This window comes from Rutidosis leptorrhynchoides, chromosome 3, assembly GCF_046630445.1.
Source record: "Rutidosis leptorrhynchoides isolate AG116_Rl617_1_P2 chromosome 3, CSIRO_AGI_Rlap_v1, whole genome shotgun sequence".
Taxonomy (NCBI): domain Eukaryota; kingdom Viridiplantae; phylum Streptophyta; class Magnoliopsida; order Asterales; family Asteraceae; genus Rutidosis; species Rutidosis leptorrhynchoides.
In genome coordinates this window covers 482,903,306-482,975,394 of record NC_092335.1, presented here as the reverse complement: position 1 = coordinate 482,975,394, position 72,089 = coordinate 482,903,306, and positions in this window count along the sequence as shown.

Sequence of the window (72,089 nt, the reverse complement as noted above, 5' to 3'; positions counted from 1 at the left end):
TAGGTCCCGTTGCGTGGTCATAGTCTCTATATGAGACGCGTTTGACCAAAATTATGTCGCATTCATTTGAAACGTGCATGACTTGCAAAGTTTAGTTCACCAAACGGATCGACAACAAGTTTAAGTTTACAAAAGTAGTAAAGTACAAATGAAATATCTTGCGACATAATTAGTTTAAAATCACAGTTGCTATAAATAGCGTAAGTATGTAAACAATATGTTTGAATCCAAAGATGCTATCACTAGCGTATGCATGTATGTATGCTTAACTCCAAGCAAGTATGAATGTACGCGGAAGCATGTATCAAATAGCCATGTATGAACCTGAGAAACATATAGAAAACTGTCAACGAAAAACGTTGGTGAAATCATAGGTGTATTAGTAAATGTTATATTTTGAACCACAAGATTTAGTATTTCCATAAATTGATCATCCAAAAGTTGCATTCCAAAAGTTGGTTCGCGAGCACCCAATTATCAAGACTTAACGTTTCCTCCCATTGTATACCCCATCACTTAGTGCTAGAACAAACACTGATTCTCGAAAATATATTTCATCCGTAGACGGTAGCGAACCGTCCGAATGAGGGTTTGTCAAACCCGTATGGCCACACAATATAAGTTCTCGCTTACACCCTGCAAGTGTAACTAATGATAATCGAATTGAGGATTTTTGTTCTAAACTCGCTGTAGAATGTTTTTTTTCCTTGTACTTGTGTTCAAAGTATAAAAGTAAGTAGTACAAAATGTAACAAAGTATATGTTTCTCAGCCCACAATTTAAAAGTATAAAAAGTTGTTGAAAAGGTGGGACTATGATCTCACCTCGAGTGCACGAGTATAAAAGTACTTCAACAAGTAAACGTTGTGCATGAAAGTTGCTTAGCCTTGACCTAAACAAGTAAGTTGTATCAATTAACCGGTTACGACACAAGGTCGGGTGAAATGTGTTCAATTAGTCCTATGGCTCGTTACGAATCGATTAAGTATAGCATGTGAATCACGTTGTCAAGTTTCATACAAGAAACAAGTATAAAAGCATGTTAGAATGATTGTATAAAAGTTTGGTTAAGTTTGGCTAAAAGTCAAACTTGGTCAAAGTCAAAGTCAACGATGTCGGGTCGGGTATCCGACAATTTTTCTAAGTTATATAATCATATATGAGCATGTTGGCCAAGTTTCATGTTAATCGGAGGTCCGTAGCATATCAAACATTTTACGTCAAATGACCAAGCAAAACAGCCAGTTTTAGCACAATGGGACGGCGTCCCAAATGGCTAGACGGCGTCCCACATTGAAGGGTGGGACGGCGTCCTGATACCCTAGACGGCGTCTAGGTTCAAAAGGTGGGACGGCGTCTAGGAGGTTGGGACGGCGTCCCAAGAGGCTTACAGGTCCTGTTTGCAGAAAACACAAGGCACGAGCCAAACTTCAATCAATCCTAGTTTATGATCCGCAAACAATCAAGACATGTATTTTATATCACCGGAAAGCTCTTTCGACAAGGAACACAACTAGATACATTTCTTAAATCAAATTTATCATTTTAGACAACAAAAATCTCGTCGAAAGTTCGTTAAACGTTCCAAAACAAGGTTTCAAGTTCATCAATTGCAATTCAAGTTTCGGGAATCCGATTTATACATACGATATGCCGTTTTGAAGGTAATGAAACATGTAATACAACTAAACACTTATCAATAACATTAATAAGCATTCAACGCATCAAAAGTTCGTTTTAAGAGTTGTCAAACCCTAACCAAACCTCAAAATCACTAATCATGTTAATGTAAGGTTTTCATGTCAATCAACACACCAAAACGAAGCTATTGAAGTAACTAACACTTTGAACACACAAACATTAACATCTAAACACATTTCATCATCCAAAATCAAAGATTAAGCATACACTTTTCATTTTCAAGCTAGTTACACCAAAACATCAAGATCGAACATACAAATCATATATTCATGTTATACACGAGCCATAGACACTAACTAACAACATTTCAAGTCAAAAACACGAATTTAGAGAAATTTTAGTGTTTTAGAAATGTTACCCAAAATGGATGAAATTGGTACCAAATCGAAGAGGATGATGAGAGGATCACGAATATGTAATTTGTTTTGAAGTTTGCTTCCCGATCCGAATTTAGATGATGAATTATGTTTGTGTTCTTGAGAGAAAAAAAGAAAGAAAGAGAGAGAGAGAGGGGGATTGAATGGTGGAAAAATGGGTTGACTAGTTGACCTAGTCAACTAGTTTGCCCATTTGGCAACTCCGGTCCCTCGAGTTTCAAAGCGGGTGCGGGATTTAACCGATCGAATATTTTTAAAACGCAAGTTAACGAGAGATGTTATAATTAAATGACGGAATTTTTATGAACGTTAGTCAACGGAAACTACGAATTTAAATAACGAAAGGTATTATTTAAAAGAAAAAGACGGTGTTAAAAATAAATTTAACGGAAAAACGCGGGATGTTACATTATCCACAACTCAAAAGAAATTTCGTCCCGAAATTTAGTTGGAAGTAGTAGTTGTTGAATCTTCCTCGAGATTTTGTGTTTCCAATTCTACGAATGAAGGAGAAGTACGTTCTAGGGTATTTCAACGAACCTGAAGGTCGGGGTCGTATGTCGTTTTAAGGTTTGGTTCCATGATTTTATGGTTTCCGGTCCTCCTAGGAAGTGAGGTTCATCGTCGATAGTGAGTTCATCAAAGAAGATAACAAGTTCTCGTTTCGCAAAACACGTCTTTGAGTTGATACGTCGAATGTAGGATAACGGAGACCCCAAAATGAGTCGGAAAGGTCTAAACGGCTAGCGACGGGTCCAAAACACCCCAAGAATTTAAAGGGTCAAAATATCGCGGATTTAGCTTCCTACGTTTTCCCGAAACGGATTGCACCTTTCCAAGGTGCGACTCTTAACGCGACGCGGTTTCCCACGTGGAATTTGAAACGTTTACGTCTAACATCGGCGTAGCTCTTGGTGATTACGAGTCGCGTAGGGTTTTGCCTGAATATGAATAAATTTTCTCAGTTGTTCATGAATAACCTCGGCCCCGGTGAATTGATCATCGTTTACTTGGTTCGACAAAGGAGAATGACGTTTCCGGTCACATGTGGTTTCAAAAGGAGTGACGTTAAAACTCGAATGAAAATCATTGTAGTACGAGGATTCGGTTAAAGGAAAATACTTTTTTTTTTTTTTTTTTTTTTCAAGTAAATTTGAAGTTGGTAATACAAACTTGTATTATGGTTTCCAAGGTTTAAATCGCATGTTTGTTTGGTCCGTCGGGTTGTGGATGGTACGCGGTACTCATGTCTAAACGCGGTCCCGAGGCTTTTTGTAAGGTACTCCAAAATCTAGAAGTGAAACGAGGATCTCGATCCGAAACGGGGTATATTTCCCTAAGGCATATTGAACAAGTTTGCTAGGAATTGAAAACGTTAGCTAGGACAAGTTTCTCAAGAAAATTCGCGTCGCGGAAGATTTATCGGTTTCCAAAAACGTTCGTCGGGGCAAGTTCTCCTCGGTTTCTGAAAGAAAAACGTTCGTCGGGACTATTCACCCTCGAGGTGAATACTAGTATAACGTGGAGAGTCTCTCCCTCCATTGAGAGTTTAGAGTAAAGATTTCCTGAACCGGAAGTACGAGTGTGATGAGAGAGAAGTTTCCGCCTCGGTGCGAGCATAACGAGTAAATTGTAGTTAGTCAATAAGACTGTGCGAGGACGAGATAGTATACACGTGTAACATACGGTTGAAGTCGAGAGGAATCGGTAATTCATTCGGAAGCACAAGTATAATTTGACAATAATTGAAGGTGTGTCCCTGGTATGGTTGTTATAAATATTCTCGGAGTTTTCGGATGTCCAAACCTGAAAAGATGAAGTCATGTACATGGCACATGGTGGTGTTTAGGTTGATCGAGTCTAACCACCATCACGCGTCACTAGAACTTTGGTATGTCTTACCGTAATATAACTACGTTGATCGAGTGTAGTTATATTATGCTAACTCATACCTCCATTCCCACATCACTCTATAGATTCAAGTTCGTGTCATCGCGAAAATCTAAAATGAACAAAATGTAACGACGTCTCAAACATGACTCGTATTAAATCGAAAGAATTTGTGCAACTATAAACAAGCGTTCCCCGAGGGAAGTGTATCAATGATTGTTCACGTCAATGTGGTTCGAGTCAGACAATATTGTATTTAGGTATGAAAAGAGTAACGAGTCATGATAACAAGTAATACGCAACCGTAGCGATAAATGGTGATGACGATACTCATCTAGAGTAGTGACAGTGACTTTACAACATTCATGGATAGTAAGATGAGACGGGGGAAATAACAACCAAGGAGTCAGAGTTCCCGAACGAGTGTGACTAATGAAGTCGTCGTCATCCATACGTGTATGAATCATGAATTTACGTGTGTTACCAAAAAGTGGCGGAATACGAGTTCGTATGATGAAGGTTGGGTACCATTAAAAAGTTTGCCTAAGAATGATTCAAGTATAATGCACAAGTAGTCAAGTAAGTGCTATCTATAGCAAATGTATGTCAGAATGCAAATGCTAACTATCTGGTTGTAGTCTAGACTCACTAATGCGTCCTAACGACTCTGTTAGACACACTAATGCACGTCCTAGTTCCCTACAACCAACGCTCTGATACCATCTGTAACGACCCGACCAAATCGTCATTGACGGCGCCGCTACTTAGGTCCCGTTGCTTGGTCATAGTCTCTATATGAGACGCGTTTGACCAAAATTATGTCGCATTCATTTGAAACGTGCATGACTTGCAAAGTTTAGTTCACCAAACGGATCGACAACAAGTTTAAGTTTACAAAAGTAGTAAAGTACAAATGAAATATCTTGCGACATAATTAGTTTAAAATCACAGTTGCTATAAATAGCGTAAGTATGTAAACAATATGTTTGAATCCAAAGATGCTATCACTAGCGTGTAGCGACCCCGACAAATCGTCAAGTGACGGCGTCGGCTACGTGGGTCCCATTACCTGATTTTAAGTCTTTAAGATAACGTTTGACCAAAATATGTCGCCTTCATTTCAAAATAAAGATTGTTTCAAAGTTTACAAGAATTGTTCAACCAAAAGTTAAGTTACAACGTTATAAGTACGATTGAAATCCAGGCGACACAGTTTAAAGTAAAGTCAAAAGACGTTCCACGAAAAGCATGTATACTCGACATCCAATGCAAGTATCAAATAATGAGCGGAAGCATGTATCACATATCGTGCAAGACCTGAGAAAAACATAGAAATCTGTCAACGAAAACGTTGGTGAGATCATAAATGTATTTGTAAAAGTATATTTTGAATCACAAGGTTTAGTATCAAGGCGTATACATCTCTAAAGATGTGTTTGTAAACCACAAGATTTAGTATAAAGTGAATATCATGCGTATACATCCCAAAGGATGTTGTCTGTATCACGAGCACCCAATTACCAAAACTTAACTGAATCTTCCCTCTGAATTTTGAATATAGTGTTAGAACATACACTATGCACGTTGAAATTATATTTCATCCACTAACGGTAGCGAACCGTCTGAATGAGGGTTCGTTAAACCCGTATGGCCACACAACATAATCACTCGCTTACACTTACACCCTGCAAGTGGAACTAATGATAATTGGAGTAAGGACTTTTGTTCTAACTCGTCTGTATCTTTGTATTCGTATTTGTGTTCAAAGTATAAAAGTATGAAAAGTATATATACATGTGAAATGTATATAAATATGTAATGTATATGTTTCTCAGCCCACGATTTAAAAGAATAAAAATTGTTGAAAAGGTGGGACTATGATCTCACCTCGAGTGCACGAGTATAAATGTACTTCACAAAGTAAACGTGTGCATGAAAGTTGCTTAGCCTTGACCTAAACAAGTAAGTTATATCAATTAACCGGTTACGACACAAGGTCGGGTGAAATGTGTTCAATTAGTCCTATGGCTCGTTACGACTCAATCATAATAGCATGTGAATCAAATTGTCATGTTTCATGCAAGGTACAAGTATAAAAACATGTTAGAACGATTGCACAAATATTTGGTTAAGTTTGATTAAAAATCAACTTGGTCGGGTCAAAGTCAACAGAAAAGTCAACGGGGTCGGGTTGGATATCCGACAATTTTTCTAAGTTACATAATCATATATGAGCATGTTGGCCAAGTTTCATGTTAATCGGAAGTCCGTAGCATAGCAAACATTTTCATGTCAAATGACCAAGCGAACAGCCAGTTTTAGCTAAATGGGACGGCGTCCTGTGAAGCTAGACGGCGTCCCGGTTTGAAGGCTGGGACGGCGTCCCGAGAAGCTAGACGGCGTCCCGGCTGGTTTCCAGGCCCTGTTGTTTCTAAGTGCACGAACCAACAATCAAACCAACCCAAATTACAAACCGCAAACAATTAGAACATGTATTTTATATCACCGGAAAGGTAATTTGACGAGGAAAACACCTAGACACATTTCATCAAGCAATTCAACACTTACACACCCCAAAACCGCATTTAAACGTCCATAATCAAGGTTCAAGTTCCAAATATGCATTTCATGATTCGGGCAACCAATTTACATGTATGATATGCCGTTTCGAAGGTAATCATACACACATTGCAACAAAATTATTATCTACAATATTTCATAGCATTTGGTGCATCAAAAGTTCATCTAAAGCTTATCAAACTCTAACGAAAATTCACAAAAATCAATAGTCATGAGTTTGATGTTTCCTTAATCAACCTATACATCAAAACGAAGCTAAAGATACTAGTAACACAATTAAAACATGCACTTTAACAATCTAACAACATTAACTCATCCAAAATCAAGGATTTAGCACACCCATTTCAAATGTTCAAGCTAGTTACTCCAAACCACAAATCGAGCAAACAAAACATATATTCATGTTACACACGAGCCATAGACACTAACTAACACAATTTCAAGTATATAAAACGAATTTAGAGAAATTTAGTGTTTTAGAAATGTTACCCAAAATGGATGAAATTGGTACCAAATCGAAGAGGATGATGAGAGGATCACGAATATGTAATTTGTTTTGAAGTTTGCTTCCCGATCCGAATTTAGATGATGATTCTATGAAGTTGGGGTTTGTGTGTGTTCTTGCTAGAGAGAAAGAGAGAGAGGGAGATGATGGAAATGGTGGAGAAATGGGTTGACTAGTTGACCTAGTCAACTAGTTTGCCCATTTGGCAACTCCGGTCCCTCGAGTTTCAAAGCGGGTGCGGGATTTAACCGATCGAATATTTTTAAAACGCTCGAGTAAACGGGTGATGTCAAAATTAAATAGCGGGAATATAATGAACGTTACTCACGGAAACCATTAATTTAAATACGAAAGATTATGTTAAAAAAAAAAAGATGGTGTTAAAATTAAATTTAACGGAAAAACGCGGGATGTTACATTATCCACAACTCAAAAGAAATTTCGTCCCGAAATTTAGTTGGAAGTAGTAGTCGTTGTTTCTTCCTCGAGCTCTTGCGTTGCCAATTCTACGAGTGAGGGAGAAGTACGTTCTAGGGTATTTCAACGAATTTTGACGGTCGGGATCATACGATGTTTTAAGGTTTGGCTTCACGATTTATGGTTTCAACCGGTCCTCCTAGGAAGTGAGGGTTATCGTCGATAGTGAGTTCATCAAAGGGAATAACAAGTTCTCGTTTCGCAAAACACGTCTTTGAGTTGATACATCGAATGTAGGATAAACGGAGACCCAAAATGAGTCGGAAAAATCTAAACGGTTAGCGACGGGTCCAAAACACCCCAAGAATTTAAAGGATCAAAATATCGCGGATTTAGCTTCCTACGTTTCCCGAAACGGATTGCACCTTTCCAAGGTGCGACTCTTAACGTGACACGGTTTCCCACGTGGAATTTGAAATGTTTACGTCTAACATCGGCGTAGCTCTTGGTGATTACGAGTCGCGTAGGGTTTTACCTGAATATGAATAAATTTTCTCGGTTGCTCATGAATAACCTCGGCCCCGGTGAATTGATCATCGTTTACTTGGTTCGACAAAGGAGAATGACGTTTCCGGTCACATGTGGTTTCAAAAGGTGTGACGTTAAAACTCGAATGAAAATCATTGTAGTATGAGGATTCGGTTAAGGAAAATACTTTCCTCAAGTAAATTTGAAGTTGGTAATACAAATTCGTATTATGGTTTTCAAGACTTAAATCGTATGTTTGTTCGGTCCGTCGGGGTTTGGATGATACGCGGTACTCATGTCTAAGCGGGTTCCCAAGGTTCCTTGTAAAACTAGAAGTGAAACGAGTATTTCAATACGGAATATTTGACAAGGATACACCGTGTTGGAATAGAATCTCTTAAGATACGTTTGAACAAGTTAGTTAGGGTTCGAAAAATGTTCGTTAGGACTATTCACCCTCATGGCGAATACTAATGTAATATGAGGAATTTCTCTATCCATGGAGAAATGTTACAAGGAGTTTCTTTAAACGAAAATGCGAGCGATAAAGATAGGAGTGAAATGAGGACTTAGAATAGGATGAGCTTACATCTCGAGGTTGCCATAACGTGCCTCTAGTTGTCAAAAGTTGAAGTCTGAAAGAGAAACGAGGTAGTACACGTAGTTGTATAGTTCGGGGTTGAATAATAGTTGACCTATTATCAGAAACACAAGGGCGTTAAGTCAAAGAAGAGTGAAGTATCGTTGGATGGTGTGCTATCTTAAATTCCAGTAATATCAGACGGTAACGGTGAAATATCAGAGGTGTGTAGTGTGGTACGTGATGACGAGAAAATTGATCGGATCCACAATTTAGTATTTGACTTCTTCGTGCAAAATAACGAATTTTAGTTACGTTAATTTTTGAGTCGAGAGAGTATGCCTTTCGGCGTTCATGTAGAAATATTTCCATGTTTGAGTTCCATCTGTTGCTATACGATTTTAACTAGAAATGTTGGTGTGAAGAATCACGCTCAAGGTTCGAACACGGAGAGGTTTAAAGTTTTTCCCCTTAGTGAGTTAACGAGTTTAAAAGTCGGGTAACACGAGAAAAGTCAGAAATGAATCTTCGGTGATAACAGGCGAGTTCTAGGATTTTACGAATACAAGTCTGAGTTGAGAGAGTTTCATGATCACGTGTGGCTTCATTTCGAGATTGATTGTAATGCCTTGACCATTAACATCATGGTCTAGAAAATTTGACTTCGTTTAGCAGAAATTCTCACTCGGAGAATTTGGCATAGAGTTGCTCTTTTCTCAAAGTTCGAGCGTAAGATGATGATGTTGTTCGTTTGCCTTCTTTACTTGAATAAGTTAAGATGTCATCTATAAATGTGATAACAGATTTGTCTAGATAAGTTGCATACGTGGTTTAGGAGGTTCATGAATACGGACGAGCCTTGGATAAATCGAATGGTACTAAGAGGGATTTACAACTAACGTTGCGAGTTCGGAAAAGACTCAGGAGACATCGTCTCCCTTAACCCCCAATTGATGATAACTGGAACGGAGGTCGTTTTGGTATACACACGGGATTCATGCAAGAAGTCATGAGGTCATGGATGCGAGGGAGAGGGTATCGGTTTCCAACCGAAAATTACTCAGTTCACGATAATCTATACAAGATGATGGGGAAACATTTTTTTTTTTTTTTTTTTTTTCGAGCTCTCTAGTTCTATAGGTGTCAAGTCAAAAGTCTTAACGTATATCCTCCAATAAAATTTTTAGGCACACAATAATTTCTCGTTGGTCACTTAAATCGTCTAAGTAGTATCTAGGGAAAAAGTGGAATGTAAAGAGCACGAGTCAAAGACTTGTTTATAAAATGTCTAACGGTAACCGAATCGAATAAACATGAAACGTGAGAATTTCGAGAACAAACATACCCGTGACTAGTCCATCGTCGTCTCGGGCATCCTAGGCGTTGATGTTGAAAGTTTAACGGTGTGCGTTGGGGTTGATTTTCTTATTTGGGCACGCACTCCTAAAATGACCCGGTTGGCCACATTCAAAACAAACACCCGTCTTGGGTGCATTGTGCTCCTTTTGGGCGACGGGAGCGGTATTCCTACAATCGTGGGCTACATGGCCACTTCTTTGACACTTCAAGCAAAATGGTTTGCCACATTCGCCTAAATGATGTTTGTAGCACTCGTTACAATACGGTAGGTGTCCGGTATAACCTTTCTTGCCGTCGGAGGTGTAAGGCTTCTTTGCAAAGTTGTTGTTGCTTGATTGAGAGGGTTCCCACTTCCTTTTGTTGCCGCCCGATTTATCCTCGGCCTTAGGTGCCGGAACTACGATTTCGTCAACCGTTTCAATTAGTTGGCGAGCCATGTTCATAGCGGCTTGATGAGTAGTGGGTTTGGATGACATCACCCCTTGTTTGATGCTTTTTGGAAGACCGAGCATGTAGAGCTCAATCCTTTGAGATTCGGGGTTAACAAGATTGGGACACATCAAGGATAGTTCGGCGAAGCGTTGATTATAAGCCTTAAGATCGTTTCCGACCGCTTTCAAAGCTCTTAGTTCTTCCTCGAGCTTTCGGGTTTCTTCCCGCGGAAAATATTCAACAATCATCTTTTCCTTTAGATCGGCCCAAGAGAGGGCATGAGCTTCATCGGTACCCACCGATTGAACATAGGTGTTCCACCATGTTAGAGCAATTCCGGAGAAAGTGTGAGTGGAGTATTTGACCTTGTCTTGGTCCCGACAACCGCTTATGCTAAAGACGGCTTCCGTTTGCTCAAACCATCGGGTGAGCACGACCGGTCCCCCGGTTCCATCAAAAGTGTGAGGTTTGCACCCCATGAAAGCTTTATAGGAGCATCCCTCGTTTGAGTTTCCGGCTCCATTGTTGTTGTCGTTGTTGTTGTTGTTGTGGTTGTTATTATTATTGTTATTGGATGAGTGACCGGCCATGGCCGCATCTACGGCGGTAGCTATCATCCGTTCGAGAGCTTGTTCGGGAGTTTCATTGCGGCGTACACGACGAGGAGCCATTGTTCCTTCAAGACACAAGAATATCGTTGGTTAGTATTTTCAACAATACTAACCGGAGTATGGATTAAGGATAGAGAGAAAATTTTCCTTGACTCGCCCTAAATTCTTTATGTCATAATGTCGGAACGTCCATGTGAATCACCGTAATATAATCCCGGAAATTATGTTACCCTGATTCTCATGTGCATTTAACATTATTTCATAAAGTCAAGGTGGCGCATCAACAAAATTTATCAACGTAAGATCAAGATCGAATACGAGTTAGATATGATAGAAGAGTTCGAGTATAAATGCACAAATAGTCAAGTAATTCCTACTTCAGTCTATATGCCGGTTGTAGTCTAGATTCACCTATGTACCCTATGACTCGGGGTGGACACAAATGAACTCTAAATCCCTACAACCAAGGCTCTGATACCAACTGTAGCGACCCCGACAAATCGTCAAGTGACGGCGTCGGCTACGTGGGTCCCATTACCTGATTTTAAGTCTTTAAGATAACGTTTGACCAAAATATGTCGCCTTCATTTCAAAATAAAGATTGTTTCAAAGTTTACAAGAATTGTTCAACCAAAAGTTAAGTTACAACGTTATAAGTACGATTGAAATCCAGGCGACACAGTTTAAAGTAAAGTCAAAAGACGTTCCACGAAAAGCATGTATACTCGACATCCAATGCAAGTATCAAATAATGAGCGGAAGCATGTATCACATATCGTGCAAGACCTGAGAAAAACATAGAAATCTGTCAACGAAAACGTTGGTGAGATCATAAATGTATTTGTAAAAGTATATTTTGAATCACAAGGTTTAGTATCAAGGCGTATACATCTCTAAAGATGTGTTTGTAAACCACAAGATTTAGTATAAAGTGAATATCATGCGTATACATCCCAAAGGATGTTGTCTGTATCACGAGCACCCAATTACCAAAACTTAACTGAATCTTCCCTCTGAATTTTGAATATAGTGTTAGAACATACACTATGCACGTTGAAATTATATTTCATCCACTAACGGTAGCGAACCGTCTGAATGAGGGTTCGTTAAACCCGTATGGCCACACAACATAATCACTCGCTTACACTTACACCCTGCAAGTGGAACTAATGATAATTGGAGTAAGGACTTTTGTTCTAACTCGTCTGTATCTTTGTATTCGTATTTGTGTTCAAAGTATAAAAGTATGAAAAGTATATATACATGTGAAATGTATATAAATATGTAATGTATATGTTTCTCAGCCCACGATTTAAAAGAATAAAAATTGTTGAAAAGGTGGGACTATGATCTCACCTCGAGTGCACGAGTATAAATGTACTTCACAAAGTAAACGTGTGCATGAAAGTTGCTTAGCCTTGACCTAAACAAGTAAGTTATATCAATTAACCGGTTACGACACAAGGTCGGGTGAAATGTGTTCAATTAGTCCTATGGCTCGTTACGACTCAATCATAATAGCATGTGAATCAAATTGTCATGTTTCATGCAAGGTACAAGTATAAAAACATGTTAGAACGATTGCACAAATATTTGGTTAAGTTTGATTAAAAATCAACTTGGTCGGGTCAAAGTCAACAGAAAAGTCAACGGGGTCGGGTTGGATATCCGACAATTTTTCTAAGTTACATAATCATATATGAGCATGTTGGCCAAGTTTCATGTTAATCGGAAGTCCGTAGCATAGCAAACATTTTCATGTCAAATGACCAAGCGAACAGCCAGTTTTAGCTAAATGGGACGGCGTCCTGTGAAGCTAGACGGCGTCCCGGTTTGAAGGCTGGGACGGCGTCCCGAGAAGCTAGACGGCGTCCCGGCTGGTTTCCAGGCCCTGTTGTTTCTAAGTGCACGAACCAACAATCAAACCAACCCAAATTACAAACCGCAAACAATTAGAACATGTATTTTATATCACCGGAAAGGTAATTTGACGAGGAAAACACCTAGACACATTTCATCAAGCAATTCAACACTTACACACCCCAAAACCGCATTTAAACGTCCATAATCAAGGTTCAAGTTCCAAATATGCATTTCATGATTCGGGCAACCAATTTACATGTATGATATGCCGTTTCGAAGGTAATCATACACACATTGCAACAAAATTATTATCTACAATATTTCATAGCATTTGGTGCATCAAAAGTTCATCTAAAGCTTATCAAACTCTAACGAAAATTCACAAAAATCAATAGTCATGAGTTTGATGTTTCCTTAATCAACCTATACATCAAAACGAAGCTAAAGATACTAGTAACACAATTAAAACATGCACTTTAACAATCTAACAACATTAACTCATCCAAAATCAAGGATTTAGCACACCCATTTCAAATGTTCAAGCTAGTTACTCCAAACCACAAATCGAGCAAACAAAACATATATTCATGTTACACACGAGCCATAGACACTAACTAACACAATTTCAAGTATATAAAACGAATTTAGAGAAATTTAGTGTTTTAGAAATGTTACCCAAAATGGATGAAATTGGTACCAAATCGAAGAGGATGATGAGAGGATCACGAATATGTAATTTGTTTTGAAGTTTGCTTCCCGATCCGAATTTAGATGATGATTCTATGAAGTTGGGGTTTGTGTGTGTTCTTGCTAGAGAGAAAGAGAGAGAGGGAGATGATGGAAATGGTGGAGAAATGGGTTGACTAGTTGACCTAGTCAACTAGTTTGCCCATTTGGCAACTCCGGTCCCTCGAGTTTCAAAGCGGGTGCGGGATTTAACCGATCGAATATTTTTAAAACGCTCGAGTAAACGGGTGATGTCAAAATTAAATAGCGGGAATATAATGAACGTTACTCACGGAAACCATTAATTTAAATACGAAAGATTATGTTAAAAAAAAAAAGACGGTGTTAAAATTAAATTTAACGGAAAAACGCGGGATGTTACATAGCGTATGCATGTATGTATGCTTAACTCCAAGCAAGTATGAATGTACGCGGAAGCATGTATCAAATAGCCATGTATGAACCTGAGAAACATATAGAAAACTGTCAACGAAAAACGTTGGTGAAATCATAGGTGTATTAGTAAATGTTATATTTTGAACCACAAGATTTAGTATTTCCATAAATTGATCATCCAAAAGTTGCATTCCAAAAGTTGGTTCGCGAGCACCCAATTATCAAGACTTAACGTTTCCTCCCATTGTATACCCCATCACTTAGTGCTAGAACAAACACTGATTCTCGAAAATATATTTCATCCGTAGACGGTAGCGAACCGTCCGAATGAGGGTTTGTCAAACCCGTATGGCCACACAATATAAGTTCTCGCTTACACCCTGCAAGTGTAACTAATGATAATCGAATTGAGGATTTTTGTTCTAAACTCGCTGTAGAATGTTTGTTTTCCTTGTACTTGTGTTCAAAGTATAAAAGTAAGTAGTACAAAATGTAACAAAGTATATGTTTCTCAGCCCACAATTTAAAAGTATAAAAAGTTGTTGAAAAGGTGGGACTATGATCTCACCTCGAGTGCACGAGTATAAAAGTACTTCAACAAGTAAACGTTGTGCATGAAAGTTGCTTAGCCTTGACCTAAACAAGTAAGTTGTATCAATTAACCGGTTACGACACAAGGTCGGGTGAAATGTGTTCAATTAGTCCTATGGCTCATTACGACTCGATTAAGTATAGCATGTGAATCACGTTGTCAAGTTTCATACAAGAAACAAGTATAAAAGCATGTTAGAATGATTGTATAAAAGTTTGGTTAAGTTTGGCTAAAAGTCAAACTTGGTCAAAGTCAAAGTCAACGATGTCGGGTCGGGTATCCGACAATTTTTCTAAGTTATATAATCATATATGAGCATGTTGGCCAAGTTTCATGTTAATCGGAGGTCCGTAGCATATCAAACATTTTACGTCAAATGACCAAGCAAAACAGCCAGTTTTAGCACAATGGGACGGCGTCCCAAATGGCTAGACGGCGTCCCACATTGAAGGGTGGGACGGCGTCCTGATACCCTAGACGGCGTCTAGGTTCAAAAGGTGGGATGGCGTCTAGGAGGTTGGGACGGCGTCCCAAGAGGCTTACAGGTCCTGTTTGCAGAAAACACAAGGCACGAGCCAAACTTCAATCAATCCTAGTTTATGATCCGCAAACAATCAAGACATGTATTTTATATCACCGGAAAGCTCTTTCGACAAGGAACACAACTAGATACATTTCTTAAATCAAATTTATCATTTTAGACAACAAAAATCTCGTCGAAAGTTCGTTAAACGTTCCAAAACAAGGTTTCAAGTTCATCAATTGCAATTCAAGTTTCGGGAATCCGATTTATACATACGATATGCCGTTTTGAAGGTAATGAAACATGTAATACAACTAAACACTTATCAATAACATTAATAAGCATTCAACGCATCAAAAGTTCGTTTTAAGAGTTGTCAAACCCTAACCAAACCTCAAAATCACTAATCATGTTAATGTAAGGTTTTCATGTCAATCAACACACCAAAACGAAGCTATTGAAGTAACTAACACTTTGAACACACAAACATTAACATCTAAACACATTTCATCATCCAAAATCAAAGATTAAGCATACACTTTTCATTTTCAAGCTAGTTACACCAAAACATCAAGATCGAACATACAAATCATATATTCATGTTATACACGAGCCATAGACACTAACTAACAACATTTCAAGTCAAAAACACGAATTTAGAGAAATTTTAGTGTTTTAGAAATGTTACCCAAAATGGATGAAATTGGTACCAAATCGAAGAGGATGATGAGAGGATCACGAATATGTAATTTGTTTTGAAGTTTGCTTCCCGATCCGAATTTAGATGATGAATTATGTTTGTGTTCTTGAGAGAAAAAAAGAAAGAAAGAGAGAGAGAGAGAGGGATTGAATGGTGGAAAAATGGGTTGACTAGTTGACCTAGTCAACTAGTTTGCCCATTTGGCAACTCCGGTCCCTCGAGTTTCAAAGCGGGTGCGGGATTTAACCGATCGAATATTTTTAAAACGCAAGTTAACGAGAGATGTTATAATTAAATGACGGAATTTTTATGAACGTTAGTCAACGGAAACTACGAATTTAAATAACGAAAGGTATTATTTAAAAGAAAAAGACGGTGTTAAAAATAAATTTAACGGAAAAACGCGGGATGTTACATGTCTACCTCTAGAACAAGTCCCATTGACTCACCTAATAATAATGAAGAGTCAAATGTAAATTGGAATGATTCGTGGACTGATTCACAAGTTCCCAAAGAGGAACCGGAAGAAGAGTCGGAACCGGAAGAAGAATCGGAACCGGAAGAAGAATCGGAACCGGATGAAGAAATAGAACCGGTGGGGGAAATAATAAAACGGTTAAGTAAAAGAAAATCCTCAACCAACCGACCAAGGTTAATTATGGTCAATGGTGTTTCCGCCAAGGAAGCAAAATATTGGGAGGATTACCAATTCTCCGATGAATCGGATTCCGACGAGAATTCCGATGATGTTATAGAAATTACCCCAACTGAATTTAAAAAGGCAAAAGAAAATAATAAGGGAAAGGGCATAAAAATAGAGAAATCTAATTCCAACCCCGATGAACTTTATATGTATCGTCAACCCCCGAAGTCCTTAAGTTGTAACAATGACCCGGGAACCTCTAAACCACCAGGTTTTTCTAAACCAATGTGGATCACGACGGCTCGTATTAGGGGAACATCATATATCCCTAGAAACTTGGCAAAACGAACCAAAACCGAAGAAGAAGAAACAAGCGAGTCGGAATAAGATAGTTGTATTCGTGTGGTGTAATATATGTAATATAGTGTGCTTATGCTTTATGATATATGTAAAAATTGCTTGTATTAATAAGTATTTTTTTTATGAATCTAACTCTTGTCTATTTTACAGTATAAAAACACAAAATGGATAGACAACCCAATATTTTAAGAGACCTACCCGGAGACATGATTGATGAAATCTTGTCTAGAGTCGGTCAGAATTCTTCGGCACAACTATTTAAGGCGAGATCAGTTTGTAAGACATTCGAAGAACGTTCCAAGAATGTCTTGGTTTATAAGAGACTTTCGTTTGAAAGATGGGGGATATCACATTGGGAAACCAATAAGTTACGATGTGTTTACTTTGACGCATATATTGCGGGGAACCCAAATGCTATTTTACGCAATGGGTTAAGAAATTATTTTGACTCAATATATCCGAATATTGGACTTCGTGATTTAGAAAAAGCGGCTAACATGCAACATAAAGAAGCATGTTATGCTTACGGATTAGTAATGTTCGCTTCTCACCAAAGTGAGAAAAAGAACATCGGGCTACAACTATTAAACAAAACGTTCCCACAAGTGACGGAGTCGGTAATTGGGGTAAGAAATGAGGTTTTTAGATTGTTACGGGACTGTTGGACATTACGTAACCCTCGTCCCTTTGAAGACGTTACAACACGCTGTCTTATCAACGGCCATAACGGTTATGTTCCACAAGACCAAGGATGGGAAGTAGTCCTAGTAAAACCAGAATGCATGACTTGTTTCTGGACGTATGAATTACGTGTCTTTATTGCCTTTGCTGAACGACTTGTGTACTAGCTAGAATTATCTTCACAACCATCTTGTATCAAATTTATTGTGTGCTATATTTCATGCTATATGTAAAATAAGCGGTATTGTAAGTTTGTAAAATATTGTGTAAAAGTTTGAACGCGAAATATTATTATAATTAGTTTTTCATATAGAATTGTAGTAGTTGAATTGTATATTAGCTACTAAGTATGAACTTAACGGGTAGGTACTACCCGAATTTAAACTTATAAAACGCTAATATGAAGAAAAAGCTTTTATAAATGAGTTCATATTATGCTACGAAATACTATTAACTACTCTTAATATTCTGTATGATTAACTTGTTCCATTTAACTATTTTGAAGGAAATGGCACCGACTACTCGACACACCGTAAATATGAATGAAGAGGAATTCCGTACTTTTCTAGCTTCAAACATAGCCGCAGTACAGGCTGCGCTACATACCAACAATAACCTTGGATCTAGCAGTACAGGAAATCGTGTAGGATGCACCTACAAAGAATTCACTACCTGCAAACCTTTGGAATTTGATGGAACCGAAGGACCGATCGGATTGAAACGGTGGACCGAGAAGGTCGAATCGGTGTTTGCCATAAGTAAGTGTACTGAAGAGGACAAAGTGAAGTACGCTACGCATACCTTCACAGGTTCTGCGTTAACATGGTGGAATACCTATCTAGAGCAAGTGAGACAAGGCGATGCGTACGCACTACCGTGGTCAGCATTCAAGCACTTGAAGAACGAGAAGTACCGTCCCAGAACCGAGGTCAATAAGCTCAAGACAGAACTTAGAGGGTTACGAACCCAAGGATTTGATATTACCACGTACGAAAGACGATTCACAGAATTGTGCCTATTGTGTCCGGGAGCATTCGAAGATGAGGAAGAGAAGATCGACGCGTTTGTAAAAGGATTACCGGAAAGAATCCAAGAAGATATAAGTTCACACGAGCCCGCCTCCATACAACAGGCATGTAGAATGGCTCACAAACTAGTAACCAGATTGAAGAAAGAATTAAAGAACAGACTGCTGAAGAGGCCAATGTGAAGCAAGTCAAAAGAAAGTGGGAGGAAAATGGTGATAAGAATCACCAATACAACAACAACAGCAATTACAACAATAATCGCAGCAATTATCCCAACAATCGCAACATCAATCGCAACTACAACAAACGGCCCAACAACAACAACAGCAACTACAACAATCATCCCAACAACAATAATAACCGCAACAACAACAACAATCAAAAGCAGCTATGCCAAAGGTGTGAAAAGAATCACTCGGGGTTCTGCACCAAATTTTGCAACAAGTGTAAAAGAAATGGTCATAGCGCGGCGAAGTGTGAGGTCTACGGACCAGGGGTTAATAGAACGAAAGGAACAAATGGTGTCGGAACGAGTAATGGCGGAGCAAGTAGTGTCGGAGCAAGTTATGCCAATGTAGTTTGTTATAAATGTGGAAAACCGGGCCACATTATTAGAAATTGCCCGAACCAGGAGAACACGAATGGACAAGGCCGTGGAAGAGTTTTCAATATTAATGCGGCAGAGGCACAGGAAGACCCGGAGCTTGTTACGGGTACGTTTCTTATTGACAATAAATCTGCTTACGTTTTATTTGATTCGGGTGCGGATAGAAGCTATATGAGTAGAGATTTTTGTGCTAAATTAAGTTGTCCATTGACGCCTTTGGATAGTAAATTTTTACTCGAATTAGCAAATGGTAAATTAATTTCAGCAGATAATATATGTCGGAATCGAGAAATTAAACTGGTTAGCGAAACATTTAAGATTGATTTGATACCAGCAGAGTTAGGGAGTTTTGATGTGATAATCGGTATGGACTGGTTGAAAGAAGTGAAAGCAGAGATAGTTTGTTACAAAAATGCAATTCACATTATACGAGAAAAAGGAAAACCCTTAATGGTGTACGGAGAAAAGGGCAACACGAAGCTACATCTTATTAGTAATTTGAAGGCACAAAAACTAATAAGAAAAGGTTGCTATGCTGTTCTAGCACACGTCGAGAAAGTACAAACTGAAGAAAAGAGCATCAATGATGTTCCCATTGCAAAAGAATTTCCCGATGTATTTCCGAAAGAATTACCGGGATTACCCCCACATCGATCCGTTGAATTTCAAATAGATCTTGTACCAGGAGCTGCACCAATAGCTCGTGCTCCTTACAGACTCGCACCCAGCGAGATGAAAGAACTGCAAAGCCAATTACAAGAACTTTTAGAGCGTGGTTTCATTCGACCAAGCACATCACCGTGGGGAGCTCCTGTTTTGTTTGTCAAGAAGAAAGATGGTACATTCAGGTTGTGTATCGACTACCGAGAGTTGAACAAACTTACCATCAAGAACCGCTACCCACTACCGAGAATCGATGACTTATTTGATCAACTACAAGGCTCGTCTGTTTATTCAAAGATTGACTTACGTTCCGGGTATCATCAAATGCGGGTGAAAGAAGATGATATTCCAAAGACTGCTTTCAGAACACGTTACGGTCATTACGAGTTTATGGTCATGCCATTTGGTTTAACTAATGCACCAGCTGTGTTCATGGACCTTATGAACCTAGTGTGTGGACCATACCTTGACAAGTTTGTCATTGTTTTCATTGATGACATACTTATTTACTCAAAGAATGACCAAGAACACGGTGAACATTTGAGAAAGGTGTTAGAAGTATTGAGGAAGGAAGAATTGTACGCTAAGTTTTCAAAGTGTGCATTTTGGTTGGAAGAAGTTCAATTCCTCGGTCACATAGTGAACAAAGAAGGTATTAAGGTGGATCCGGCAAAGATAGAAACTGTTGAAAAGTGGGAAACCCCGAAAACTCCGAAACACATACGCCAGTTTTTAGGACTAGCTGGTTACTACAGAAGGTTCATCCAAGACTTTTCCAGAATAGCAAAACCCTTGACTGCATTAACGCATAAAGGGAAGAAATTTGAATGGAATGATGAACAAGAGAAAGCGTTTCAGTTATTGAAGAAAAAGCTAACTACGGCACCTATATTGTCATTGCCTGAAGGGAATGATGATTTTGTGATTTATTGTGACGCATCAAAGCAAGGTCTCGGTTGTGTATTAATGCAACGAACGAAGGTGATTGCTTATGCGTCTAGACAATTGAAGATTCACGAACAAAATTATACGACGCATGATTTGGAATTAGGCGCAGTTGTTTTTGCATTAAAGACTTGGAGGCACTACTTATATGGGGTTAAAAGTATTATATATACCGACCACAAAAGTCTTCAACACATATTTAATCAGAAACAACTGAATATGAGGCAGCGTAGGTGGATTGAATTATTAAATGATTACGACTTTGAGATTCGTTACCACCCGGGGAAGGCAAATGTGGTAGCCGATGCCTTGAGCAGGAAGGACAGAGAACCCATTCGAGTAAAATCTATGAATATAATGATTCATAATAACCTTACTACTCAAATAAAGGAGGCGCAACAAGGAGTTTTAAAAGAGAGAAATTTAAAGGATGAAATACCCAAAGGATCGGAGAAGCATCTTAATATTCGGGAAGACGGAACCCGGTATAGGGCTGAAAGGATTTGGGTACCAAAATTTGGAGATATGAGAGAAATGGTACTTAGAGAAGCTCATAAAACCAGATACTCAATACATCCTGGAACGGGAAAGATGTACAAGGATCTCAAGAAACATTTTTGGTGGCCGGGTATGAAAGCCGATGTTGCTAAATACGTAGGAGAATGTTTGACGTGTTCTAAGGTCAAAGCTGAGCATCAGAAACCATCAGGTCTACTTCAACAACCCGAAATCCCGGAATGGAAATGGGAAAACATTACCATGGATTTCATCACTAAATTGCCAAGGACTGCAAGTGGTTTTGATACTATTTGGGTAATAGTTGATCGTCTCACCAAATCAGCACACTTCCTGCCAATAAGAGAAGATGACAAGATGGAGAAGTTAGCACGACTGTATTTGAAGGAAGTCGTCTCCAGACATGGAATACCAATCTCTATTATCTCTGATAGGGATGGCAGATTTATTTCAAGATTCTGGCAGACATTACAGCAAGCATTAGGAACTCGTCTAGACATGAGTACTGCCTATCATCCACAAACTGATGGGCAGAGCGAAAGGACGATACAAACGCTTGAAGACATGCTACGAGCATGTGTTATTGATTTCGGAAACAGTTGGGATCGACATCTACCATTAGCAGAATTTTCCTACAACAACAGCTACCATTCAAGCATTGAGATGGCGCCGTTTGAAGCACTTTATGGTAGAAAGTGTAGGTCTCCGATTTGTTGGAGTGAAGTGGGGGATAGACAGATTACGGGTCCGGAGATTATACAAGAAACTACCGAGAAGATCATCCAAATTCAACAACGGTTGAAAACCGCCCAAAGTCGACAAAAGAGCTACGCTGACATTAAAAGAAAAGATATAGAATTTGAAATTGGAGAGATGGTCATGCTTAAAGTTGCACCTTGGAAAGGCGTTGTTCGATTTGGTAAACGAGGGAAATTAAATCCAAGGTATATTGGACCATTCAAGATTATTGATCGTGTTGGACCAGTAGCTTACCGACTTGAGTTACCTCAACAACTCGCGGCTGTACATAACACTTTCCACGTCTCGAATTTGAAGAAATGTTTTGCTAAAGAAGATCTCACTATTCCGTTAGATGAAATCCAAATCAACGAAAAACTTCAATTCATCGAAGAACCCGTCGAAATAATGGATCGTGAGGTTAAAAGACTTAAGCAAAACAAGATACCAATTGTTAAGGTTCGATGGAATGCTCGTAGAGGACCCGATTTCACCTGGGAGCGTGAAGATCAGATGAAGAAGAAATACCCGCATCTATTTCCAGAAGATTCGTCAACACCTTCAGCAGCTTAAAATTTCGGGACGAAATTTATTTAACGGGTAGGTACTGTAGTGACCCGAACTTTTCCATGTTTATATATATTAATTGAGATTGATATTTACATGATTAAATGTTTCCAACATGTTAAGCAATCAAACTTGTTAAGACTTGATTAATTGAAATAGGTTTCATATAGACAATTGACCACCCAAGTTGACCGGTGATTCACGAACGTTAAAACTTGTAAAAACTATATGATGACATATATATGGTTATATATATAGTTAACATGATATTATGATAAGTAAACATATCATTAATTATATTAACAATGAACTACATATGTAAAAACAAGACTACTAACTTAATGATTTTGAAACGAGACATATATGTAACGATTATCGTTGTAACGACATTTAATGTATATATATCATATTAAGAGATATTCGTACATCATAATATCATGATAATATAATAATTTAAAATCTCTTTTGATATTATAAACATTGGGTTAACAACATTTAACAAGATCGTTAACCTAAAGGTTTCAAAACAACATTTACATGTAACGACTAACGATGACTTAACGACTCAGTTAAAATGTATATACATGTAGTGTTTTAATATGTATTCATACACTTTTGAAAGACTTCAAGACACTTATCAAAATACTTCTACTTAACAAAAATGCTTACAATTACATCCTCGTTCAGTTTCATCAACAATTCTACTCGTATGCACCCGTATTCATACTCGTACAATACACAGCTTTTAGATGTATGTACTATTGGTATATACACTCCAATGATCAGCTCTTAGCAGCCCATGTGAGTCACCTAACACATGTGGGAACCATCATTTGGCAACTAGCATGAAATATCTCATAAAATTACAAAAATATGAGTAATCATTCATGACTTATTTACATGAAAACAAAATAACATATCCTTTATATCTAATCCGTACACCAACGACCAAAAACACCTACAAACACTTTCATTCTTCAATTTTCTTCATCTAATTGATCTCTCTCAAGTTCTATCTTCAAGTTCTAAGTGTTCTTCATATATTTTACAAATTCTAGTTACATAAAATCAAGAATACTTTCAAGTTTGCTAGCTCACTTCCAATCTTGTAAGGTGATCATCCAACCTCAAGAAATCTTTGTTTCTTACAGTAGGTTATCATTCTTATACAAGGTAATAATCATATTCAAACTTTGGTTCAATTTCTATAACTATAACAATCTTATTTCAAGTGATGATCTTACTTGAACTTGTTTTCGTGTCATGATTCTGCTTCAAGAACTTCGAGCCATCCAAGGATCCGTTGAAGCAAGATCTATTTTTCTCTTTTCTAGTAGGTTTATCCAAGGAACTTAAGGTAGTAATGATGTTCATAACATCATTCAATTCATACATATAAAGCTATCTTATTCGAAGGTTTAAACTTGTAATCACTAGAACATAGTTTAGTTAATTCTAAACTTGTTCGCAAACAAAAGTTAATCCTTCTAACTTGACTTTTAAAATCAACTAAACACATGTTCTATATCTATATGATATGCTAACTTAATGATTTAAAATCTGGAAACACGAAAAACACCGTAAAACCGGATTTACGCCGTCGTAGTAACACCGCGGGCTGTTTTGGGTTAGTTAATTAAAAACTATGATAAACTTTGATTTAAAAGTTGTTATTCTGAGAAAATGATTTTTATTATGAACATGAAACTATATCAAAAAATTATGGTTAAACTCAAAGTGGAAGTATGTTTTCTAAAATGGTCATCTAGACGTCGTTCTTTCGACTGAAATGACTACCTTTACAAAAACGACTTGTAACTTATTTTTCCGACTATAAACCTATACTTTTTCTGTTTAGATTCATAAAATAGAGTTCAATATGAAACCATAGCAATTTGATTCACTCAAAACGGATTTAAAATGAAGAAGTTATGGGTAAAACAAGATTGGATAATTTTTCTCATTTTAGCTACGTGAAAATTGGTAACAAATCTATTCCAACCATAACTTAATCAACTTGTATTGTATATTATGTAATCTTGAGATACCATAGACACGTATACAATGTTTCGACCTATCATGTCGACACATCTATATATATTTCGGAACAACCATAAACACTCTATATGTGAATGTTGGAGTTAGCTATACAGGGTTGAGGTTGATTCCAAAATATATATAGTTTCAGTTGTGATCAATACTGAGATACGTATACACTGGGTCGTGGATTGATTCAAGATAATATTTATCGATTTATTTCTGTACATCTAACTGTGGACAACTAGTTGTAGGTTACTAACGAGGACAGCTGACTTAATAAACTTAAAACATCAAAATATATTAAAAGTGTTGTAAATATATTTTGAACATACTTTGATATATATGTATATATTGTTATAGGTTCGTGAATCAACCAGTGGCCAAATCTTACTTCCCGACGAAGTAAAAATCTGTGAAAGTGAGTTATAGTCCCACTTTTAAAATCTAATATTTTTGGGATGAGAATACATGCAGGTTTTATAAATGATTTACAAAATAGACACAAGTACGTGAAACTACATTCTATGGTTGAATTATCGAAATCGAATATGCCCCTTTTTATTAAGTCTGGTAATCTAAGAATTAGGGAACAGACACCCTAATTGACTCGAATCCTAAAGATAGATCTATTGGGCTTAACAAACCCCATCCAAAGTACCGGATGCTTTAGTACTTCGAAATTTATATCATATCCGAAGGGTGTCCCGGAATGATGGGGATATTCTTATATATGCATCTTGTTAATGTCGGTTACCAGGTGTTCACCATATGAATGATTTTTATCTCTATGTATGGGATGTGTATTGAAATATGAAATCTTGTGGTCTATTATTATGATTTGATATATATAGGTTAAACCTATAACTCACCAACATTTTTGTTGACGTTTTAAGCATGTTTATTCTCAGGTGATTATTAAGAGCTTCCGCTGTCGCATACTTAAATAAGGACGAGATTTGGAGTCCATGCTTGTATGATATTGTGTAAAAACTGCATTCAAGAAACTTATTTTGTTGTAACATATTTGTATTATAAACCATTATGTAATGGTCGTGTGTAAACAGGATATTTTAGATTATCATTATTTGATAATCTACGTAAAGCTTTTTAAACCTTTATTGATGAAATAAAGGTTATGGTTTGTTTTAAAATGAATGCAGTCTTTGAAAAAACGTCTCATATAGAGGTCAAAACCTCGCAACGAAATCAATTAATATGGAACGTTTTTAATCAATAAGAACGGGACATTTCAGTATATACTGGGTCGTGGATTGATTCAAGATAATATTTATCGATTTATTTCTGTACATCTAACTGTGGATAACTAGTTGTAGGTTACTAACGAGGACAGCTGACTTAATAAACTTAAAACATCAAAATATATTAAAAGTGTTGTAAATATATTTTGAACATACTTTGATATATATGTATATATTGTTATAGGTTCGTGAATCAACCAGTGGCCAAGTATTACTTCCCGACGAAGTAAAAATCTGTGAAAGTGAGTTTCATTTGCTCCCTTTTTAAATGCTTTTGCAATATATATTTTTGGGACTGAGAATACATGCGTTGTTTTTATAACTGTTTTACGAAATAGACACACGTAATCAAAACTACATTATATGGTTGAATTATTGAAATCGAATATGTCCCTTTTTATTAAGTCTGGTAATCTAAGAATTAGGGAATAGACACCCTAATTGACGCGAATCCTAAAGATAGATCTATTGGGCCTAACAAACCACATCCAAAGTACCGGATGCTTTAGTACTTTGAAATTTATATCATATCCGAAGGGTGTCCCGGAATGATGGGGATATTCTTATATATGCATCTTGTTAATGTCGGTTACCAGGTGTTCACCATATGAATGATTTTTATCTCTATGTATGGGATGTGTAGTGAAATATGAAATCTTGTGGTCTATTATTATGATTTGATATATATAGGTTAAACCTATAACTCACCAACATTTTTGTTGACGTTTTAAGCATGTTTATTCTCAGGTGATTATTAAGAGCTTCCGCTGTCGCATACTTAAATAAGGACGAGATTTGGAGTCCGTGCTTGTATGATATTGTGTAAAAACTGCATTCAAGAAACTTATTTTGTTGTAACATATTTGTATTGTAAACCATTATGTAATGGTCGTGTGTAAACATGATATTTTAGATTATCATTATTTGATAATCTACGTAAAGCTTTTTAAAACCTTTATCTATGAAATAAAGGTTATGGTTTGTTTTAAAAATGAATGCAGTCTTTGAAAAACGTCTCATATAGAGGTCAAAACCTTGCAAAGAAATCAATTACTATGGAACGTTTTTAATCAATAAGAACGGGACATTTCAGTTGGTATCCGAGCGTTGGTCTTAGAGAACCAGAAAATTTGCATTAGTGTGTCTTATCGAGTTTGTTAGGATGCATTAGTGAGTCTGGACTTCGACCGTGTTTTCTTTAAAAATGATTGCTTAACATTTTTGTTGGAAACTATATATTATTAACATGTATATATTATGTGATATATTAATCTCTTAACATGTTTGATATTGTGTGATAGATGTCTACCTCTAGCACAAATCCCATTGACTCACCTAATAATAACGAAGAGTTGAATATATATTGGACTGATTCACAAGTTCCCGAAGAAGAATCGGAACCGGAAGAAGAATCAGAACCGGAAGAGGAGCAACCGGAGGAGGAAATAGAACCGGTGGGGGAAATAATAAAACGGTTAAGTAAAAGAAAATCCTCAACCAACCGACCAAGGTCAATTATGGTCAATGGTGTTTCCACCAAGGAAGCAAAATATTGGGAGGATTACCAATTCTCCGATGAATCGGATTCCGACGAGAATTCCGATGATGATATAGAAATTACCCCAACTGAATTTAAAAAGGCAAAAGAAAATAATAAGGGAAAGGGCATAAAAATAGAGAAATCTAATTCCAACCCCGATGAACTTTATATGTATCGTCAACCCCCGAAGCCCTTAAGTTGTAACAATGACCCGGGAACCTCTAAACCACCAGGTTTTTCTAAACCGTTGTGGAAAACGACAGCTCGTATTAGGGGAACATCATATATCCCTAGAAACTTGGCAAAACGAACCAAAACCGAAGAAGAAGAAACGAGCGAGTCGGAATAAGATAGTTGTATTCGTGTGGTGTAATATATGTAATATAGTGTGCTTATGCTTTATGATATATGTAAAAATTGCTTGTATTAATAAGTATTTCTTTTATGAATCTAACTCTTGTCTATTTTACAGTATAAAAACACAAAATGGATAGACAACCCAATATTTTAAGAGACCTACCCGGAGACATGATTGATGAAATCTTGTCTAGAGTCGGTCAGAATTCTTCGGCACAACTATTTACAGCGAAATCAGTTTGTAAGACATTCGAAGAACGTTCCAAGAATGTCTTGGTTTATAAGAGACTTTCGTTTGAAAGATGGGGGATATCACATTGGGAAACCCATAAGTTACGATGTGTTTACTTTGACGCATATATTGCGGGGAACCCAAATGCTATTTTACGCAATGGGTTAAGAAATTATTTTGACTCAATGTATCCGAATATAGGACTTCATGATTTAGAAAAAGCGGCTAATATGCAACATAAAGAAGCATGCTATGCTTACGGGTTAGTAACGTTCGCTTCTCACCAAAGTGAGAAAAAGAACATCGGGCTAAACTATTAAACAAAACATTCCCACAAGTGACGGAGTCGGTAATTGGGGTAAGAAATGAGGTTTTTTGGTTATTACGAGACTGTTGGTCATTACGTAACCCTCGTCCCTTTGATGACGTTACAACACGCTATCTTATCAACGGCCATAACGGTTATGTTCCACAAGACCAAGGATGAGAAGTAGTCCTAGTAAAACCAGAATGCATGACTTGTTTCTAGACGTATGAATTACGTGTCTTTATTGCCTTTGCTGAACGACTTGTGTACTAGCTAGAATTATCTTCACAACTATCTTGTATCAAAGTTATTGTGTGCTATATTTCATGCTTTATGTAAAATAAGCTGTATTGTAAGTTTGTAAAATATTGTATAAAAGTTTGAACGCGAAATATTATTATAATCAGTTTTTCATATAGAATTGTAGTAGTTGAATTGTATATTAGCTACTAAGTATGAACTTAACGGGTAGGTACTACCCGAATTTAAACTTATAAAACGCTAATATGAAGAAAAAGCTTTTATAAATGAGTTCATATTATGCTACGAAATACTATTAACTACTCTTAATATTCTGTATGATTAACTTGTTCCATTTGACTATTTTGAAGGAAATGGCACCGACTACTCGACACACCGTGAATATGAATGAAGAGGAATTCCGTACTTTTCTAGCTTCAAACATAGCCGCAGTACAGGCTGCGCTACATACCAAAAATAACCTTGGATCTAGCAGTACAGGAAATCGTGTAGGATGCACCTACAAAGAATTCACTGCCTGCAAACCTTTGGAATTTGATGGAACCAAAGGACCGATCGGATTGAAACGGTGGACCGAGAAGGTCGAATCGGTGTTTGGCATAAGTAAGTGTACTGAAGAGGACAAAGTGAAGTATGCTACGCATACCTTCACAGGTTCTGCATTAACTTGGTGGAATACCTATCTAGAGCAAGTGGGACAAGATGATGCGTACGCACTACCGTGGTCAGCATTCAAGCACTTGATGAACGAGAAGTACCGTCCCAGAACCGAGGTCAATAAGCTCAAGACAGAACTTAGAGGGTTACGAACCCAAGGATTTGATATTACCACGTACGAAAGACGATTCACAGAATTGTGCCTATTGTGTCCGGGAGCGTTCGAAGATGAGGAAGAGAAGATCGACGCGTTTGTGAAAGGATTACCGGAAAGAATCCAAGAAGATATAAGTTCACACGAGCCCACCTCCATACAACAGGCATGTAGAATGGCTCACAAACTAGTGAACCAGATTGAGGAAAGAATTAAAGAACAGATGGCTGAAGAGGCCAAGGTGAAGCAAGTCAAAAGAAAGTGGGAGGAAAACGGTGATAAGAATCACCAATACAACAACAACAGCAATGACAATAATAATCGCAACAATTATCCCAACAATCGTAACATCAATCGCAACTACAACAAACGGCCCAACAACAACAACAACAACAACAACAACAACAACAGCAATAGCAACTACAACAATCATCTCAACAACAATAACAACCGCAACAACAACAACAACAACAACAATCAGAAGCAGCTATGCCAAAGGTGTGAAAAGTATCACTCGGGGTTCTGCACCAAATTTTGTAATAAGTGTAAAAGAAATGGTCGTAGCGTGGCGAAGTGTGAGGTCTACAGACCAGGGGTTAACAGAACGAAAGGAACAAATGGTGTTGGAACGAGTAATGGCGGAGCAAGTAGTGTCGGAGCAAGTTATGCCAATGTAGTTTGTTATAAATTTGGAAAACCGGGCTACATTATTAGAAATTTCCCGAACCAGGAGAACACTAATGGACAAGGCCGTGGAAGAGTTTTCAATATTAATGCGGCAGAGGCACAGGAAGACCCGGAGCTTGTTACAGGTACGTTTCTTATTGACAATAAATCTGCTTACGTTTTATTTGATTCGGGTGCGGATAGAAGCTATATGATTAGAGATTTTTGTGCTAAATTAAGTTGTCCATTGACGCCGTTGGATAGTAAATTTTTACTCGAATTAGCAAACGGTAAATTAATTTCAGCAGATAATATATGCCGGAATCGAGAAATTAAACTGGGTAGCGAAATATTTAAGATTGATTTGATACCAGTAGAGTTAGGGAGTTTTGATGTAATAGTTGGCATGGACTGGCTGAAGAAGGTGAAAGCAGAGATCGTATGTTATAAAAATGCAATTCGCATTGTATGAGAAGAAGGAGAACCCTTAATGGTGTATGGAGAAAAGGGCAACATGAAGCTACATCTTATTAGTAATTTGAAGGCACAAAAACTAATAAGAAAAGGTTGCTATGCTGTTCTAGCACACGTCGAGAAAGTACAAACTGAAGAAAAGAGCATCAATGATGTTCCCGTCGCAAAAGAATTTCCCAATGTATTTCCGAAAGAATTACCGGGACTACCTCCCCATCGATCTGTTGAATTTCAAATAGATCTTGTACCAGGAGCTGCACCAATAGCTCGTGCTCCTTATAGACTCGCACCCAGCGAGATGAAAGAAATGCAAAGCCAACTGCAAGAACTATTAGAACATGGTTTCATTCGACCAAGAACATCACCATGGGGAGCTCCTGTTTTGTTTGTCAAGAAGAAGGATGGTACATTTAGGTTGTGTATTGACTACAGAGAGTTGAACAAACTTACCATCAAAAACCGTTATCCACTGCCGAGAATTGACGACTTATTTGATCAACTACAAGGCTCGTCGGTTTATTCGAAGATCGATTTACGTTCTGGATATCATCAAATGCGAGTAAAGGAGGATGATATTCCAAAAACTGCTTTTAGGACGCGTTATGGTCATTACGAGTTTATGGTTATGCCGTTTGGATTGACTAACGCACCAGCTGTGTTCATGGACCTTATGACCGAGTGTGTGGGCCATATCTTGACAAGTTTGTCATTGTTTTCATCGATGACATACTTATTTACTCAAAGAATGATCAAGAGCACGAAGAACATTTGAGAAAAGTGCTAGAAGTATTGAGGAAAGAAAAACTGTACGCTAAGTTTTCAAAGTGTGCATTTTGGTTGAAAGAAGTTCAATTCCTCGGTCACATAGTGAACAAAGAAGGTATCCAGGTGGACCCGGCAAAGATCGAAACTGTTGAAAAGTGGGAAACCCCAAAAACTCCGAAGCATATATGTCAATTTTTAGGATTGACTGGTTACTACAGAAGATTCATCCAAGATTTCTCCAAAATAGCAAAACCCTTGACTGCATTAACGCATAAAGGGAAGAAATTTGAATGGAAGGATGAACAAGAGAAGGCGTTTCAATTATTGAAGAAAAAGCTAACTACGGCACCTATATTGTCATTGCCTGAAGGGAATGATGATTTTGTGATTTATTGTGACGCATCAAAGCAAGGTCTCGGTTGTGTATTAATGCAACGGACGAAGGTGATTGCTTATGCGTCTAGACAATTGAAGATTCATGAGCAAAATTATATGACGCATGATTTGGAATTAGGCGCGGTTGTTTTTGCATTAAAGACTTGGAGGCACTTATTATATGGGGTCAAAAGTATTATATATACCGATCACAAAAGTCTTCAACACATATTTAATCAGAAACAACTGAATATGAGGCAGCGTAGGTGGATTGAATTGTTGAATGATTACGACTTTGAGATTCGTTACCACCTGGGGAAGGCAAATGTGGTAGCCGATGCCTTGAGCAGAAAGGACAGAGAACCCATTCGAGTAAAATCTATGAATATAATGATTCACACTAACCTTACTACTCAAATAAAGGAGGCACAACAAGGAGTTTTAAAAGAGGGAAATTTAAAGGATGAAATACCCAAAGGATCGGAGAAGAATCTTAATATTCAGGAAGACGGAACCCGGTATAGGGCTGAAAGGATTTGGGTACCAAAATTTGGAGATATGAGAGAAATGGTACTTAGAGAAGCTCATAAAACCAGATACTCAATACATCCTGGAACGGGGAAGATGTACAAGGATCTCAAGAAACATTTTTGGTGGCCGGGTATGAAAGCCGATGTTGCTAAATACGTAGGAGAATGTTTGACGTGTTCTAAGGTCAAATCTGAGCATCAGAAACCATCAGGTCTACTTCAACAACCCGAAATCCCGGAATGGAAATGGGAAAACATTACCATGGATTTCATCACTAAATTGCCAAGGACTGCAAGTGGTTTTGATATTATTTGGGTAATAGTTGATCGTCTCACCAAATCAGCACACTTCCTGCCAATAAGAGAAGATGACAAGATGGAGCAGTTAGCACGACTGTATTTGAAGGAAGTCGTCTCCAGACATGGAATACCAATCTCTATTATCTCTGATAGGGATGGCAGATTTATTTCAAGATTCTGGTAGACATTACAGCAAGCATTAGGAACTCGTCTAGACATGAGTACTGCCTATCATCCACAAACTGATGGGCAGAGCGAAAGGATGATACAAACGCTTGAAGACATGCTACGAGCATGTGTTATTGATTTCGGAAACAGTTGGGATCGACATCTACCGTTAGCAGAATTTTCCTACAACAACTGCTACCATTCAAGCATTGAGATGGCGCCGTTTGAAGCACTTTATGGTAGAAAGTGCAGGTCTCCAATTTGTTGGAGTGAAGTGGGGGATAGACAGATTACGGGTCCGGAGATTATACAAGAAACTACTGAGAAGATCATCCAAATTCAACAACGGTTGAAAACCGCCCAAAGTCGACAAAAGAGCTACGCTGACATTAAAAGAAAAGATATAGAATTTGAAATTGGAGAGATGGTCATGCTTAAAGTTGCACCTTGGAAAGGCGTTGTTCGATTTGGTAAACGAGGGAAATTAAATCCAAGGTATATTGGACCATTCAAGATTATTGATCGTGTCGGACCAGTAGCTTACCGACTTGAGTTACCTCAACAACTCGCGGCTGTACATAACACTTTCCACGTCTCAAATTTGAAGAAATGTTTTGCTAAATAAGATCTCACTATTCCATTAGATGAAATCCAAATCAACGAAAAACTTCAATTCATCGAAGAACCCGTCGAAATAATGGATCGTGAGGTTAAAAGACTTAAGCAAAACAAGATACCAATTGTTAAGGTTTGATGGAATGCTCGTAGAGGACTCGAGTTCACCTGGGAGCGTGAAGATCAGATGAAAAAGAAATACCCGCATCTATTTCCAGAAGATTCGTCAACACCTTCAACAGCTTAAAATTTCGGGACGAAATTTATTTAACGGGTAGGTACTGTAGTGACCCGAACTTTTCCATGTTTATATATATTAATTGAGATTGATATTTACATGATTAAATATTTCCAACATGTTAAGCAATCAAACTTGTTAAGACTTGATTAATTGAAATATGTTTCATATAGACAATTGACCACCCAAGTTGACCGGTGATTCACGAACGTTAAAACTTGTAAAAACTATATGATGACATATATATGGATATATATATATATATATAGTTAACATGATACTATGATAAGTAAACATATCATTAAGTATATTAACAATGAACTACATGTGTAAAAACAAGACTACTAACTTAATGATTTTTAAACGAGACATATATGTAACAATTATCGTTGTAAAGACATTTAATGTATATATATCATATTAAGAGATATTCATACATGATAATATCATGATAATATAATAATTTAAAATCTCATTTTATATTATAAACATTGGGTTAACAACATTTAACAAGATCGTTAACCTAAAGGTTTCAAAACAACACTTACATGTAACGACTAACGATGACTTAACGACTCAATTAAAATGTATATACATGTAGTGTTTTAATATGTATTTATACACTTTTGAAAGACTTCAATACACTTATCAAAATACTTCTACTTAATAAAAATGCTTACAATTACATCCTCGTTCAGTTTCATCAACAATTCTACTCGTATGCACCCGTATTCGTACTCGTACAATACACAGCTTTTAGATGTATGTACTATTGGTAAATACACTCCAATGATCAGCTCTTAGCAGCCCATTTGAGTCACCTAATATATGTGGGAACCATCATTTAGCAACTAGCATGAAATATCTCATAAAATTACAAAAATATGAGTAATCATTCATGACTTATTTACATGAAAACAAAATTACATATCCTTTATATCTAAAAAACACCTACAAATACTTTCATTCTTCAATTTTATTCATCTAATTGATCTCTCTCAAGTTCTATCTTCAAGTTCTAAGTGTTCTTCATATATTCTACAAGTTCTAGTTACATAAAATCAAGAATACTTTCAAGTTTGCTAGCTCACTTCCAATCTTGTAAGGTGATCATCCAACCTCAAGAAATCTTTGTTTCTTACAATAGGTTATCATTCTAATACAAGGTAATAATCATATTCAAACTTTGGTTCAATTTCTATAACTATAACAATCTTATTTCAAGTGATGATCTTACTTGAACTTGTTTTCGTGTCATGATTCTGCTTCAAGAACTTAGAGCCATCCAAGGATCCCTTGAAGCTAGATCCATTTTTCTATTTTCCAGTAGGTTTATCCAAGGAACTTAAGGTAGTAATGATGTTCATAACATCATTCGATTCATACATATAAAGCTATCTTATTCGAAGGTTTAAACTTGTAATCACTAGAACATAGTTTAGTTAATTCTAAACTTGTTCGCAAACAAAAGTTAATCCTTATAACTTGACTTTAAAATCAACTAAACACATGTTCTATATCTATATGATATGCTAACTTAATGATTTAAAACCTGGAAACACGAAAAACACCGTAAAACCGGATTTACGTCGTCGTAGTAACACCGCGGGCTGTTTTGGGTTAGTTAATTAAAAACTATGATAAACTTTGATTTAAAAGTTGTTATTCTGAAAAAATAATTTTTATTATGAACATGAAACTATATCCAAAAATTATGGTTAAACTCAAAGTGGAAGTATGTTTTCTAAAATGGTCATCTAGACGTCGTTCTTTCGACTGAAATGACTACCTTTACAAAAACGACTTGTAACTTATTTTTCCGACTATAAACCTATACTTTTTCTGTTTAGATTCATAAAATAGAGTTCAATATGAAACCATAGCAATTTGATTCACTCAAAACGGATTTAAAATGAAGAAGTTATGGGTAAAACAAGATTGGATAATTTTTCTCATTTTAGCTACGTGAAAATTGGTAACAAATCTATTCCAACCATAACTTAATCAACTTGTATTGTATATTATGTAATCTTGAGATACCATAGACATGTATACAATGTTTCGACCTATCATGTCGACACATCTATATATATTTCGGAACAACCATAGACACTCTATATGTGAATGTTGGAGTTAGCTATACAGGGTTGAGGTTGATTCCAAAATATATATAGTTTGAGTTGTGATCAATACTGAGATACGTATACACTGGGTCGTGGATTGATTCAAGATAATATTTATCGATTTATTTCTGTACATCTAACTGTGGACAACTAGTTGTAGGTTACTAACGAGGACAGCTGACTTAATAAACTTAAAACATCAAAATATATTAAAAGTGTTGTAAATATATTTTGAACATACTTTGATATATATGTATATATTGTTATAGGTTCGTGAATCAACCAGTGGCCAAGTCTTACTTCCCGACGAAGTAAAAATCTGTGAAAGTGAGTTTCATTTGCTCCCTTTTTAAATGCTTTTGCAATATATATTTTTGGGACTGAGAATACATGCGTTGTTTTTATAACTGTTTTACGAAATAGACACAAGTAATCAAAACTACATTATATGGTTGAATTATCGAAATCGAATATGCCCCTTTTTATTAAGTCTGGTAATCTATGAATTAGGGAACAGACACCCTAATTGACGCGAATCCTAAAGATAGATCTATTGGGCCTAACAAACCCCATCCAAAGTACCGGATGCTTTAGTACTTCGAAATTTATATCATATCCGAAGGGTGTCCCGGAATGATGGGGATATTCTTATATATGCATCTTGTTAATGTCGGTTACCAGGTGTTCACCATATGAATGATTTTTATCTCTATGTATGGGATGTGTATTGAAATATGAAATCTTGTGGTCTATTATTATGATTTGATATATATAGGTTAAACCTATAACTCACCAACATTTTTGTTGACGTTTTAAGCATGTTTATTCTCAGGTGATTATTAAGAGCTTCCACTGTCGCATACTTAAATAAGGATGATATTTGGAGTCCATGCTTGTATGATATTGTGTAAAAACTGCATTCAAGAAACTTATTTTGTTGTACCATATTTGTATTGTAAACCATTATGTAATGGTCGTGTGTAAACAGGATATTTTAGATTATCATTATTTGATAATCTACGTAAAGCTTTTTAAAACCTTTATCTATGAAATAAAGGTTATGGTTTGTTTTAAAAATGAATGCAGTCTTTGAAAAACGTCTCATATAGAGGTCAAAACCTTGCAACGAAATCAATTAATATGGAACGTTTTTAATCAATAAGAACGGGACATTTCATATTTCCTTTTTGGGAAACTTTTGAAATAATAGAATGCAATGTCGTTTGTTAAATTCATTTAAGTTCGATCAAGCTGTGGGACCAAGTGACGGAGCTGTTAAGTGTTTTGACGGGGCCATCACATCCGCCGTAGTCGTCTCCTCGGGAAACAGTTGCGGATACTTTAGCCTCATCTGATCTTCATGCTCCCTCGTGAATTCTGGTCCTCTACAGGCGTTCCATCTAACTTTGACGATCGGAATTCTGCTTTGCTTTAGTTGTTTGACCTCACGGTCCATAATCTCAATGGGTTCTTCAACAAAATGAAGCTTGGGATCAACTTGTATCTCTTCTAAAGGAATTACCAAACTTTTGTCTGATAAGCATTTCTGTAAGTTAGAAACATGAAAAGTGTCATGAATTTCGCTGAGTTCCTGCGGTAGTTTCAGTCTATATGCTACCGGTCCAATTCTCTCGGTAAACTCAAACGGTCCAATATATCGGACTTAGCTTGCCTTTTTTTTTTTTACCAAAATGCACTACACCCTTCCAGGGCGATACTTTGAGCATAACTTTGTCTCCAACCTGAAATTCCAAATCGCGCCTTCTAACGTCGGCGTAACTCTTTTGACGATCTCACGCCGTTTTCAATCTCTCTTGTATCTGCAAAATCTTCTCAGTTGTTTCGTGTATGATCTCAGGACCAGTCAATTGACTATCTCCTAACTCAGTCCAACATACGGGTGATCTGCACTTCCAGCCATAAAGTGCTTCAAAAGGTGCTGCCTTTATACTTGCGTGATAACTATCGTTATATGAAAATTCTACTAACGGTAGATGTCTATCCCATCCATTTCCAAAATCAATAACATATACTCTTAACATGTCTTCTAATGTTTGGATGGTTCTCTCGCTTTGACCATCTGTTTGCGAGTGATATGCTGTACCCATATCTAAACGAGTTCCCATTGCCTCTTGCAATGCTTGCCAGAATCTAGATGTAAATCTGCTGTCTCTGTCAGAAATAATAGATATCGGCACTCCACGACGAGAAGCTACTTCCCTTATATAGATTTGTGCCAACTTCTCCATCTTATCCGTTTCTCTAATCGGTAGAAAATGAGCTGACTTTGTGAGACATTCAATGATAACCCAAAGCGTATCATAACCTCCCACAGTCTTGGGTAACTTAGTGATGAAATCCATAGTAATACATTCCCATTTCCACTGGGGAATCTCTGGCTGTCTCAGCAGTCCTAATTGTTTTTGATGTTCTACTTTTACCTTAGCACACGTTGAGCACTTAACAACATAGGTAGCAATGTCGACTTTCATATTAGGCCACCAGTACAGTGCCTTAAGATCTTGATACATCTTGTCGGATCCAAGGTGAATAGAATACCTTGTCTTGTGTGCCTCGTCTAGCACTGGTTCCCTTAATCCACCAAATCTCGGTACCCAAATTCTATCTAAGAAGTATCGGGTTCCATCTTCTCTAATAACAAACTCCTTATCGATTCCTCAAAGTGACTCGGTAGCAACGTTCCCTTCATTCGATGCCTCTAGTTGTGCATCGCGTATCTGAGAAGTAAGGTTCGTTCGAACAATTATGTTCAATGCTCTAACTCAGAGAGGTTTAGCCTTTTCCTTCCTACTCAAGGCATCTGCTACGACATTAGCCCTGCCAGAATGATAGCAAATCTCGCAGTCGTAGTCATTCAATAGCTCTATCCAACGTCTCTGCCTCATGTTGAGCTGTTTCTGATCGAAAATATGTTGCAAGCTCTTGTGATCGGTGAAAACAGTAAACTTGGTACCATACAAGTAGTGTCTCTACATATTCAGTGCAAACACCACAACACCAAGTTCCAAATCATGTGTCGTGTAATTCTGTTCATGTATCTTCAATTTTCGTGATCCATAGGCAATCACTTTCTTCCGTTGCATCAACACGCAACCAAAACCTTGTCGTGAAGCATCACAATAAATCACGAAGTCCTCAGTTCCTTCAGGCAAAGACAAAATCAGGGCAGTAGTTAATTTCTCTTTTAACAACTGAAATGTGGACTCATGCAGCTGTAGTGACCCGAACTTTTCCATGATTATATATTAATTGAAAACTATATTTACATGATTAAATGTTTCCAACATGTTAAGCAATCAAACTTGTTAAGACTTGATTATTTGAAATGAGTTTCATGTAGATAATTGACCACCCAAGTTGACCGGCGATTCACGAACGTTAAAACTTGTAAAAACTATATGATGATATATATATATATATATATATATATATATATATATATATATATATATATATATATATATATATATATATATATATATATATATATATATATATATATATATATATATATATCATGATATTATGATAAGTATGTACCTCATTAAGTATTTTAACAATGAGTTATATACATAAAAATGAGACTATTAAATTAAGAAACTTGAAAACGGTATATATAACGATTATCGTTATAACAACGTCTTACTAATTACATATGAATTATTTTAAGATATTGATACACTATATATAAACATGTTAAATGATAAATAAACATATCATTAAGTATAATAACAATGAACTACATATGTAAAAACAAGACTACTAACTTAAGGATTTCGAAACGAGACATATATGTAACGATTATCGTTGTAACGACATTTAACTGTATATATATCATATTAAGATATATTAATACATCATTATATCATTATAATGTAATAATTTAACATCTCATTAGATATAATAAACAATGTGTTAACAACATTTAACAAGATCGTTAACTTAAATGTTTCAAAACAACATTTACATGTAACGACTAACGATGACTTAACGACTCAGTTAAAATGTATATACATGTAGTATATTTAGATGTATTAGTACATTTTTGAAAGACTTCAAGACACATATCAAAGTACTTCTACTTAACAAAAATGCTTACGATTACATCCTCATTCATTTTCATCAACAATTCTACTCGTATGCACTCGTATTTGTACTTGTACAATACACAGCTTCTAAATGTATTCACTATTGGTATATACACTCCAATGATCAGCTCTTAGCAGCCCATGTGAGTCACCTAACTATGTGGGAACCATCATTTAACATCTAGCATGACTTATGAGCAAGGAAACAAAAACAAGAACTCCTTTTAACCCCACTCACCTTCACCACTCACCACCTACTCCATTTCACTTCCATTTTTCTTCCCAATTCTCGCTCAAAACACACACACTCTTCCATGAACATCTAAGTTACTATTTTTTCAGCAAAAATCATTAAATATAAGCTTTGGTTATTGAAAGGACCCGTTCATATACATTATAAACGATTCACAATAGTTGATTACATTGCGAGGTATTTGACCACTATATGATACATTTTACAAATATTGCATTTGTTTTTAAAAGACAATCTTTCTTTACATCGAAAATTGACAGGCATGCATACCATTTCATAATATCCACTATCCAACTATAAATTGATTTAATAATAATCTTTGATGAACTCAATGACTCGAATGCAACGTTCTTCGAAATATGCTATGAAAGACTCCAAGTAATATCTTTAAAATGAGCAAATGCACAGCGGAAGATTTCTTTAACACCTGAGAATAAACATGCTTTAAAGTGTCAACCAAAAGGTTGGTGAGTTCATTAGTTTATCATAATCATTTATTTCCATCATTTTAATAGACCACAAGAATTTCATTTTCCAGTTCTCATAAATATACGTCCCATGCATAGAGACAAAAATAATCATTCATATGGTGAACACCTGGTAACCGACATTAACTAGATACATATAAGAATATCCCCATCATTCCGGGATCCTCCTTCGGACATGATATAAATTTCGAAGTACTAAAGCATCCGGTACTTTGGATGGGGCTTGTTGGGCCCGATAGATCTATCTTTAGGATTCGCGTCAATTAGGGTGTCTGTTCCCTAATTCTTAGATTACCAGACTTAATAAAAAGGGGCATATTCGGTTTAATAATTCAACCATAGAATGTAGTTTCGATTACTTGTGTCTATTTCGTAAAACAATTATAAAAGCAGCGCATGTATTCTCAGTCCCAAAAATATATATATTGTAAAAGCATTTAAAAAGGGAGCAAATGAAACTCACCATACTGTATTTTGTAGTAAAAATACATATAACATCATTGAACAAGTGTAGGGTTGGCCTCGGATTCACGAACCTATAGTAATTATATATATTTATGTATTTGTCAATATTTGTCTAATAAATTAGGCCAAGTCATAGTGTACCACAATCTAATGCTCGAGACTAATGTGCAAAAGTCAAAGGTTAAAGTAAAAACGAGGTCGCATGCAAAAATACAATAACTTATACAAAAATGATTTTTCGGTCAAACATGACTAAACGGCCACTTCAGCGATTTTTAGAAAAATTATCGGAACTCCGATTGATAAACGGCCAAAAATAAAAGTTACACATTACCAAAAAGATTAAGCATTAATTTTTACAGAAGTAAACTAAACCTAGACAACTCGTAGTTGCCAACGCGGTTTCGGCGTTTCAAAGTTAATTTTTCAGCTTTAATAAATTTACAAAAGTGACCGAGTAGCCTACTTTGGAGATTTTTAGAAAATTCCTCGAAACTCAGATTGACAAACGGTCAAAGCCTTCAAATTCTCGTTACCACAAAGATATAACATGATTTTTGGCAAAAGTAAACACACATCAGGTCGACCATGACAACTGATACAAAACTGACATTTTTAACAAAAAAGTTTCAGCTCTTTTTAGAATTTTAAAATGTGACCCAACAGTCAACTTTGACGATTTTTAGAAAAATCGTCGAGACTCGAATTGACAATTGGCTAGAGTGGTTTGTTAGACCTTACAGCAAAGAATTCAGTGGTATTTTTGTTTTAATCTGAAACAACGCAGATAAGCGAGAATTTCAGTTTCCGTATCGACGTTTCATCAAAATTTACAAAACTTCTTTTATCCATAACTTGACAACCGTTCAACGAAACGAGACGTGCTTTATATGAAAATTCATCTACTCGACGAGTAGAATCCAAATAACCACTTTTTATTACCCAGAAAGTTAGTTCACTAATTATTATCAGCAATTTTAATTACGAAATTAATTGTTTAATTCATAACTTTCTAACCGTTCATCGAATCCATTCGATATCTAAATGAAAAATTCTTAATTTTTCGCTAGCTTTCCAATGACATGCATATCTTATACCTTATTTCATCCCTAGTATAACAACCTTTAAGATTCAACATAACCTATCTAAGGGCAATATCAAATGTACAAATATGCATAATCCTAATTTCTCGAGCACTAGTCAGGGATACACTATTAGTATGTAAAAATTAAATTATGAGTACTCACATATCAATATTGAGATTCAATATTGCAGGAAAGGTACGTAGACGCAACGAAGATGATAAACACTAATTTGACCTCATGAGCTATACCCATGATCCATACCCATGACCTCCATAGCTATAACCCATAACTTTCTTAGCTCTATCCCACTCGCAAGACCCGTCTTGTAATAATTCACTCATGACTTCGTCGTAATATTTTATGTATAATAATAATACTAATACTAATAATAATAATAATAATAAGATTAATAATAATATAATAATCTTTAATTATAAGATATATAATACCTACGTACTAATATGAAGAAATGAGTGCAATTATGAATCCATTCAATCCCAAACGCATTTGATTTATAGACGGCTCACATGAAGGCAGGTTACATCACATAATCATTTAACCTTTTATGCCGACAGTCGTTTTATATTAATATATATATTATATTAAATTTATATAATTACTTATATATTATATTATATTTACGGTCATGGTAAAAATATAATTTTTACAAAAATAACACGGACGTTGTCACGTGACTCATGTCCCGTTTCCGGTTTTTCAAACGAAGTTTCGTACGTTTAAAAAAAAAAACTAGCCTTTTAAGTTATGTGACGTGTACCTTTAATAAAAATTAGACTTAATTATCAATAATTTATCTTTATAAAAATATCACTTATAAAATTTAGGGTTGTGGTCATTTACTTATTTAAATCAAAGTCTCGTTGTTTATCAAAATATTTTATTTTAAATTAAACGTTTTGTGATATTTACCTCCCCTCAAAGTATAACTTAATCCTTTTGAGTATTTTGGTCATTTCCTTTTATAACTCATAGTCTCGTTATTTATCAAAACATTTTTTTTATAACATTAGTTTAAATCAAAACATTTTATGACTAACTTGATATCATAAATTTATCACTTCGAAAAATATATATATATTTTCATTTTAAAAATATTAACTCGTACGTATCGTGTATAATGGAAATATTAATGTGGTAATATAATACTTAGTTTTTCACAACTGATAATAGTTCTAATTTTATTTTAAGTTCGTTAGAAAGTCCTTTTAGCACGTTACGTTATACTTCAAACTTAATTTGATATAATTTCATTTATGCGCCAACGTTTCACTTACCTTCCATACCTTAAATAAAATATCTTAATATTGATCGAATTAAATCAACAAGTGTTACTATCGTTTAATTATTTTAAAATCATATATAATTTAATATTTATAAACACGTTGTAAATGCACATTGCAAGTTATTTATCTAACAACCAATATTCCAACTTATGTTATTTAAACAGAGATGTTTTAATAACCAAATTGTATTTCATTGAAAATCGTTTTAGCACGTTTGAAAATAGACCAATCAAGTATTATGTAATTCAATTCTCCACTAACTTTTGTCTAACTCTCGATAAGTGACACTTTGTTCTTACTTACAAATCTCTTTACCATTTTTTCCGAATACCGTTAAAAGTAAGGGTTTCCTAATTCAAAGTGGACCTCATACAGAGACTCATAATCATAATTCAATGTATCTGATAATTCAATCATTTGATATTATCTTATAATCTCGTTGATAAACTTAGGTTGAACAAATACATTTATGTAACATATTATTCATTCAATACCTTGATAGCATTTCCAAGTTCATAAAATAGATCTCATATCTTATATTCATAATAACTAATCCGTTCAATGTTTCATTAATATAACTCAATTTAAAATCGAACATATGTATATGTATATATATATTTATTTACACATAATTGTTCGTGAATCGTTTGGCATGGTCAAAGGATATTTGATTACAGAAATATAGTTTCAAAACTTTCGAGACTCAACATTACAGATTTTGCTTATCGTGTCGGATATATATAGAGATTAAAGTTTAAATTTGATCGGAAATTTTCGGGTCATCACATTACCTACCCGTTAAAAGAAATTTCGTCCCGAAATTTGATCGAGGTCGTCATGGCTAACTAATAAAATGTTTTCATGATGAATATGAATCGATAATAGAGTTTTATCATAATTGAGTGATATAGATAAAACGATTTGTTTTTGTGAAGAGCACGAATGAAGCTATCACCTAAGAGTGAAAATGAATAAATGCAGGTTTGACCTAACAGGTGGGGTAGTTAAGATTGACTTCCGAAATTTAAGGAATTTAGAAGAAGATCTCCATAATAAGATTTGATTCGTCGGTAATTAAGGAGATTAGGATCCTCTTTGGTTATACGCGATAATCTGCTTTGATTGCTCTGTCTATAAATCCACCCCCTTCGTTTCCTTACAACTCACACCTTCTATTCTTTCTTCCTCAATTCATACTTTAAAGTACTCATTAATATGCTCCATCCCATCCTGATCCTTGATATCCTCTTAACTTTCATATCTGTCATTCTTCTTTTTAATCTGCCACCGGAAGAATCTATTTACTTCTACTATACTCTTGGGTTTATAGTTTTTCTAGTCCTCCCGTGTCTTTATATTGCTATTTGCATTGACATCTACGGTTTATAATTTACGGGTGGTTGTTGGGTTTTATATCTTCCCTCTTTGTTGTCCCTGCTTCTGTCTTCTATAATCATTGTCATACATAGTTAATGCTCCCTTCTATTTGTTGCGATCTATACTCCAATTTCTGTTTCGGAGCTTTGTCCTTTCGTTTCTTCTTCTTGCGATTTAACATCTCTTGTAATGGTCCGGAATTCGTAGGTATAGATTTCAGAATGAACATAGTAATTGTTCTAAGAAGGAAATGGTAATGGTAAAATATTGATTTGTTAAATTACCAGAATACCCTGGAAAAGACCGAATCATCAAGAAATATTTTCTTGATATGTTTAGAGATTAGATAGAATGTAAGAGTCGTGTAAATGGCACATGATGACGGTATGTTCTGTGAATCATCACGTTCCATTAGAAACCCAGCATGAATTACTGTAATATAATGACGTTGATCAAGTGTCATTATATTATACTAACCCATGCATCAGTTCCCAACACTACTTCAAAACATTCATATTTGAATTTTTCAGAATTTAGAAACTAACACAGTTTCTTTTATGTTGCAGATATTACCGAGAGATAAATGATCTCAGATAAGGATAGTGGTGAAGATATCTCCAGAAATATGGAGAATATGTATAATGGGAGATACGAAGATATCTTATAATATTTAAGATATGATGATGATGAAGAATATCTGTCCGTGAAGGTTTAGAATAAGAAGTAAGGTGTTTGCTAACGAGTTCAGTAGGCACTGAATCATTTGGATCCTTTGAAGGCAGATTCAGCCTCTGTGATTTGTCCACGGCTTCCTTCATACTTTGCTCAATCCGTTTTTCAGTACCAACTCTTTTCTTTTTCTGAGCCTTACCAACTCACTATCTTTTATCATCAAACTTTTGACCATTTAAACCATCTACCATTTTTATGTTTCCTCTGCATTTAATGCTATAATATCTGAATCTCTGGTTATCAATCCGAGATGGGTTCAGAAGAATCGTGTTTTAGATGATTAAACGCTGGTGGTAATATGGTGGAATATGAAAGGTTCCCCAGTAATAATGACGAAAGGGCAACGTATCTATCGGGGTTATAATAAGACTGGTCCGACTGAAAAATCGAAGTTGACTTGCTGGAGCTGTGACAAAATTGGCTACTTTGAAAAGAAATCGAAATGTTGTTTTTGCTAATAAATAAAAAAAATTGGATGCGGGTACATGTAAAACTACGACCTTGGTTTCGAGAGCTTTTCAGGTACAAGGCTTCGGGTAATGTGTGATTGGATCATCATCTCGATTGTTCAATGTTTGAAGTGTCTTCTGGAATTTCGAAGGGTTTTAATTGCAGATTGTCATAGTCAATATCCAAATGATGGAATTGTCCTGACTCCCGAATGATTTTCATATTCATCTGAGTGTTACGATTAAAAGTGACGTTCTATCACAGTTTTGAAGTCAAAGTATAGTTTTGAAAAATATAAGGATCTAAGAGCGATGATTTCGGTTGTATCTCGAGTTGAATTCTGAAATTTCCAAAATCAGAATATGTAATTAGATTCGAATGAGTATGGTTGTTTTGATTTCTATAGAGGAATGCATATTGGTATAGTTGATGATTGTTGAATCAGAATTGAGGAACGTAACATATTAATTGTGATTTTATATATCTCTCGGGTATTACCTACCCGTTAAAAAAAATTTCACAAATAATATTTTGAACCAGAGTGTTCATTACAATCTTTATAAAAATATATGTGGGTATATTTTCTTCAGATGTAATACAGATTCAATGAGTTGATATCATACTAAGCTCATCTGATTTTCGGCTTGAATGAAAAATCTCTAAAACATTAGAGATTACATAATTCTTGCGGAGTATTTCACTAATGTAATCAATACTTCAATATTTATAAGTATTTCCTTAGTGAATCATGCTGATGTTTATAGAACTTTTGTTAACTTCGCAAGATACAAATGTTGTTTTCCAGTAATTTTCGAGTACATCGAAGATGAAAGTGTAAAATCAAACATGTTATTGAATGATACACTTGATTTATTATGAAACCGAATTCATTTAATTGAAATAGAGGTTGTAGTTAACGATGGTTACGTAGCTAATGAAGGATGTACATCATAGCATATTAGTAATATGAATTAACCAGATAGTTAAGTTTCATACATAATAGCTTAGTACAGAAGGATTTATTATGGTTTAAAATTTATATATATATATATATATAGGATATACATATAAATTCTTTGGAGGAACTGAGTTAATACTTCATAACTCATTGATACAATATACTCGTTATTAATTCGTAATGGTTTCCACAGTGATTTTTTTTTTTTTTTTTTTTTTTTTTTTTTTTTTTTGAACTGACAGAGCTTGTGAGGTTAGAGGTGCTGACGATTCTAACGATGTTGAAAACACAGACTGTGTTGACGAGGCTATGGGTACCGCTGATGTTGTTTGGTAAAACAAGTCTAGCTTGTAAACGGCGCATCATTCTTGTCAGGGTTTCGATTCTTTTTTTCTATCATCTCTGTCCACTCATCTGGTTTATGGTTAAAGCTGAGATAGATAATCTCTAAAACTTTAGAGATTACATAATCACCACAGAATGTTTCTCCGATGAAATTATGAATCAATACTTCATCGTTTGTTGTTGTTGGTACTCCTTAGTATCTTTGGTGCGTGTGACGTTGATATCCGATATACAAATTGGGATATTGAGGTGTGTGGTGCGGATGTGATTGTTGGTGGTGGTAATGATCCTGTTGATATTAATAATGGTGGTTGTTGTTGATGCCGGTGATGCTGCTGGTGCTTATGATATTGAGGCTTGCGATGTTGATGTTACTGGCGGTACTTGTTATGCTGCTGGTGCTGCTGATGGTGTTTGTAACCTTCGTACCGTATTCTCCAAAGCCACTACCCGAGCGCGAAGCTCGTTGACTTCTTCTATCACACCGGGGTGATTATCGGTTCGGACGAGCGGATAAATATAATCTAGAATTTGGTGTAGTATATAGTCGTGACGAGATGCTCTGGAGATGAGAGAGAAAATGGTTTCTCGAACAGGTTCGCCGGTAAGTGCTTCAGGTTCATCGCCAAGAGGGCAATTTGGTGGATGGAAGGGATCATCTTCTTCTTGTCTCCAATGATTGAGGAGGCTACGAACCCATCCCCATTTCATCCAGAATAGATGATGGCTGATTGGTTGATCCATTCCGGTCACACTGTTTTCAGAGCTCGAATGAAACTCCATATCGGAAAAGCTATCATACTCTGAGGAATTCGAACCGGTTGAGGGATCCATCTCGTATGATCAAGGGAATGAAATTTTTGATATGAAATAGATTATAGGAATTAAATTTAGTATTATTCAATACATAATTTACATATGTATATATATTACCAAAATCCCATAAATTACGGAGGAATCTTTGAAAAATGTCAGTCAAAGTTCACAGTAACAGATATGCCAGGATAAGATTTCGTCTATACACTATTATGCAATAAATGCAAGAAAACGCGTCTAGACTTAAGAATGATAAGCAGGTAATTTTTCTACAGATGATAAGTAGATGATTTTCGACACGAAATGATAAGCAAAAACTTTTGATATGCAGACACGGTCGAAGTCCAGACTCACTAATGTATCCTAACGACTTATCAGTTAGACACACTAATGCAGACCTGGTTCGCTAAGACCACCGCTCTGATACCAACTGAAAGGACCCGTTCATATACATTATAAACGATTCACAATAGTTGATTACATTGCGAGGTATTTGACCACTATATGATACATTTTACAAATATTGCATTTGTTTTTAAAAGACAATCTTTCTTTACATCGAAAATTGACAGGCATGCATACCATTTCATAATATCCACTATCCAACTATAAATTGATTTAATAATAATCTTTGATGAACTCAATGACTCGAATGCAACGTTCTTCGAAATATGCTATGAAAGACTCCAAGTAATATCTTTAAAATGAGCAAATGCACAGCGGAAGATTTCTTTAACACCTGAGAATAAACATGCTTTAAAGTGTCAACCAAAAGGTTGGTGAGTTCATTAGTTTATCATAATCATTTATTTCCATCATTTTAATAGACCACAAGAATTTCATTTTCCAGTTCTCATAAATATACGTCCCATGCATAGAGACAAAAATAATCATTCATATGGTGAACACCTGGTAACCGACATTAACTAGATACATATAAGAATATCCCCATCATTCCGGGATCCTCCTTCGGACATGATATAAATTTCGAAGTACTAAAGCATCCGGTACTTTGGATGGGGCTTGTTGGGCCCGATAGATCTATCTTTAGGATTCGCGTCAATTAGGGTGTCTGTTCCCTAATTCTTAGATTACCAGACTTAATAAAAAGGGGCATATTCGGTTTAATAATTCAACCATAGAATGTAGTTTCGATTACTTGTGTCTATTTCGTAAAACAATTATAAAAGCAGCGCATGTATTCTCAGTCCCAAAAATATATATATTGTAAAAGCATTTAAAAAGGGAGCAAATGAAACTCACCATACTGTATTTTGTAGTAAAAATACATATAACATCATTGAACAAGTGTAGGGTTGGCCTCGGATTCACGAACCTATAGTAATTATATATATTTATGTATTTGTCAATATTTGTCTAATAAATTAGGCCAAGTCATAGTGTACCACAATCTAATGCTCGAGACTAATGTGCAAAAGTCAAAGGTTAAAGTAAAAACGAGGTCGCATGCAAAAATACAATAACTTATACAAAAATGATTTTTCGGTCAAACATGACTAAACGGCCACTTCAGCGATTTTTAGAAAAATTATCGGAACTCCGATTGATAAACGGCCAAAAATAAAAGTTACACATTACCAAAAAGATTAAGCATTAATTTTTACAGAAGTAAACTAAACCTAGACAACTCGTAGTTGCCAACGCGGTTTCGGCGTTTCAAAGTTAATTTTTCAGCTTTAATAAATTTACAAAAGTGACCGAGTAGCCTACTTTGGAGATTTTTAGAAAATTCCTCGAAACTCAGATTGACAAACGGTCAAAGCCTTCAAATTCTCGTTACCACAAAGATATAACATGATTTTTGGCAAAAGTAAACACACATCAGGTCGACCATGACAACTGATACAAAACTGACATTTTTAACAAAAAAGTTTCAGCTCTTTTTAGAATTTTAAAATGTGACCCAACAGTCAACTTTGACGATTTTTAGAAAAATCGTCGAGACTCGAATTGACAATTGGCTAGAGTGGTTTGTTAGACCTTACAGCAAAGAATTCAGTGGTATTTTTGTTTTAATCTGAAACAACGCAGATAAGCGAGAATTTCAGTTTCCGTATCGACGTTTCATCAAAATTTACAAAACTTCTTTTATCCATAACTTGACAACCGTTCAACGAAACGAGACGTGCTTTATATGAAAATTCATCTACTCGACGAGTAGAATCCAAATAACCACTTTTTATTACCCAGAAAGTTAGTTCACTAATTATTATCAGCAATTTTAATTACGAAATTAATTGTTTAATTCATAACTTTCTAACCGTTCATCGAATCCATTCGATATCTAAATGAAAAATTCTTAATTTTTCGCTAGCTTTCCAATGACATGCATATCTTATACCTTATTTCATCCCTAGTATAACAACCTTTAAGATTCAACATAACCTATCTAAGGGCAATATCAAATGTACAAATATGCATAATCCTAATTTCTCGAGCACTAGTCAGGGATACACTATTAGTATGTAAAAATTAAATTATGAGTACTCACATATCAATATTGAGATTCAATATTGCAGGAAAGGTACGTAGACGCAACGAAGATGATAAACACTAATTTGACCTCATGAGCTATACCCATGATCCATACCCATGACCTCCATAGCTATAACCCATAACTTTCTTAGCTCTATCCCACTCGCAAGACCCGTCTTGTAATAATTCACTCATGACTTCGTCGTAATATTTTATGTATAATAATAATACTAATACTAATAATAATAATAATAATAAGATTAATAATAATATAATAATCTTTAATTATAAGATATATAATACCTACGTACTAATATGAAGAAATGAGTGCAATTATGAATCCATTCAATCCCAAACGCATTTGATTTATAGACGGCTCACATGAAGGCAGGTTACATCACATAATCATTTAACCTTTTATGCCGACAGTCGTTTTATATTAATATATATATTATATTAAATTTATATAATTACTTATATATTATATTATATTTACGGTCATGGTAAAAATATAATTTTTACAAAAATAACACGGACGTTGTCACGTGACTCATGTCCCGTTTCCGGTTTTTCAAACGAAGTTTCGTACGTTTAAAAAAAAAAACTAGCCTTTTAAGTTATGTGACGTGTACCTTTAATAAAAATTAGACTTAATTATCAATAATTTATCTTTATAAAAATATCACTTATAAAATTTAGGGTTGTGGTCATTTACTTATTTAAATCAAAGTCTCGTTGTTTATCAAAATATTTTATTTTAAATTAAACGTTTTGTGATATTTACCTCCCCTCAAAGTATAACTTAATCCTTTTGAGTATTTTGGTCATTTCCTTTTATAACTCATAGTCTCGTTATTTATCAAAACATTTTTTTTATAACATTAGTTTAAATCAAAACATTTTATGACTAACTTGATATCATAAATTTATCACTTCGAAAAATATATATATATTTTCATTTTAAAAATATTAACTCGTACGTATCGTGTATAATGGAAATATTAATGTGGTAATATAATACTTAGTTTTTCACAACTGATAATAGTTCTAATTTTATTTTAAGTTCGTTAGAAAGTCCTTTTAGCACGTTACGTTATACTTCAAACTTAATTTGATATAATTTCATTTATGCGCCAACGTTTCACTTACCTTCCATACCTTAAATAAAATATCTTAATATTGATCGAATTAAATCAACAAGTGTTACTATCGTTTAATTATTTTAAAATCATATATAATTTAATATTTATAAACACGTTGTAAATGCACATTGCAAGTTATTTATCTAACAACCAATATTCCAACTTATGTTATTTAAACAGAGATGTTTTAATAACCAAATTGTATTTCATTGAAAATCGTTTTAGCACGTTTGAAAATAGACCAATCAAGTATTATGTAATTCAATTCTCCACTAACTTTTGTCTAACTCTCGATAAGTGACACTTTGTTCTTACTTACAAATCTCTTTACCATTTTTTCCGAATACCGTTAAAAGTAAGGGTTTCCTAATTCAAAGTGGACCTCATACAGAGACTCATAATCATAATTCAATGTATCTGATAATTCAATCATTTGATATTATCTTATAATCTCGTTGATAAACTTAGGTTGAACAAATACATTTATGTAACATATTATTCATTCAATACCTTGATAGCATTTCCAAGTTCATAAAATAGATCTCATATCTTATATTCATAATAACTAATCCGTTCAATGTTTCATTAATATAACTCAATTTAAAATCGAACATATGTATATGTATATATATATTTATTTACACATAATTGTTCGTGAATCGTTTGGCATGGTCAAAGGATATTTGATTACAGAAATATAGTTTCAAAACTTTCGAGACTCAACATTACAGATTTTGCTTATCGTGTCGGATATATATAGAGATTAAAGTTTAAATTTGATCGGAAATTTTCGGGTCATCACAGTTATTACCTATAATCATCATAAAAACAATTACTCAAGAACACATCAAGAACACTTTCAAGTTTACAAGTTTACTTCCATGTTTCATAATCCATTCCAAGCAATCATCTAAGATCAAGAAACCTTTATTATTTACAGTATTTTATCTTTCTAAATCAAGGTAATATTCATATTCAAGCTTTGATTCAATTTCTATAACTATAACTATCTTAATTCGAGTAATAATCTTACTTGAACTTGTTTTTGTGTCATGATTCTATTTCAAGAACTTCCAAGCCATCAAAGATCCTTTGAAGCTCAAGTTATTTTTTCATCATTTCCAGTAGGTTTACCTACTAAACTTGAGGTAGTAATGATGTTCATAACATCATTTGATTCATATATATAAAACTACCTTATTCGAAGGTTTAAACTTGTAATCACTAGAACATAGTTTAGTTAATTCTAAACTTGTTCGCAAACAAAAGTTAATCCTTCTAACTTGACTTTTAAAATCAACTAAACATATGTTCTATATCTATATGATATGCTAACTTAATGATTTTAAACCTGAAAACACGAAAAACACCGTAAAACTGGATATACGCCGTCATAGTAACACCGCGGGCTGTTTTGAGTTAGTTAATTAAAAACTATGATAAACTTTGATTTAAAAGTTGTTCTTCTGCGAAAATGATTTTTCTTATGAACATGAAACTCTATCCAAAAATCATGGTTAAACTCAAAGTGGAAATATGTTTTCCAAAATGGTCATCTAGACGTCGTTCTTTCGACTGAAATGACTACCTTTAAAAAAACGACTTGTAACCTGTATTTCTGACAATAAACTTATACTTTTTCTATTTAGATTCATAAACTTAAGTTCAATATGAAACCATAGCAACTTGAATCACTCAAAACGGATTTAAAACGAAGAAGTTATGGGTATAACAAGATTGGATATTTTTGCTTGTTGTAACTACGTGAAAATTGGTAACAAATCTATATTAATCATATCCTAGCTAACTCATATTGTATTATACATGTATTCTAATATATTATGTAATCTTGGGATACCATAGACACGTATGCAAATGTTTTGACATATCATATCGACCCATGTATATATATTATTTGGAACAACCATAGACACTCTATATGCAGTAATGTTGGAGTTAGCTATACAGGGTTGAGGTTGATTCCAAAAATATATATACTTTGAGTTGTGATCTAGCCTGAGACGTGTATACACTGGGTCGTGGATTGATTCAAGATAATATACATCGATTTATTTCTGTACATCTAACTGTGGACAACTAGTTGTAGGTTACTAACGAGGACAACTGACTTAATAAACTTAAAACAGTAAAACGTATTAAAAATGTTGTAAATATATTTTGAACATACTTTGATATATATGTACATATTTGTTATAGGTTCGTGAATCAACCAGTGGCCAAGTCTTACTTCCCGACGAAGTAAAAATCTGTGAAAGTGAGCTATAGTCTCACTTTTAAAATCTATTATTTTTGGGATGAGAATACATGCAGTTTTATAAATGTTTTACAAAATAGACACAAGTGATCAAAATTACATTCTATGTTGAATTATCGAACCGAATATGCCCCTTTTTAGCTTGGTAGCCTAAGAATTGGTGTTTATTATAATTGCCACCAATTGACGCGAATCCTAAAGATAGATCTATTTGGCCCAACAAGCCTCATCCGAGTTACGAATGCTTTAGTACTTCGATTTATCATGTCCGATGAGAGTCCCGAAATGATGGGGATATTCTATATGCATCCTGTTAAGGTCAGTTACCAGGTGTTCATCATATGAATGATTTTTATGCAGATTGCATGTTGTTTATGAGAAATGGAAATATGAAATCTTGTGGTCTATTATTACGATTTGATAAATATGTAGGTTAAACCTATAACTCACCAACATTTTTGTTGACGTTTAAAGCATGTTTATTCTCAGGTGATTATTAAGAGCTTCCGCTGTTGCATGCTAATTTATGGACAAGAGTTGGAGTCAGCATGCTTGTATAATATTGTTTAAAAACTGCATTTGAAGACTTAAATTGATGTGTAATATTATTGTAAACTATTATGTAATAATCGTGTGAAAACGCTATATTTTAGATTATCATTATTTGATAATCGTCGTAATATTTTTAAACCTTTATCGATAAAATAAAGGTTATGGTTTGTTTTAAAATCGAATGCAGTCTTTGAAAAACGTCTCATATAGAGGTCAAAAGCTCGCAACGAAATCAATTAATATGGAACGTTTATAAATCGATATGAACGGGACATTTCAGCAGCTCAGTCCATTCATACTTCTTACTCTTGTGAGTCATTGTTGTCAATGGCCGGGCAATATTAGAAAATTCCTCAATGAATCTTCTATAATAACTCGCAAGACCTAAGAATTGCCGAACATGGGTTGGCGACTTAGGAGTCTCCCATTTCTTAACCGTTTCTATCTTTGCAGGATCAACTTGATTACCAATGACCTCTACGATATCATTCAAAAATTGAACTTCTTGTAACCAAAAGTCACACTTCGAAAACTTCGCATACATCTGCTCCTTCTTGAGCATATCTAGCATTAAACGGAGATGTTGTTCATGTTCTTCCTCGTTCTTAGAATATACCAGAATATCGTGATGGGATTTAACAAGTTTCAATATACTTAAACCATTTTATTAACAAATAAAGCGGAAGCATGTAAGTATTACCATTTTAGAACTTTTTATACTTTAACCAATTAAAGTTAAATCCCAATTAGGATCAAGTTGTGAAACATACTTACAAACAACAAGCAAGAAAAGAGTTTATACCTACTCCAAGCTTGTTGATAAGTGATGAAGATGATGACGATGAATGGAGCTCCAAAAGTATGAAACCTCAAGTTGTTTTACCCAAACTTATGCACCAACACCTTTGCTTTAGTTAGGATTTTATTGACACTTGAAACAAGCATGCAAAGAAGAAAATGAACCCCCTTTTGACCTCCAAATGCCACGGCCAAACAGCAGCAAGAAAGGAGAGAAAATGCAGTTTTTTTTTGCTTGTTATTTTTGATGTGTACTTGCATGTGTGTGTTCCAAAGAGTCAAGGAACATCTATATGGATTAAAGGGAAAGCATGGCCAACTAGATGGAATCTCTAGCATGTGTACTCAACCAGAGGCGTCTTCGAGCATAGGCAACATAGGCAATCGCCTAGGGCCCAAAAATTAAAAGGGCTCAAAATTTTTAATATTTATTGAAAAATAAAACAATTGTTGAATATTCAAGTAAATTAAATAAAATATTGTCAAATAAATATCTGATAATAAAACAATTTGTTACGGGTGTCTTGAAAACTTCTTTCATAATGATAAGTTTTAGTTTAATCTTTTTATCTGTATTAAAAAAAATTAACATGTATAAGGGCCCATTTTTATATTCGCCTAGGGCCTTGAAATTGTTGAGACGGCCCTGCTCACAACTCCAAGGCCACTTCCAATATTAGTTTATAAAATTGATTTTATAAAAGTTTGATTTTATAAAATTTGTTTTATAAAACTTCCATATTAATTTTTATGTACATTTCATTATATAAAACCAAATTATATAAAATGTAACATAAATTAATTAATTATTTAACCTATAAATAATTAATTCCATATTATATAAATTATTCCATAATTTATATATACACATCAAGTAATATTTCAGAAAACCATTTTTCTTAAAGTTCAAGTATCGCGTATTTAATCAACGATCTAATCGCTAAGATCAAATACTAATAAGGTGTCGGTAAGCTTGTTATTGGGTATGACCCGACTTGGATCAAAACATATTAGCCACGTTAATTTAATATGTCTCTCGGGCATACGAAATACCTTCAATCTCCCACTTGCACGAGAAACATAAGAAATTAATGCAAGTGATGGATACCACCTAACGACCGTCCATCACCCCCAATATGTTATGACTTTTGCCATTCAATAACATCATCCCTTTCGAGTTCCCATCTCGAATATGAATAGGTGAATCTTTTCATTATATCCTTTCGTCCTAGATGTCATGTTAAATCCAAGAGATACAAAGTGATCACTCTCTTTTAGATTTAACTTTATCAGGCCTTAGACATCTGACTCTCAACGAATAAGAGGGATAAATTCCATCTTGACTACATACGTCCTACATATATACCTTGCATTATACCTGAGCTCTTCCTTATGAATTACCATATTTCAGAATAGCGAAGGAAAGAATCAAGGAACAATACTTGGTAAATATCCGAACCCAATATGTATCTCAGGTCAGAGGATACAATGATATTCGCCTTTACTCAAGATTACATGTGATCAACCACAAAGGCTCCATTTAGTAAATCTTGAGGGCGGGTCTTCCAATATTTGTATCCCACAAATATCTATGAACCTTGGTTGCAACCTTGCCCCACATTCAGCCCGTGAATGTATACCAATCTAAGTTCATAATAGTCTAAACCTCACACTTGTTCCCACAAATGTAATCGACTACGGAATTTAGAATAATTACTTATTCATGGATAAAATATGCAAAATAGGAACATGACTCAAGATTAATAAAATAATACCATAATTATATTAATGAGTTTGAACAAATTTCGTTATGTTATAATACTTAAAATAGATTATGACCAATCACTAGAATATCGAAGCCCTAATGCACAAACATGTCCTGCATGTTTTGCTCCATGTAAGAGCTTCGTGAGAGGATCCGCTATATTAAGATCTGTGTGAACTTTGCAAATACATATCTTTCCCTTTTCAACTTCATCCCTTATGTAGTTGAATCTCCGCTCAATGTGACGGGTCTTTTGGTGAGCACGAGGTTCCTTGATTTGAGCAATCACACCCTCGTTGTCACAAAAGATCTCAAGAGGGTCCTGAATGGAAGGGACTACTCCTAAGTCATCGATGAATTTCTTCATCCATGCAGCTTCCTGAGCTGCCAATGAGGCGGCAATGTACTCCGACTCTGTAGTGGATAATGCAACAACATCCTGTTTTGAACTCTTCCAAGAGACCGCACCTCTATTTAATGTAAAGACATAACCGGACTGTGACCGAGAATCATCTCGATCAGTTTGGAAACTCGCGTCCACGTAACCTTTTACAGCGAGTTCCTCCTCACCAGACCCATATATTAGAAACATATCCTTAGTCCTCCTAAGGTATTTTAATATACTTTTGACAGCAATCCAATGACTGTTCCCTAGGTTATTCTGGTATCTACTTGTCAGGCTAAGAGCGCATGACACATCCGGTATAGTGCATATCATTGCATACATGATTGACCCAATAGCAAATGCGTACGGGACTTTCTTCATTCTCTCTTGTTCATCTTTCATGGTAGGGCACTGAGATGAACTAAGAAGTGTTCCTCTTTGAATAGGTACCAAACCTTTCTTAGAGTACTCTATCTTGAACCTTTTCAAGATCTTCTTAATGTATGCACTTTGATTCAAACCTATCAGTTTCTTGGATCTATCCCTGTAGATCCCAATACCCAAAATGTATTGTGCTTCTCCAAGATCCTTAATGGAGAAGCATCTACTTAGCCAAGTCTTAACTCCTTGCATTGCCGGAATATCATTTCCAAATAACAATATATCATTCACATATAGTACAAGGAACATGATAGTGCTCCCACTAGCTTTTTTGTATACAAAAGCTTCATCACCATTTTTAATGAAGCCAAATTTCTTGGCCTCCTCATTAAAATGATGATTCCACATTCTAGATGCTTGTTTCAATCCGTAGATTGACTTCTTTAACTTGCATACCTTTTTAGGATATTTCGGATCAACAAAACCTTCAGGCTGAACCATATAGACATCTTCCTCAAGATGTCTATTTAGGAAAGCGGTCTTGACATCCATTTGCCATATTTCATAATCATAATGAGCAGCAATGGAAAGTAATATCCTAATAGACTTTAGCATTGCCACAGGCGAAAAAGTTTCATCATAGTCAACCCCTTGAGTTTGAGTGAAACCTTTTGCTATAAGTCTAGCTTTATATGTATCCAAGTTTCCATGTATGTCGGTTTTCATTTTGAAAAGCCATTTACAATCAACTAGCCTTGAGCCAGTAGGTTGTGCAACAAGTTCCCAAACTTGGTTGTCATACATGGATTGCATCTCACCGTTTATGGCTTCCTGCCATTTATCTTTATCAATCCTTGATAAAGCATCTTGGTAGTTAGTTGGTTCATCCAAATCAACCACATAGCAACCTTCCATGAGAAACCCATATCTCTCAGGAGGATTACTAATCCTACCAGATCTACGAACGTCTTGTACACTTTGATCATCCTTTTGATCATTCTCAACATTTTCATGTTGAGTGCTAGTGTCAACCAATTGTGTATCATCTATTTGATCTTGAACCTCTTCAAGATCTATCTTCCATTCACTATTACCTTCCATTAGGAACTTAGTTTCAAGGAATTCAGCCGTTCGAGCAACAAATACATTCTGCTCGGATGGATCAAAATAATATCCCATATCATCCTTGGGATATCCTATGAAGATACACTTCGTGGATCGAGCATTCAACTTATTAGGGACGTAACGCTTAGGATAAGCTTCACATCCCCATACCTTTAAGTATGACAGAGATGGAGGTTTTCCAAACCACATCTCATGAGGAGTTCATTCCACTTTCTTGGTTAGGGCCATATTTAGAATACGACCCGCAGAGCTTAGACAATAACCCCAAAATGATAGAGGTAACGAGCTTCTAGCCATCATAGATCGAACCATATCCATTAGGGTTTAGTTCCTCCTTTCGGAAACTCCATTAAGTTGGGGTGTTCCAGGAAGAGTGAGTTACGAGATAATCCCACAACTTTTAAGATGATCTTGTAAAGCATCGCTTAGGTATTCACCTCCTCTATCGGTACGAAGTACCTTGATTGTCTTATTAAGTTGATTTTGTACTTCATTTTGATATTCCTTGAATGCTTCAAAAGTTTCATCCTTGTGTCTTAATAAGTAGACATATCCGAAATGACTGAAGTCATCAATGAAAGTAACGAAGTATCTTTCACCATTCCTAGCTATGGGCTTAAAGGGTCCACATACATCCGAATGTATTAATTCTAATAAGTCCTTAGCCCTTTCATAGGTTCCTTTGAAAGGTGCTTTAGTCATTTTTTCTTGTAAACAAGATTCACATACATCAAATGAGTCTAGTTCATTTGATTTCAAAAGTCCATTCTTTTGAAATGTATGCATTCAATTCTTGTTTATGTGACCAAGGCGACAATGCCATAAGTAGGAATCACTCAAATCCCTTTTGAGTTTCTTGGTGTTTGCATGGTATATTGAGCTATTGTATGATGTGTCATTATGAACCAATTCATAAATACCATTCAAAGGCGAAGCCTTAAAATAGAACACATTATCTAAAGAAACATGGATATCATCATTAATGAAATTAAGATTAAAACCACATTGTTTCAAACGGGATACAGAAATAATGTTTCGAGATAAATCGGGTGCATACAAAACATTTTTCAAAATAAGCTCCAAACCACTTGGAAGCTTCAAAATAAAGTCTCCTTGAGCTACTACTTGCACCTTAGCTCCATTTCCCATTAAGAGACTTGATGTTCCCGTTTCTTGTCTATTTCTTTTGAACCCCTGCATAGAATTGCAAATGTAAGTTCCACATCCTATGTCTAATACCCATGTATTAGAAGAAGTAATACTAAGCTCAATGTATACCATATATACATTACCTGAGGTTTGCCCTGCATCCCTCTTTTCTTTCAACTCCTTTAGGTAGACCGGGCAGTTGCGTTTCCAGTGACCCATTTCACCGCAACCAAAGCACGGATCTTCATTGGGGTTAGCTTTACCGGCAACCTTTTGCTTCTTGTTATTGTTGGTTGGGGTAACCATCTTCCCCTTTCCCTTGCCCTTACCTTGGTAGGCGAGTCCTTTCTTCTTAGCCGTCTTTGGCTTAGAAGTGTTATTGTTTTTGGACCCGCCTTCATTGATCATAAACATGGGTGAAGCCCTTTTACCCATGCTTGCTTCGGCCGTCTTAAGCATGGCATGTAATTCGCCAATGCTCTTATCCCATCCATTTATGTTGTAATTCATTACAAATGTGTCAAACCTCTTTGACAAAGAATTAAGGATAAGGTCTGTGGATAATTCATTAGACACGTTGCAGTTTAGACGGTTCGCTCGATCAATTAGGCTTTTCATCTTAAGGACATAAGATGAAATGGATTGGGAGTCATCCATCCGACATGCATGAAGCGCTCGAACCGTTTCGAAGCGCTCGACACGAGTTTGTTGAAGGAACATCTCCTTCAATTATGTGATCATGTCATATGCACTATTGCTCAAAATCCTTTTGGAGTTCTGGTATCATAGTCTCAAGCATGAGGCAAGAAACTTGCACCGAATCGGTGCAATATTTATCCCAATAAGCCATGCCTTCTGTATCATCCTCGTCCGGTTGATCGGGAATGGGGTCTTCTAACACATACGCCCTATCCTCTAGTTTGAGGACAATTCTTAGATTGCAAAACCAATCCATGAAGTTCGTATGGTTGAGTTTTTCCTTTTCGAGGATTGACCTCAACGATAGTTTGTTAAAGTTGATTGGTGCGTTTTGAATGTTGTTGTTATTGGCAGCCATCTACAAAATTTAACAAAGTTGTTTAAGTATCAATTTTAATTTAACAATCAATACCCTTTAAATTCAATTGATATTTATTAAATTTTAGAATCCAACGGTAAACCAAATTTCAGTTAGGTGACCTTTATCCCGTCATTTGATTTAGCTAGGTAGTCATTATATGACAATTACAATCCTTTTGCAATTTCTAAGTTATGGGATCATGCAATCCTTTTGCATGGCATATTTATTCCATCAACGCCTATTTGTTCCTCATGCTTCGGTGACCCTAAGTTCATGATTTCCAAATCAAGTCATCCTACTTGTGTAAATATGTAAATTTAACATACAAGTGGTTAGGTGACCTTTATCCCACAAGTGTGCGAAATTCACCTTAATCATATTAGTTTGCTCATAACGGTTAGGTGACCTTTATCCTATTATGAGTTCCCTAATATTTTTAAGTGTTGCACAAAAGGATGACGTTTAACTTGTTTGCCTTGTTGATTAAAGGGATTTTAAGTTTTCATAATTTCTAGTTTAAGAAAACTTTTATACCATACACCAACATGCATTTAGTGTATGGTTTATTTGAAAATCCATTTCCATGTTATGTAATAAAGCCAATTTCATTACATTGATATAAACCATTTTATATTTGTTTTAATAACCAATTATTATAATCCTTTTAGCCATTTTTAATTTAACCATTTAAATTATCGTTTTGCATGTCGTTAATAACGTCTAATTTAACCAATTAAATTTTTAATATGATTGTTGTTAACTTGTGTGATTAATTTGTAGCAACCAAACATACAATCCATAATCAAACAAACAACCATGCATTCAAAACAATATGCTCACAATCAAGCCAATTTGGTAGACATTTGTTTAGCCAAAAACAAATGCCACCGGTAAAGGGGTTATAACACAAAGTAGGAGATTTCAAAATCTCCCACTTAATCTTGCATCCTTCCTTGTGTTCATCATTGTCACCTTCTTGTATCTTCATTTTTATAAAATATATCCTAATATATTTTTCTCTAAAAAATGAAAATACAACCTAATCTATTTTACATGCCAAATATAAAATAAATTACATAACTAAATGAATAATATTACAAACCAATTGAATAAATATTATTACAAACCAAATGAATAATAAATAATCAACCAAACATGCAACCATTCTAACATAAGGTCAAGGCTTGATTGTGAACAACAACAAACAACAAATATGGAAAAATGGAAGCACCCAAAATCCATTTTAGGTCTCCAAATTTTCGGCCAAAATAACAAACCCACCCAAAACCATTAATTTTTGCATTCTACTTTCATGCATGTACATAAAATGCAAAATATATAGTGAGTTTAATAACCATATCGAAGTATATTTCAACAACTTCGGCTCTAGATACCATTGATAGGATTTAACAAGTTTCAATATACTTAAAACATTTTATTAACAAATAAAGCGGAAGCATGTAAGTATTACCGTTTTAGAACTTGTTATACTTTAACCAATTAAAGTTAAATCCCAATTAGGATCAACTTGTGAAACATACTTACAAACTACAAGCAAGAAAAGAGTTTATATTTACTTCAAGCTTGTTGATAAGTGATGAAGATGATGATGATGAATGGAGCTCCAAAAGTATGAAACCTCAAGTTGTTATACCCCAAACTTATGCACCAACACCTTAGCTTTAGTTAGGATTTTATTGACACTTGAAAACAAGCTTGTAAAGAAGAAAATGAACCCCCTTTTAACCTCCAAAGGCCACGGCCAAACAGCAGCAAGAAAGGAGAGAAAATGCAGTTTTTTTTTCTTGTTATTTTTAATGTGTACTTGCATGTGTGTGTTCCAAAGAGTCAAGGAACATCTATATGGATTAAAGGGAAAGCATGGCCAACTAGATGGAATCTCTAGCATGTGTACTCACAACTCCAAGGCCACTTCCAATATTAGTTTATAAAATTAATTTTATAAAAGTTAGATTTTATAAAATTTGTTTTATAAAACTTCCATATTAATTTTTATGTACATTTCATTATATAAAACCAATTTATATAAAATGTAACATAAATTAATTAATTATTTAACCTATAAAAATTAAATCCATATTATATAAATTATTCCATAATTTATATATACACAACAAGTAATATTTCATAAAACCATTTTTCTTAAAGTTCAAGTGTCGCGTATTTAATCAACGATCTAATCGCTAAGATCAAATACTAATAAGGTGTCGGTAAGCTTGTTATTGGGTATGACCCGACTTGGATCAAAACATATTAGCCATGTTAATTTAATATATCTCTCGGGCATACGAAATACCTTCATATCGTCGATAAATACAATAACAAACTTGTCCAAATATGGCTTACACACACGGTTCATGAGATCCATGAACACTGCCAGTGCGTTCGTCAATCTAAACGGCATTACGGTGAATTCATGATGTCCATAGCGTGTTCTAAATGTTGTCTTTGGTATATCTGCCTCCTTTACTCTCATCTAATGGTAACCTGACCTCAGATCAATCTAAGAGTAACATCCTGATCCTTGTAATTGATCAAACAAATCATCAATCCTCGATAACGGATATCTATTCTTGATAGTCAGCTTATTTGATTTCCTGTAATCGATACAGACTCTCATAGATCCATCCTTCTTTTTTTAAAAAAGAATTGGAGCTCCCCATGGCGAAGAACTCGGTCGAATGAATCCTTTGTCTAAAAGCTCTCGTAACTGACTAGACATCTCTTGCAATTCTGAAGGTGCAAGTCTATTCGGTGCACGTGCTACATGCGTCGCTCCCGGCATTAAGTCAATCTGAAATTCTACGTCTCTATGCGGTGGAAGACTTGGTAATTCTCTCGGAAGGACCTTAAGGAAAATTTCTTACGGTTGGGACATCTTCGGGTCTCTTAACTGCTAATTCCACTTTGTTCACATGTGCCAGAATTGCGAGACATCCTTATCTCATGTACTTCTGGACCTTCGAGCATTTAATGTAACACAACGGTGTACTGATCTTCTCTCTGTACACCATCATTGATTCGTCTTTGGTAAAAGGAATTCGAATGGCCTTCTGGTCGCAACAACTTCAGTTTTGTCGTCTGATAACCAGTCCGTTCCAACCACAAGGTCAAACAAAAGAAATATGGTAGTGCAAGTAAAATAATTTAATTCCAACGTCACCCAAGTAGATTTCTATTGTAATGGCTCGCCAATCGTCGAAAAAAGTACTGTTCGGTACGGAAGGTTGTTATGAGCTTAACAGTATGGGTCTTAGCTTATAATTTGCGAAGGATTAGAAGCAATCGTCAATTAAAATTTAGGGTAAGTTTCAGGTGAGAGACGTTTACGATGGAAGTGTATGATCAAACTTCTTAAAGCAGGACCTCCTTAAACTAAAATGACACTAATCATGATGCGTTTTATTCCCAGTTGATAGTTCCACAGGGTTCACGTTGTCTAAGGCAGACATTGGATCCCAAACGTTGTGACAGAATTCTCTAGCGATAAAGTTTCTATCGGCACCGATGTTGACAGTATATAAACATTATGATTGATAAGTAAGAACAAACTCGTGACGAACTTCACTGAAGTTGATGTTGATAGCAGGGTGAGTTATCAGACTTATCCCATATCGTTGGGGGAGAAGAACGGAATACCTTTTATGAGGGAAGGTGTGAATACCTCTTCTGGTAGACTCGTATTGTAAAGCAAAATCGTGAAGCCGCGGGTGGCTGAATGATAGGAAAGTCGGACATTAAGTAGACAATGTGACGACCCAGAAATTTTTGACCAAATTTAAACTTAATCTTTATATGTTCCGACACGATAAGCAAGGTCTGTAATGTTGAGTCTTGAAAACTTTGGAACTATGTTCATATATTCATTTGACCCTTGACTATTCCCGACGATTCACGAACGAATGTTGTAATTATATATATATATATATATATATATATATATATATATATATATATATATATATATATATATATATATATATATATATATATATATATATATATATATATATATATATATATATATATATATATATATATATATATATATATATATATATATACAAATATACAAATATCAGTTTATATAATAAATCAAAATAATATAATACAACTTAATCAATTGACTTAATTATGTAAAATATTACACAAGATAAAAAGTTGTTATTAGAAATGAAACTATAGATATTTTATGTATGATTATTATAATAATGTAATATATTTATAATGTATAAATAATAAATATTCAATAAAAGTTAATGTATAATATATTATGTAAGTAATGATACATACATATACATATATATATATATATATATATATATATATATATATATATATACAAGTATAAATATAATTTTTATAATAATATTATACAATTTCTAATAATAACATCAACAGTATTGCTATTAATAATTTACAGACACGAACATGATATATATATAGATTGATAAAGTATTATTATATTTAATATTATTTTTATTAGTATTATTAGTATTATTGTTATTAACAATATTATGATTATTACATTCAATATTATTATTAATGTTATTATTAATATCAATAATTGTATTATCAATTCTCATATATATATATATATATATATATATATATATATATATATATATATATATACAATAGGTATAAGTTGTTATATTATTATTGATATTATTATTATCATTAATAATATTAATATAACTAATATTATTTAGTATCACCATAAATATTATTATTATTATTATCAATTTCATTAAAAATTGTTATTTTTGTAACTTATTATTATTACCCTTATTATTATTATTATTATTATTATTATTATTATTATTATTATTATTATTGTTATTGTTTGAATTTAGATTATAATTAATATAATTATAATTATTAATTATTAATAATAATTAAATAAAATGATACGCGTGATCATTATTGTTATTTTTATTATTATCATTAAGTATTGGAATTATTATTATTATTAGTATTATTATTAGTAAGTATTATGAATATTAATAATTACTGTTATTATTACTAAAATAAGTATTAGTTACAAATTATTATTATTGTTATCATAACCCTAGTTATAATTATAATTATTATTATTATTATTATTATTGTTACTAATATTATTATCAATATAAGTATTATTATTAAGTGATATGATTATTAAAATTATCATTATTAATATCAAAAACTACCTTTTAAACAGATAAATATTTTGTACATAAAATATATTTGTTATATATACTATAATTATATTAAAATTTCACATAACTATATATATCAAACCTATTAATATTAATTATATAAATACATACAAATAACAAACTATCGATTTTAATTATAACATTAAACAATTATGTATATAAATATGGATACATTAATATAACTATATAAATATTAACCATTATGAATATATACACAAATAAAACATACATAATATATAAATTAAAGATATAATAAATAAATTTGTTCAGTTACGATTATTGTTTTAATATATATACAAATGATATAGGTTCGTGAATCCGAGGCTAACCCTACATTTGTTCAATGTCGTCATATGTATTTTTACTACAAAATACAATATTGTGAGTTCATTTGATTCCCTTTTACTCTTTACATTTTTAGGACTGAGAATACATGCTTCTGTTTTATAACTGCTTTACAACTATTTTATTTAAATGTTTTTGCAATCTGTATTTTTGGACTGAGAATACATGAAATCCTTTAATAAATGTTTGACGAGATAGACATAAGCAAAACATTCCTTGAATGAATTATTATGCAGACAGAAGTTCTGTGGATTACTATTGAATTAGTTGGACATTATAATTGCCACTAATTGTTGTGAATATTTTTCCCTGATTATTATTGCTTGGTAACCTAAGAATTAGAAACGGGTATGGCTCTAATTCACGCGAATCCTAAAGGTAGCTACCGGGTTTAACACCCTCACCCAGAATGTTCACTAGACGGAAGAGCTAGTGGGCGTGGTGTTTAGTACTTCGAAGTTTATATATTATACAGACGAGATGTTCTGTTTTGTGGATATTATTGATGCGCATTATATGTTAAGGTCGGTTACCATGTTGAGCAATGAAATCAAATTGAATGTTATGTATCGAGAGAATGATTTTTATACACAGGTTATGTGTATTATTTTTGTGCACGAGATATGTGTACGGTTATTTAAAAATCGCGAGGCAACCTATGGGGGAGAAAAGGATACGAACCTACTCTGCTAAGCATTATGAAAAATGGTTTTGTATACGAGATAGGTGTACTGTATTTAAATCTTGTGGTCTATCAAAATGATGAATTTTATTGCTTATGATAAACCTATAAACTCACCAACCTTTTGGTTGACACTTGAAAGCATGTTTATTCTCAGGTATGAAAGAAATCTTTCGCTGTGCATTTACTCATTTTAGAGATATTACTTGGAGTCATTCATGACATATTTCAAAAGACGTTGCATTCGAGTCGTTGAGTTCATCAAGATTATTGTTAAGTCAATTATAGTTGGATATATTATGAAATGGTATGCATGCCATCAACTTTCGATGTAAAGAAAGTTTGACTTTTAAAAACGAATGCAATGTTTGTAAAATGTATCATTTAGAGGTCAAATACCTCGCGATGTAACCAAATGTAATGTATTCGTCCAGATGGATTAGGATGGGTCGTTAAAGTTGGTATCAGAGCGGTGGTCTTAGCGAACCAGGTCTTACATTAGTGTGTCTAACTGATAGTTGCTTAGATGCATTAGTGAGTCTGGACTTCGACCGTGTCTGAATGTCAAAAGTTTTGCTTATCATTTCGTGTCGAAAATTACTAACTTATCATCCTTAGGAAAGTACCTGCTTATCATTCTTAGTCTAGACACATCTTACTGCATTGATTGCATAAATAGTGTATAGACAATATTTATATCTTAGCGTATCTGCAAATTCATATTTTAGCGTATCTATTACTGTAAAACTGTGCCTAACATATTCCGTAAATTCCTCCGTAATCTACGAAGACTTTTGTTCTATATATATAGATATTCTATGTAATTAGAATATCATCCGATAGCCGGAAATCATTTCCTATCGAAAATCCTTTATCTAACCGTATAAGACAGAACTCGCAACTAGTCCAAATTCCTCGAATTCCGACAGCTATTCCGATATGGATTTCCACTCGAACTCTGAAAGCAGTGTAACCGAAATGGATCAACTAATTAGCCATCATCAATTCTGGATAAATTGGGGATGAGTTCGTAGTCGACTTAATCAATGGAGACAAGAAGAAGGCGATCCTTTCCACCAACTGAATTCACTTCTTGGAGAGGAACCTGAAGCACTTAATAGAGAACCTATCCAAAACACCTTTTTCAGCCTCATTTCTAGGGTAGCTCATCACGATTATATTCTATCCACAATTCTAAACCTTATTCATCCGCTCGTTCCGGCCGACAATCATCCCGAAATAATGGAAGAAGTCAACGAGCTTCGCGCTCGAGTAATTAATTTGGAGAATATGGTGCAAAACTTACCAGCATCATCAACATCACCGGCACCAATAGTACCATCAATAACAGCACCAGTACCATCAACAATCCATGCCTCAACATCTCATTCTGTACCTCGAGTATAATCATCGTTCTATGTATCGTTCTACATCATTTATCTTCGTTCTACATGACGATTATATAATTTCTAATGTTTTAGAGATTATGTATTCTGGTTATAACGATAAACCAAATGAGATTAATATCATATTAACTCATTAAATCCATGATTACATCTGAAGAAAATATATATGTATATATATATATATATATATATATATATATATATATATATATATATATATATATATTCATAAAGATTGTAATTGAAAATTCTTTCGTACAAACTGTTAATGGTGAAAATATTTTAACGGGTAGGTAATACCCGAGGAATATTTAGATTTCACGTTGATAAGTTACACTGTACATTCTTCGAATCTGATTCAACAGTCATTTACTATCCTACTTACATCCACAGATATATGAATCCGTTCACCACAGAATAACCATTTTCATTCAATTTCATATTTGGATTTTGACTTATCAGGATCCAACAAGTGGCATAATGAAGAAAACATTGGACAAAAATAAAATTTGTTAGAAACAAACAATTTAACTATGAGAATTTTGTTAAGAAACCACGCTAACAAAATCCTAGCTAACTGTTCCTAGCTAACTGTTAATTCCTTATTACATTTAATTATCGCAATTTAATTCTCGCAATTTTATTTATCGTCATTTAATTTCTGTTATTTATTTTACGCACTTTATTTATCGACATTTAAATACTGTTATTTACGCATTTAAATATCGGGACACGTATACAAAGTTTTAACATATCATATCGACGCATCTATATATATTATTTGGAATAACCATAGACACTCTATATGCGGTAATGATCGAGTTAGCTATATAGGGTTGAGGTGGATTCTAAAATAATATATATACTTTGAGTTGTGATCGAGTCTGAGACATGTATACAATGGGTCACGATAAGTATTAATTAATTCGAATATTATATATTAAACTACATATGAATTATTGAGCTACTAACTGTGGACTACTAACATTGGACAATTAAAATGAATTAAAATATTGATTATAACATATGAAACTAAACATTTCTTCAAGTTTGCCACTTGATTTCATCTTAAACCTCATTTGTATCTTGACGATTACAATCTGCGTTCAAACCTTTCATGATTCTTGAAAATACCTCAATCGAAAGGATGAACTAACCGCACTTCATCTACGAGAAGAAAGATTTATGAACATAGTTATGCACCTGAAAAATTCTCGAAACCTAAGTAAACGTTAAACACGTATCTGTGCTAGCTCTTTTGGCATTGTTATTACCGAAAATAACTTTGTAATCCCTTCCTAAAGTAGTCAATTTTCTCACAGCTTCAGCAAATCAGTTTCGACTTTTCATTCAAATAAACTCTATTATAACTTTGAAATATAAGTTCGCTTTTTGTCGTCGTTACCTGAGGACATTTTATATTCCACCATATTACCAGCGGACGTACCAGCAACCTCGTTGCTCTGTGGCTTAAATCTCTCCGATAAACCACTATATTCATCTATTGAAGTCTTATCAGGAACTCATCGGCATCTTGTAGCGATAATTACCATACCAAATCCCCGGAGGCATCAATCAATAATCACGAATTTCTCAGCGATTCTACGACAACAATTATATATATTTATATAACTTTTATCTCCTGGATTACGAACTTCAATTCTGAAAAGAGCTTTAGCCTATGAATCAGTTTTCTGAGTTTTGAAAAGGCTGACGAAGCAGTGAAAACTGAAGACTGCCTTAACAGTCAAAAGTTTGATGATAAAGAATTGTATGTTGGCAAAGCTCAGAAATGTTGGAACTAGAAAATGGATTGAGCAAACCATGAAGGAGACTCTGAACAAATCACGAGGACTAAACTTGTACATAAAAAATCCTGATGATTCTGTACTGATGAAATCTTTAGCAAATACCTTGCTCCTTAATAGCTCTAAATCATCGTGAATGAATTTCTTCATCACAATTTGATTCTAAAATTCTAAAGATATTACCATATCTTTCATTATTAATATCCTCAATATTTCTGAAGATATCTTCATAAATATTCTTGTCCGATATTAATTATCTCTCCGCACTATCTGTGTTATATCATAAAAGAAAACTGTTTTAGTTTCTAAATTCTGAAATATTCGAACTTAAAATATGAATGATATTGAAGTAGTATTGGGAACTGATGCATGAGTTAGTATAATATAATGACACTTGATCAACGTGATTATATTACAGTAAGTCATGCTGAGTTTCTAATGGAACGTGATGATTCACAGATTTTAACGTCATCAGGTGCCATGTTACATAACTCTTTCATTCTACTTAACCTCTAATAACATCAAGAAAAATATTTCTCTTGATGATTCGGTCTTTTCCGTGATTCTGGTAATTTAACAAGTCAAATCATACTATTACCATCTCTTTCTTAGAACGTTAGCCATGATCATTTGAAATCCAAAGATTTGATTTACGAATTCGAGACGTCTTGATCACTTTAAGTCAGGAAGAAAACAAAAGCATGAAGCTTCAAAATAAAAAAATATATATATAAGATTGAAGAAAATAATGGAATGAAAGAGATCAAGTTATAATGAAATATCAGACAAAGCAATCGAGGCAGAATACCGCATTTAATTAAAGAGGATCATAATTTCCTTGATTATCGAAAAATCAAATCTTATATAGATTTCGAAGATTATCTCTAAATTTTTTTAATTCCGAAAAATCAACCGTGACTACGTCACCGGTTAAGACAAAACTTTATTTCCCATTTCACTCTATTACGATATCTTCACTCGTATTCTTAAAATAATCATCTTATCCATATTACTCAACAATAATAAAACTCTAATTTTCAGGTCGTATGCGTCATGAAAACATACTTATTGTCAACCATGACCATCCCAATCAAATTTTGAGGACGAAATTTCTTTAACGGGTAGGTACTGTGACGACCCGGAAATTTCCGATCAAATTTAAACTTAATCTTTATATGTTCCGACACGATAAGAAAGGTCTGTAATGTTGAGTCTCGAAAACTTTGGAACTATGTTCATATATTCATTTGACCCGTGACTATTCCCGACGATTCACGAACGAATGTTGTAATTAAATATATATATATATATATATATATATATATATATATATATATATACAAACATTAGTTTATATAATAAATTGAAATAATATAATACAACTTAATCAATTGACTTAATTATGTAAAATATTACACAAGATAAAAAGTTGTTATTAGAAATGAAACTATAGATATTTTATGTATGATTATTATAATAATGTAATATATTTATAATGTATAAATAATAAATATTCAATAAAAGTTA